Below are 71,469 nucleotides of genomic sequence, written 5' to 3'. Positions count from 1 at the left end.
CAGGGCAGTGCTGTCCGTGTAGGAAACTTCACCCTGCCTTCCCTAGGGCCTGCTCCACACCAGGCTGCTTCCAGATGCTGTGAATTACTGAACCCCGAGGAGATTTAAGCTTGCAGTCTTGTTCTTACCTGAATGCACACCTTAAAGTGTGAACGGGGTGGGATAAATGTCTGCTTTTGTCTCATGTCTGGTGAAGCAGTCTTTCTGCCACAGCCACCATCAGGACATGAATTATTCACTAGAAATAATAAGAAGACTGGCACTCAATAAAAGCCTGTCAGGTTCCCAGATCTCATTCAGATGCTAACATCAGCTTTCATCTTTCAAATAATACATATTCAAATTCATTTGCTAACCTGTTATTTGGCAAAGGAACTACAGGTCACATTAATTTATGAAATCACTTAAGTGAAACCCCACACCTGCCTGTATCTTTCACCTCTGCAGTACATTAGCAGCCTGTATCACGTATCATTTTGCAAATGTTTTTCATTACAGCCAACAACAAAGGTGACTAAAGTGAAGTTGGTTTAAGAAAAGCAAGTCTTGGTCAACTTAATTCAAAGGTCCTTGAAACTGGGCCTTGCCATCTCAACACTAGTCATGGTGTGTGCATCTGCATGGTAGAACCCTGCTTTGAAGGCATTGCAATGCCTCATCATGTCAAATATTGAAGGAACATGATCAGCTTGTGCTGCAGCATGGCACTACCACTGAACTAGCCAATTCCTCCTGTCACCTGTCTGTGTTAAAATCAGGAGGCTGGAAATGTGGGAAGTATTGCTTTAAAATAATAGCCACAATTTTCCTGTAGTTCACATGATTGTGTTCAGTCACACGTAAGGACACATAAACAGGTTCCTGTGACCATAGAGACCTGCATACTCTCATTATTCCTGTACACGTAGTGAAAAGTCAGAAATGTCCTCCGAAAAAAAGGCTGTCAAAATAAAGCAGAAAATGTGCTCTATGCTTTTCCTTTCATATTTCCATTAAGTGGGTAGACTAGCAAGTACTGTCAGTTTGCAAGTATTTGTGACTTCTCCTTCTGTTTCTAAATTTGCTGAGGGAAATTTGTCACTTTCCCCCTTTCAAGATTTTTCACCTCCAGCTTTGGCAAGCTTCAAGTATAGAAATAGTGGGGTTTTTTTCCTTCATTCAAGGGAGTTCTAGATATATACGGGCTTTCATGTTTCTCCTTGGGTGGTGGACAGTTACTACTCATGAAAGAGTTTGGGAACATTATTTCTATGGTATTGAATATGGCATATTTATCAGCAAAGTTACCTGCACACTCTTCTTCCTGATGTCCAACCTGACCCTCCCCTGGCACAGCTGGAGGCTGTTTGCTCTCATCCTGTCCCCGTTCCCTGGGAGCAGAGCCCGACCCCCCCAGCTGTCCCCTCCTGTCAGGGAGTTGTGCAGAGCCAGAAGGTTCCCCCTGAGCCTCCTTTTCTCCAGGCTGAGCCCCTTTCCCAGCTCCCTCAGCCCCTCCCTTGTGCTGCCTCACCCTGAAGAATTCTGAGCACAAATACAAGACTGAGAAGGGCTCATGTGTCCTCCCAGATCCACTGCCACAGGCTCAGTGTCTCCTACCTACATCGCTCACTAATTCTGAATAAAGAATAGAAAAACCTGGGGAGGTAGAATTCCTCCTTTGGTGCTTCCTTAGCAAGTACAGACTGCTTGCTGTTCACAAGACAAATACAACCCTGAGATTCCCTAATTTCTGGCCAGTTTTCTATTTCTTGATGCAAAGTTGAGTTTACTCCAATTTTAAATGCTACCAAGCCTGGAATGGGCTGCCCAGAGGTATGGTGGTGTCCCCATCCCTGGAGGTGTTCAGGAAATGATTGGATGTCATTTCTTGACAAACACAAACAACACAAACACAGACAAGCACAAACTCAGTGCTCTGGTTTAGTGCGCAAGGTCAGAGGTTGGCCTTGATATCTTGGAGGTCTTTTCCAGCCTTAATGATTCCATGATCCTGTGGTTCTGTGGAGGGAAATTCTTTAAAGAAGTCACGTATCAAAATGCTGAACAAAACCAACAACCAAATTACCGACCAAAAACCCCACCACAAACCCAAAACTCAAAAACAGAGGAAAGTCTCAGTCAGGAAAGTCTCCCTGTAGGGTCACTGGAAGTTTGATACTATACTTGTCTATGATCAGATCAAACATTACATGATAATAAATATATTAGACACAAGGTTATCCATAATTGACTTGGCCGATTTCTTCATATACATATTTTCTCTGAAATTTTCTCCAAAATTTCATCAGATACACATTTAATTCTGAAAGTCTTTCAAGTGCACAAAGGAAGCAGAATGAGACTAAATCCCAGATGAAAATCTGCCTTCCTCACCCTAAGGTGAAGAACACTTTGGTAGTGAACCACAGTAGAACTTGCAGTAGAGACATCATTGCTTTATCACAGTGCAGCCCACATGAAATTGGGAAGAGAGGAGATGGCTACAAAGAGTTTGTATAATAGAGAACTGTTAAAACAAGCTGTTAATATTCTGGAAAAGCAGTAGGGAATCTGCCTGCAAGCTACTTATCCATAAAAAGAGATACGATTTTCAGTGAATCTACTTGAAGTGATTTCTGTTCAATATTCTCTCCCAGGAGAAGAATTCGCCCCCGCCTCAACTCCACTCCCCAAACCTTAATTTTCTGAAACATACAGGAAGATTAGTGCATAAAGGAGAGACCATCTGTTTCCTTTCATCACTATTCTAAAGATGGTTTCCTCTGTGCAGAAGATTGCAGCCCTTAAGATCTTGAGACTGCAAGCGTTTGTTATTTAAATGCAAGCAAGGCAGGAATCTAACAGGTCATTATTTCCTTTTAAAATGAGGGAGGGAAGTTGCATCATCAATCATTATCTCACATTATTTCAATCTTATCTCTTTTCTGGCTTTAACAGGCACATGGCCAGCAGTGTTCAGTTTCAACCAGAATTTTGTTTTGTTTTCCTCCTGGATAACCGGGGTGATTCCAGGTAATGAGGCATGTTTTTAACAGACACACATGGAAACCACTGGGAAAATGCTGTTGGAAGCAAATGTGTGTCTGGCATAAACTATTAACACTATTTTATATGGCTGTAGATGATGAGCTCTTCCCTTTTCATGGGATTGGCACTGCTAGAATAGATAATTAACACAAACTCGGGAGCAATTCTGCTTCTTGAGACTTGATGTTCCCAACTCTCCCACTACTTAATTCCATTTAGAGGAAATAAAGGGGTTTTGCCTCCATGGATTGTTCCATTTTTATGGCCAACATGTTTTCTAGAGACAGGAAAGGCTTTTAAACATGGGCAAGCAGAAGCTGGAACTGTTCCTCTCTTAGATTGATTTCTGCAGCTGAGGATTTGAAGGTGCTCAATGTCTAAAGCTTATGAGTGATCAATGGACCATGTATTCAAGATCCATTGAAATGTGTGATGTCACTATCTGGAATTCACTGCTTCAGCCCAGAAAATAATATTCCCCTTCTTATCCATAGCTATCCTAGAACCACCAAAACTGTTCTACACATTGAAACATTGCAAATTTGAAAAGCTGCACCTGAGGTGTCATGTGATACATTTTTGTATTCAAAATCCATCCAAATCAGGGGACTTGGAGGAAGGGGAAAACAATATGAGTCCACATGGGCCAAAAAGCTCCACTTCCAGTGACCTGATTCCAGGCTAAAGTCTCAGAGGAAGCTAAGCAAAACCATCTTACATTCCATCTACTTCTACTGGGTACCCATTTTATAAAGTGTATTTGGCAAATATTTATAATTTTAAAAACCTCAAAAATATCCCAAAGCCAGAATATCAGAGAGCTACCAGCCCAGTTGTATGCTTACCCTGGTTGCAGGTTCCTTTCTCTACACTCAGCTGGACACTCTGAGAATGATGAGAAAGAATCTCTATGATTACAACTCTCCCATGTGTTTTGCACCTATTTCACTGAGGAATAAAAATGCTGCAGATCATTCCAGATTTCCTATCATTATGTTACCTGACAATCATGCCTCTTCCTAATATTTTTTTTATATCCATGCAGATTTTCCTTTCAGTGTCATCCCTGGACTCTCACAGAGCAGAGGACAATGTCCCTCACCCTCTTCATTTTGTCTTTTTTGCATCCTTACCCCATTGGGGTCTGCATTCCCTCCTTCCACTTGCAGATTAGCAATATTTTGACTGTTTGTCTCCCAGAATTACTCAGTACCTTCCTTCTCCAGCCCATGGCTGTCCTCATGGTAGGAATTTCACCCTCACAGAGGGAACCAAATAAAAAAGCAGGCATGTTGCCTTTGCCAAGAGCCACTTCTGCAGAGACCATTTGGAGGGCCCTGCTGTCCCACAGAACTTAAATTGGGACCTTTCAGCAGCTCGTGATTTTACTTGAAAGAGAAGAAAAACAAAACAAAGCCCAGAGCTGTTGAGAGAAGTTTCCCAAGTGAAACTCAAGTCTCAGAAGGCAAGGAAAGGAGGTTCTTTTTTAAAACATAAACTGCTATAAACTATAGCACTATAAACTGCTGCCCTGGAATTGGGATAAATTTAGTATGGATTCATCACTGAGAAGTAACTTCTCCTGGTATGTGAGCTATCTGTGAGCTTCTGAAGCTATCTTCACTGGACTCTGCAGAGGGGTAAACAGGCTGGCAAATCTCACTGTATGCATACTCTTGCATGGGAAAATCCAATTTAATCCCTGGAATTTCAGCTTTCCCTGTTCTGTTCTTAGCCAGGCAGCTGCTTTTAGGAAAATCTTTTATCTGCAAGAAAGACAAAGAGCAAACACTATGGACTGCATGTAAATAGAAGCAAAATTTCTACTGCAAACATCATTTGCTTGGAGCTTAAAAGTGTTTCGATGGCAAAGGACAGTGGACAAGACAGAAAGGAATCAGAAACTAGAGGGCTAATTAGAGATCTAATAATAAGATTTTTTTTTTTTTTTTTTTTTTTTTTTGTCGCATATTCTTCTAGAAGTTATTTCATGGTGTTAGAGTTTGAAGACCCCATACAGGACAAAACACATCTCCCTTGGGAGATCAACTCAGTGTGCCAAGAACTTTATGCAAACTGCATTTGCAATATTTGTTTTCCATCTTTCAGTGCTCTGCTGGCTGTCAAAGCAATGCACATTTCACGGAGCATGAACAGAATCACTGGAGAGAAAGGGGAAAGAGTCACTGAGGTCACTGATCCTGAAGCTGATGTGAGGGCAGATTTTGGGGTTGTCAGGTCAAGTTTTCTTCATGTGGTGAGCAGTTCAATCTCTTTGGCCTGGAATCCTCTCCTACTCACCTGATGTGAACTGGTGAGAGCACTTCAGCTTCTCTAAGTGTGACAAATGAAGAAAAAAGTCCTTACTTTTGCACTTTGATTAAGTTCAAGTTTGTGGTCTTCTCCACTCATCTTGCATTTGTATATTATCAGATAAGTGTTAGAGTGGAGAACAGTCTAAGTTTAAATCCTGTGTGGGGGAAAAAAAATTTTTAAATAATTGGGCCACCTTAAGCACCAGACATTAGTAAGGAGCCATGATCATTCAATCTAAGTTTCACAGCCAGAGATGGAAAGATTAATTTCCTAAACTTCTGAGCAAATAAGAACACACAGAGATACTTCATGGGATACAATAATCTGGCAAAGTACTCGATCAGTACAAAAACAAAACAAAAAAAAACCCAAAACAAAACAACTTTTTATTATATTTTAAGAAGAAAGGATGGGAGAGCTTGTGTAAAAAAAGTGTTCATTATCAGAGCTCTGCCCTGGTGCCAGGCTGTTTTATCCTTAAACTACCTAAGGGAATGAGATGCAATCATACCATTTTTATCTTAATTTATGTATAGCAAAGGCATTTCTGTGCCTCATTTTGTGACCAAGATAACTCTTCTGACTTGTTGCAGCTCCAAATAACACGAGGTCCAAACTAGATCACTGCTACTGAAATTGTATTATTTCCCTGAGTTTTGTTCTGTGGGATCTGAGATATCAAAACAAATTTAAAGTACTGATAGAAACCTTAACCTCCATTAAGCTTTTCTGGCAACAGAGAAAGAAACACAGGGCCTGTAGCATCAGGCTGAAGCACAACAGAGCTGTTACCTCAGTAGAACTGGTATTTTTTTTAATCCTATTCATTATTCTTAACTCTCTCACAAGTATCAGCTGCTCCATACTTCTCTTCCTTGTATGATTGAATTGACAAACACACTTGGAGATATGGGCTCTAATTTTGGGTATATCTGGAAAGAAGTGATGTCATTCCCAGAATGGGGACAGAAATGTAAAACTACTCCCCTCACAGATCATTCTACATATTTCCACATCACTCTCCAGCACAGGGTTGTATTTAGAGCAGGATCTGGTTTTCCACAGCTTCCAATGGATTGCCGGAGGTGTTTTGAGAGTAGAAGGACAGAGAGAAGCTCACAGAGAGAAGCTGATGGGGATCCTGGGTGGGAGGCACAGAAAGCTGACCAGACACATCAGACCAGATCATCCTCCACACTAAGACAGATCCACACTCTGTTTGCTCTCAGCTTCTGTCTTGATCACCAATGTGGTTTTCTCAGCCTTTAACTCCCTGGAAAATGGGAAATGTCCAATGGATTTGGAGTAAAGATGGAGCTAGTGGAAAAAAATTAGAACAATGTTCTGCTGGATAACATGGTTTAGGTGACTGGAAACATCTCATCCAGAGCTGTAAAGCTTTGTTTCACTTTCTTATATTACTACACTCACTACAAATAATATAATTCAGGGGTAACCATAACTTCCTATATATTCTATTTGTGGCACTTTGTGTCATTTCAGCTGGGACAAAAATTGCTGACTTATAAAACATTACACTTTGAGCTTTTGAAATTTTCAATTGTTTTCATTAAGTACTTTGACTTCTAAGTTTTGGACAAAATGTAAAGGGGAAAAATAGAAAAAAAAAAGAGAAATAGAAAAAAATATAAATTCTTCCTTCTCAATTCTTTTAAAGTGTTCCAACTCTTATGGATCAACCTGCATCAGGAGAATGCCAAAAGACTTTCTGAAAACAGTTTCAGTCTCATACACTGTGGTGTGCCTCACACACCACAAATCTATGTTGTAACAGAGCTGAGGTCTTTACAATATTTCTAGACTCTTTTAAAAAGTGGTTACATTGCTAATGTGGCCCTTGAGTGAAGCTGATTTATTGACATTTCTTTCAGAAATGTCACAAGAACTGGTCTCAGTGCCATGGCTACCTGAGTCAGAAGATAGATGGAAATTTTCTGTACATCCTGCAGCTTTTTCACTTGAGATATTACCATCAGAATCCCTTTTAGAGATATTACCATCACTTTCATCAGGCCTTTTACTGAAAGGAAAAGGTTTTTGAAATCAATTCACCCATGAAAGAAAGATAACACTGTGCTGGCATCAGCCTGTTAAAATTCACTGGGATCAGTGGCCATGGAATCAATTGGCCATGGAATCCTAGCTGGTGCAAATCTTCCCTCTTTCCCCTTCTCTTGCCTGCTGTTCTGTTCCAGCACAAAGCAGACAGGATAGCAGTGAAGAAGCAGCAATGGGGGGCAATTTTCTCTTCACCCCATCCTCACATCTTGGAAGGTTCAAACTGGTCACCAAGGAGTGTTTTCACTGGCTGGACATGAGTACTCTCTTTGGGAGGTTCATTACGCTGAATTTTTGGAGCTTCAGGGTTTGCTATTTTTCCAAAGTCATTCCCTTTACTTTCTTCCCTGCTGTACAACCTTTTTTCCCCAAGTTCATACTTTCCTTATAAGGCTGTTCAGCCTATTCCTTTAGGAGTTTGGTACATTTATTTGCCAGGATGCATCTTTGGGGCTCACTTGTACCCACAGAAACGGGGGTTGTGTAGCCTGGAAACAACTTCCATTTAATCAAAGCACTTTCCTCCAAAGGGACTCCCTGTGTCCAAAGGGAGAACAAAATAATATTCCTACCTCATTTTCAATTATTCACCTGCTCATCAGCAATCCTATCTTCTTGGCCTCAAGCCGTGGCAGAAGAATTTATTTTTATTCTATGTCCCATCCATTCTTTTACATGTGTTTCTGCTTTTCCTTGGATTATATCTCTCCAGAGGATGACTTTCCCTCGTGCCTATCCTCAAACTATGGGTACCATAAAAAAAATATATAAAAAATTTACCACACAGCCACATGCAAAGATGCTTCTAGGCCTGAGTTTCATTTTTTTTTGGAGGGTGGGTCAGGAGATATTTAGCTAGAATTTATTCTTAGAACCTTTATCATTAACAAAGTAAGTTGCGAGGAGAATTTTTTATTCTGATTCATACCAGTGCAAACACAGAGAATGGCAAAGCTCACCATGGAATTCTTAAGTGTTCATCTCAGGGGAAAGGAAGTTTTACCAGCAATTCATATGGACAGAGCCAGGCAAGTCAGAGTTTTAGCTGTCACATTTACTCAGCAGCACTAGTCTGGCCAGTTTTAAAAACTACCATTAACTGTTGCCTGTCCCTTTCTTTTTCCCATCAGCTCTTGCTCATATTCCTCACAGAAAACCTGTTATATGATCAAAGGTAAGTGATAAAAGCTGCCTTTCTGCACTGCATTCTGGTGTATCAAAACACTTTAAATAGACTTAATAAAAAAAAAAATATATATATATATAATATATACTAGAGTTTTTTTCTTCCAGAATCTTAAATCTTGCCTAGCAAAACTCCAATTTAAGCGAAGTTGGGACAGCTATGAACTCTTGGACTCATTCTCTTCATAGTTATTTGTACTTTGAAGGTTTTCAGTACGGGCTTTATTTGTGGCAATTTCCAAATGAGGCTGAGCAGGGAGTGCCAGCTTGGCAAAACAGGGTGGAAAAAGCTACTGAGAAAAACATGTCCCTCGCTTTTAAAGATCTTTAGTCTTCCCTCTATGTGTGCCTAACAAATACATGCTGGGAGCAGCCTGGTTTTTTGTCACATTAATGAGGCACAAAAAGAATGGAAAAATCAAGGAAAGCCAAAGCAACCCAGAAATTCCTCTGGGTGTGGTGCTGAGCTTGGGAATTCTCCACCTGCAAAGCCAGGCAGTGCCAGTGGGGCCCAGGGATGCATGACAGAGGATGGAAAATGGCATTGGGAAGGCTCTGAAAGGAGTTTTGTTCTCTAGTGCATCATTATCACAGTGTAAGAGCAAAGGTAGCAATTTCTGTAAGCAGATAGGAAAGGGCTTGCTCTTACACCCTATGTGCCTGTCAGCCTGAGCTGTGCAGGCTCAGTGAGAGAAAGAGTTGAAAGAAACTTGCCCAGAGATGTTTCTGTGGCTGCCCCATCCCTGGAAATGTCCAAGGCCACGTTAGTCAAGGCTCTGAGCAGCCCAGTGGAAAGTGTCCCCCATGTCAGGGAGCTGGAACTGGATGGGCTTTAAGGATCCTTCCAACCAAAGCCATTCCATGATCCTGTGAAGCTCATGGAATACCAGGGCACAGAATTCTTGCAATCAGGTGGTTTTGTGTGAATCCTGCATTGACAGATGGGATTTTTTTCCCCCTCAGTCTTGTTTGTGACTCTCTGCTGAGGAGCTCACAAGCCAATCCAAATGACTGGATATCCTCCACAGAGGTTTGTAACCTCCACACAGCTGAGGGATGATAGTTGTGCTCCATTTGTAAAATAAATACAGTCCTTTGCCAGCACACAAAGTGCACTGAGGCTGCTGCCACCCCTTCAGTCCCCAAACGCTGCTCCACTCGTTCCTCACTCTGACACTTCTCCTTCCTGGAGCATTGGAATCCCTGTTCAGATGGATGATTCCCTGTTCCTGGAGGATGGCCTGTGGCAGAGAAGGGAGCACTCTGCTGTGCTTCCTGAGCAAGAAGGGAATCAATCACTCACACCTCATTAGTCACTGGTGCATACATCTGTTCCCAGCTTCCACACTGGCATCCCCCCCACCCAAGGGCAGGAATGGGGCAGACCCCAGAGTGAGCAGAGGAAAATTAATCCTTGGCTTCTACACCGTCTTTTTCCCAAAGCTGCTTTGAGCTTTGCTCTTGAAGGACAGAAACTAAGGGCCCTTGGCTCAGCCAGAACTCAGCATGCTTCAATAATGTCACAGAATGGTTTGGGTTGGAAAGGACCTTAAAGATCCCCTCATTCCAGCCCCTGGCCTGAGCAGGGACACCTTCCAGCAGACCAGGTTGCTCAAACACTTATTCTTTCCTTCCCCTGGTTGACAGGGAGGGGAGTAAGGGGACACTCTCCCTAGACGACCCCTCAGCAGCAGCACTGATCCTGGCACTGCCAAAGAGACCAGATTTTGGCCGCTGCAAAAAAGCTCCCATGCAGCCAAAATTCCCCCAACACATTAACTTAGCCTGGCTCCAAACACCAGGTTCAACTCTGGCCTGAAAGGCACTTTTAAACCCAGGAGCACACAAGCACAGAGCTCCTCTGCCCAGACTGTGTTTAGGCACGTTCAGAGCCTGGGTGAAAGGCTTTACTCCACCTGAAATTGAAGCAGGATGCTCTCTGCAGCACTGGACCTGTTAATCTGTGTCGCTGGGAAGATCACCCTGACCCTGCCCAGCGTCAATTCAGTATTTTCTTCCTTTGCCTTCTGCAAATTACATAAGTGGGAGCCCCTTGGAGGCAGAAAAGAGGGGCTGTGGTGGCAGCTGCTGCTCCCTGGGAGGGGAGGAAAAGGGAGCAGTGAGTGGAAAGGCACTGTCACAACCAGAGTGGCTTTGCTGCAGAGTGGCTCTCCAGCTGGGGCTGCGTGGGAGGGAGCAGAGATTCTGCCAGCAAGCAGAAAGGTGGAGGATTTGTTGTGATGTGGTTGTTTATTTTAAACATGAGCTAATTTAATTGCTCCCATGGCCCCTTCCTCATGTAGAGCTCTGGAAGGTGAGAGTTCACAGCTCTTGAGACAGGCTGGGCAGACAGGGCTTGTATCAACAGCCTCAAGCATTTAAACCAACAGCAAAGAATCCAACCAAAAGTATCCCCTCTCTATCACCAACAAAACATTTTTGGTCATTATCAGATTTCTCATCTTACAGCTCTTGTGTCCTATCCTTGTGTCCCACAGAGCCAAGTGTGTGTGTGTCCATGCATGAGAGACAGCAAAATGACAGCTGAGATCCTTTGAGAATTGTCAAAATCTAACATGATTTCAAAACGATATTTTAGAGGGGAAAGAATAATAAAAATCCCCCAAAGAAATTCAGCTCTTTGTTCTTCTTTCCCACCCTCAGTTTGTCTGCACTCTGAGCGGGGTGAGAGCAGCTCTCTCAGAGCACATCATTAATATTTTCTGCCTGCATCTGCTGTACCCAGGCAAAAACTGCTCCCAGCCCTGCCCCAGCCTCACATCCCCAGTGCAGTTAATGTGCTGAGAGGCGCTGGTTTGCCCTACTAATCTTGTTTACACACGTTTCCGCTGCATTTTATTTTCTGCATGCCTGTGCTGTAATCTCATTTACCAGCCTGAATGGTAAAAACAAAACAGAACGAGCTCCCAAGAACAAAAAGGAAAAGGCAGGAGGCTCGCAGAGGAATGCCCCTGCTCATCTCACGTAGGCAGGAATGTGCTTTTCCACCGCTGCCACGTGAGGAATGGCACCTCAGTGCCCAGAGCTCCCCGGGTGCTGCCTGAACTCCCGAGTGGGCAGCGCAGAGTGCAGGGATTTGCGGGCAGTTCATTCAGATAATTGTATTTTCCTGCTGCCCATGGTACGGAGCGTGGAGCTCCGGGGGCAGAGGATTCCACGTGCGCTCGCCCGCCGTATGTAGTGCACCGTATGCCTGCAGCTGCCCTCCTCCAGTCCCATCTGTTGGAGATTGATGTTGGTTTTGCTCATCCTGCCTCCTGAAAAGCCAGCAATAATAATGAATGAACTCGGCGTTCAGCAGAGTGTTGGCAGCCGGACCGGGCTGATGGCAGGCACGTGCTCTGCAAGGTTCCTCTGCTGCACACACGCTCCAGGGATGTGGGAATGGATCCTGGGATTGAGAATCCTGCCCTGGACAGGTCTTTGCACCACCTTCACCTCGGTGGATTTCAGTCTATCACTCTTCTCAGCATTAGGAGGTTTCTGTTGAGTTTCCTGACTGCCTTGAACCTTTTTTCCTGTAACTACAGGCACAAAGTTCAAGCACAGAGCTAGGTGCTGGTTAAGGACAATCAGCTTCTAAGCAAAATCCCCTTTTCAGGTTGAAGATATTTTCATCTAAATTTAATCTTTTATTACAAATTAGAAGCTGATAAATAGAATTAAAATGATTTGCTTAGCCCAGTCTGAAACTCAAGCTTATTAAACCACGAGCTTGCTTCCCATGCTCTAATAATGACAAGGAGAAGCTGGAAAGAAATTAATGAACATGCTTTTGGCAAAACAGCAGCAGCAGCTCACCTAAATGAAGACAATGTCCTATTAATAGAAGCCATAATTATAAGCCAGCCCCAGCTGTTTGTTTACAGGAACATACCTTGTTTCTGACTGGAGATGTCTAGATGTGTGTACTATGTCTTCAAGATGTGAGGGGAATCAGGAGCTGTCATTTTGGGGTAGGTGAGCAAATGTACCAAATGTACTCCGCTCAGTTCAGCGATGGAGGTGTAGGTAAGTCAGACAAGTCACCTGTCCCCATCACCTCTGTCACCACTCACAATCCTCAGGCTTCTCCCTGGAGGGCCTATTGCCTGCTTCCTGTGGGAAACAACCCACAGCTTGAGCTGGTTCAGCTTTCATTCTATTTAAATGGAATATTTTGCAATTTGTATGATTTAAAATTCTGAACAGTGGCTTGGCATTAAACAGACAAGGACAAGAAATGTCCTTCTCTCTTTGCTTTGTAAACAGCTGTATTTGATGGAGTCTTACTTCCAGCAAGGACATGTTCCCAACACACTGAAAGTGATAGAAGTGACTTCACTAAACCTTTGAGACCCAAAGGAATTTTACAGCAGTAAAAAGCCAACATTGTACAATGGCCTCGAGTTCCTCCCGCCAGTGAATGTCTTTTCCAAAGAAAAAGCCAAAAAAAGCTGAATCTCCCCAAAGCAGGAGAGACATTGAATGGTTTCATGTCCTTGCTCTGAGGGACTTTAATGTCCATGAATGCTCAGAGCACTCAGAATTTTGATAAGTTCACTCTAAGATCAAAGCCTGTTTCCAGAGACTCAGAAATCGCCTCATTAAAGCCTCAGTCCTGCATCCATTTGTGCATCTGTTCATGTCAGTCAGGACTATGCCTCAGCACAGAACTGAGCACCTCACTGGATCCATCCTGCAAAAGAAAATCAAGGGAGTTGGAAGGAATGGGAAGATCCATGTGACAAGGGTGAAGTTCTCCAGTTAAAGGCCTAAGGCTTGCATCAGCCCCCAGATGTCCCAGGTCATGGCACTCTTTTCCTTAGTAGAGAAGTGGTTTTTTTTAAAAAAAAAACAAACTACAACCAAATTCCTTTAAAACAATTTGTGATTCACAGAAACAAGTTTCATTTAAATGCAGGTAAGCTCTGAGGTGTTCAGTGAGCAAAAACCAGAGGAGCTCCACTAATGTCAAGGAAATGCCAGCTGAGAATCTGCCTAAAGGACTCTCATGAGGCAGGGCCAGGTCCTACAGCATCCAGTTCCAGGAGCTGCACAGGGAAATACTGTCCTCACACAAACTTCTGGTGAAATGGCTGACATTCTACTGATTCATGTAATATCAGTTCTAAATTTAGCCATGGATGAGAACTGAAATAAAGAACATAAACCTTTATGGAGCAGAAAAATCTACCTTTCAAGTCCAAACAGACTTACAAAAAATTATTCCTAAGCTGAGCTTACCACTCGCTGGCAATTTTTTCACCATCTCAAATCCCACATCTGAAGAATTTCAGGCTGTGACAGACAGATATAGATATAGATACAGATATAAATATAGGTTAACACATCTAAAATTATCAGTCATTATTATTCAGAAACTGTTATCAGTGTCACGCACACGTGATATGGTTCTGAAGAACAGGGACATTATTTTATTGAGTTATAGATGGGGAAAAGGCATAAAGAATACAGGTAATGCACATATTTGAAATAGTAATATAAACATAAACAGAAAAATGTTCAAGTCAAAGTCACATGAAAAATCAGACTAATCTTCAGATGCATTCTAGACTTGTATGTACAGCATTTTTATGCTAAAAGTAGAAATACAAACTCCAGAGATGCAGCACATCTCAAGAATACAAAATAAATAAACAAAGATGAGTACCAATAAAAGAAAGAATCTTCTTCCAGAAAGATGAGAAAGTTCGATATGTAAGAACCACGGGAGAAGACGCCCAATCTATGACAAGAACTGAATTTATTTCCAAACAAAAGCTCAAATAACAAAGACTTGTGCCTGGGAGTGAGCCCCAAAGCATTTAAACTTTGCTCACTCCTGTTGTGAGCTGAACAATTCCTCTATGAGAGAAACCTCAGAGCAAACCAGTGTTTCAGCAATCCCAGTGAGGAAATCCACTTCTGGGGATGATGGGGACATCACAGTTATTTATCCAGAAGGAAGTTTTTCAGCAGCTTCCAACCCAAGATGACCTGAGAACAAGGAATAGGCTGGTTTGGTTTCAGAATCTGCAGCAGGGTCTTCCTGATGGTCAGTGTCTGCAGGAGGAAGGCAATCAGGAGAGTGTCATGCAAAAAGCTGCAGTAATCAAGGAGGAAAAATCATTAGGCTCCACACTGGACACAAAATTATGGCTTAGAACAAAGTGCAAGGTATCCTTTCCCATGGCAGGGGGTTGGAACTAGAGGATCTTTAAGGTCCCTTCCAACCCAGGCCATTCTATGATTCTCTGATTCTCTGAAAGATTCACCATAATTTCACTTTCCTTTGCAGAGTGTTACAATTAATTGAGTGACACTGAGCACCACCAGCGGTTTTCTTGCTGGAAGCTTCTCCCTCATCAATTTGTTTGCATAACCAAATATCCTAGAGAAAAAAAAGCAGCCCTGTTTCCACTCCCACAATCCTTGCAAATTAGATTTTTATGGTAGATTTTTCCTCTCCAGAAAAATAGGTCAGCTCCCCCTGCAGTAATGCACACAATCTGAGGCCCCGTTTCTGCCTGGAATGAGCGCACATGGAATGCAAGTGCCCCTTGGAGCTGGGCATCTGCACATGCCACCCTCCACTCCAACTGGTCAAGCGACTATTTGCAGATTTCCCCTGCCTTCAGAGCTGAAGTGAGGCCTAAATACTTAAGCCTTTTTCTACTTCCAATCTCCCTCTCTGAAAATATGGACCATAAATATCCTCTCCCAGGAGATTAGTCCTGGAACCTTATTGGGCTTAAAGTTACGTTCAAACAATGTCCTAATAAAAACAAATAGTAAATAAAGTGCGTTCCAAGGACATCAAATCATGATTACAATGACTTCCATTTTTGTAGAACTTCCAAAATAAGTCTTTCTTTCCTTACGCATTGGAAAATAAAAAAGACTTGGTATACGGGAATAAGTTAAATAGATGGAAATATAAAAGTAAAAAATAACAGGAGGTTGCTTAAGAAGAGTATTTTAAACCAGAAAAGTTATTCCCAAGTAGCTTCCCAGGCAGCTTCTGTAAGACAAAATAGAAAAGAAAAAAAGCAGGAAAAAAAAAAGGAATTTTTCAGCTTAGTGGGATCAAAGAATTTGGTTTCAACGGGGTCTGAAAGGGAGCAAGGAGTACTCTGACCATAACTGCACACCTGAACCACAGGATTTTACACACACCCCCCTTAAATCCATCCCAGTTGAACGGTGCCTTCTTTCAGTGTGGGTGGAAATGCTCCACTTCATAAAGTAGCCCTGAAAGAGGAGAGGGAGCCCTGCAAATATTGTTCATCCACCCTGTGAGCCCTGCAGCGTGGGGACCGCACAGCCACCTCCCTCCCTGTCTCAGAAGGCTGTTCCCCAGTTCTGGCAAAATCTTACACACTCTTGAAGGTGAACTTAAGCACAAAGGTGACTTACACACAAAAAAAAAAATCCAACAACAACACAAAAAAAGCAGCAAAGTGAACTCCTCTGGCAAGGTTTTGAAGCGAATCTGTGTGCAATGAAACAAACAGTTCTCCCCACTGTGAAATACCAAAGGCAGTTTCTGTCAGAAGAGCTCCCCACGTGTCAATCTGCAGTGAAGCCTCAGTGCCAGAGCTGGCACCCTTTGAAGTTAAAGGAAAAGCTCTGGGTGTCTTTATGGTGCCCAGATTCCTGACTGGATTGAAAAATACCAGAGCAAGAGGCTTCCTAAGCTCCCAGGAGCTCTCTGAAGATCACTGCCCAGTGCTTAGAGGCGATGCCAAGGGGACTGGGTTAGAAACCTCACGCTGGCTCCCTAGAAGGGATCCTGATTTTGCTGTGAGTGATCTCAGAATGAAGCTCAGCAAATCTGATGGCAGATTTGAGCAGAAAAAGAGATTCACATCTCAAAATAAAATACTTGTTTTTTTAAAATATAATTTTATTTTACCAATTCTATTTTTCCTACTTTTTTTCCTACTGATTTACTGATTTTAGCTAGAATCAAACTTGAATTTTATGTGGCTGTTTCATGGTATTTTCTTTTCTCCTTTTGAAGAAAGAAGGAGAGAGAAGAAAAAAAAAGAAGGTTGGAAAATGAAAGACACTTATTTAAATTTTGAAAGAAATTTTTTTTCAGTTGATGTCAAATTAACTAAAATTGACATTTTCACGTAAACATGAAAAACACGAGCACAGCAATTTTGACGCTCTTTGATTACGTATTTTCTACAGCAGGAATTTCTTGATTAAGAATTTTCAGCCAACTTAAAGGCACGAGTATTAGGAGTCCCTGCAATCTGGCATCCTGAGCCATAATCTTTCTGAGTAGCACTGAGGGATCTGTTTGGAGCAGCAGAGCATCTACGCTACAGCAGAGCGGTGCCTGTAATACAAGCGAGGATAACACAGGGCAAGGATTAATATTCTGCATCACACTGGGCTCTGTTATTTTTATCCTGCTGTTTCCTTCACTCACCGTCTCATGACTCACACCCTCCCCACACTGGAATTTCTGCCTCGGTCTCGTGGCTCACTGGTGTTAGGGAAGACGTAGAGAGCTGTGTGGAGAATACTGCTCCTGCTTGAGCTCCAGGTCGCTCTGGAAAACACAGAGAGGTAACAGAATTGAGTGGTTTGTCACACACCTGCTCTGGCTGGTGCAGTCTCCTTGGCAAGCTGTCTCCAGCACTTGTGAGGGTTGCAGTTCTTCCGTGTTTTTACAGCCTTAGTGATGTGTTGGGATGCAAGTCCCAGTTCCAGACAACCTCCTGGAAAGCTGGCACTGCACCAGCTTTTAGTGAAAGTTCAGGGCTCAACCTGTGAGGTGAGAAAGGGCTCTTGAGAGACAGGTGAATGCAATGCAAGATGAGTAAAGAGCTGCTCCGTACACATTTCTTGGTTATCACCTCAGGGATATGGTCCTCAATGCCACACCAGGCAGAACATCCAGGGTCAATGCTTCCTAAGGCCAAACCACAGTTCCCTGATGTGGAGTGGGAAGGCCAGGTCACAGGAGGAATTAAATGTCAAAATCCTTGCTAACTGCACAGATAGCTACTGTGATCCAAAATGCAGAACATCTAAAGCCCAGTACAGTCTGCTGCTATAGAATCCTGCACTCACATTCCCAGTGGATTCAGTTCCCCAATGCCCGGACTCTGGTTTCTCTTTAAATCCAGAAGTAACACAGAGTTTGCTAGTTAGGAACCTAAATTCCAGCTCCTCCCGGAAATGAGGCTGATCAGAGCAAGCATAATTACGTTCTCTTACCTCCTCATTGAGTTGTAACAGCCCCTGCTCAAGAATCACAACTCCCTCCTCTTCCTGTATCTGAACTTCCACCTCCATCTTCCTGGGGGCATTTCCCAACCAGTCAGAAGCCAAGAGCACAGAAGTTTCTCTCTTTATATGAACAAGCACATATTCTCTAGGCTAGAGGGAGTACTTCAAGCAGTAATTGGACACCATATCACTCTTCAAAAAAAAAAAACTCATACCAGAAAATAATGGATAAATCTCACTCTAGGTAGGAGTCAGCCGGTTCTGGAGTCAGTTTAGCAGAAGGATCACTTGTGATCCATTGTGTTATTCCAGCTTCCACAGGAAAACTTAGCAAAGGACATCAACTAGTGTTGTCTCAAAAGCTTTCAGATCCCCTAGCCTCCTGTTTTTTCTTTTTGCTCCAATCTGGCTCTCCAGGTAACACTGGAAAACATAAAGCATGTTTTATTTCTGTGGATGTTTTGTTCTCCAGATTTGTCCTGGGGCAAACTTCCTACCCCATCACATCAACTCAAGTGCTTCACATGGACTGGTGATGACTCAGAGCAGTCAATGAGCCTTTTGTTGGTGAAACAGCCTCATCCAGCAGAGACTTTGCTGCTCAAACCCAAACACCAGCTCAAGCCACCCGTGACATGCTCTGCCCTCTGCTCTTGTCCCTCCCCAGCTGCCTGGAGGGGGGCAGATGTGCACCATGGAGCAGGAAGGCTGACAGCTTGCACATCCACACCACATCCAAATGTCAGGTCTCCCCCGAATCCAAAGGGCAGAAGCTTCCCTCAGTCTAGAAATGTCTCAGCACAACAGTCATGCCCTTCCTCTCAGACAATTCCCCCAGCTGGAGGATGATCAATGTGAGAGCCCCAGGAGAGGCTGAGGAGGATGTGACTACTGACCTGAAATGAAGCACACTGCGGGAGAAGCTTCCACTAAAATCTCTTCCACTGGAGTCAGCACCTCAGGACAACAAATGTTGCTGCAGTTTGAAAGACGATTACCGAAAAAAAAAAAAAATTAAAAAAGCTAAAGGGAATTGGAGCAGCCAGAGAAAATCTTGTTAATGCAGCAGTGTCCTGCTGTGAGCTTTCTGTTTAAGAGAGGCTCCTTGGTACTACTGAGTTAAACAAGTTTTTGCTGTCAGACACCTGTCAGGAGTCCTTTAGAGTAAGGTTCGTCCTGAGCTGCAATCTCCTGTTCTGAACAGACTCTATGAATCCAGAGGAACTCTTTCCATATCTTACTTCTCAGCTCTGTCTTATCACCTGAGGTGCACAGAAGGTCAGGAAAGGACACATAAATATCTCAAAGAGGGTGTCAAGAGGATGGTGTCAGGCTCTCTTCAGTGGTGCTCAGTGACAGTTCTAGGAGCAATGGCCACAAATTAAAAACAAGAAGTTCCACCTCAGTGTGAGGAAGATCTTCTTTCCATTGAGGGTGGCAGAGCACTAGAACAGCTGCCCATGGAGGGTGTGGATTCTCCATCTCTGGAGGCATTCCAAACCCACCTGGATGTGTTCCTGTGTCACCTGCCCTTGGTGACCTTGCCTGGACAGGGGGATTGGACTGGATGAGCTCCAGAGGTCCCTTCCAGCCCCAAGGATTCTGTGCAGGCAATCACTCAGAACAGTCAGGAAATGACTTGCAAAGAGCAGCTTTCCATTCACATGGAGCTGGTCTCTGCACTTCCTCCCACTCTTCTCCAAACACAAGGAAAGAAAGATGCAGGGACACTTTGTCAACTGGAACATGGGACAGAGCAAGGCAAGGGACTTCCTCCATGAACTGCTTTTTCAGGAGGATGTTAGGTGGAAGAGACACTTTTTTTGTGGAAACATTCCTGATTCAACCCTGAGTTCTCTGGTAAAGGTTTCCTCAATCATAGGGGAGATGAGCTCTTTGCCACCTCTCACAGATGGTAACTCACAGTTCCTACAAGTTGGAGCAGGGTGGTTCATTTTAAGTAAGACTTTTAATTTTCAAAACAAAACAATAAACAAAAAAACCAAAAAACAACCAAAACCAAAAAAACCTAGTGTGATTTCCTTCTAGTGATTCAGAAGAAGAAGTTGCAATCCAGAGGGTAAACTAAATACTAAAATGTATATAGCCCCTGTAATTTCTAGAGAGCAATGATCAAAATTGCCTCACATCTGTACACTGCATTCCTGGAACTCAATCTGCATGGCAAATGGATGCGTACCATTGGATAAAAATGTCATCTGGCACTGAAAACAACAAAGAAGGATGGTAGTTCCTCACTGAGAGCATCACTGAAAAGCACTTAAAATTACTGATGTAAGATTAAAGCCTTAAAAATAAAACCACATCATTAAAGAGCAGGAATTTTGCCTTGAACACAAAGTGTCACCAGCTTCAAGACAAGTACAGTTCTACATTTGGAACAAGAATTAATGGGAAAGGAATCTGAAAAACCCAAACACCACTACTCAATATTTTGTCATGAGAAACGTGTGAGATACTTCTCCATCTCACAAAGCATTTCTGTCCTAAGAGGAAAGGTTCACAGTTTGCTTTTTCAAGAAACTACAAGTTTTGTACTTTCTAATATTAACTGATTTATGCAAATTTTATACTTATCCTGCCCATGAATTAATGAGTTGCCAATCTTGCTGTATTTCAAGTCAGATCAGCACCAGATGGAGAGCAGACTTGCTTAATAAGGAGTTTTATCAAAAGAGTAATTAAGCAAATACATATCTGAAATCCAGTGTCAATACTGACAAGTCTAACAAACTTTCCTAAGGAACTGCCTGATTCTGTGGTGGTTGGATTCAGTTTTAAGCTCTTGGCAGAGATCAGTACCCTTTACTTGTCCAAATGTCTAAACTGAGACCTGAGCTCAGTTCTGACCCCTGTGAAGTCAGTGGCACCACACCAAGTGTCTTCCACTGCATCAGGACTGGGACTCACTGTTTTTGAGTCAGACACTGGCAATCACCCAAAGTGCACCCTTTGGCTGCCCTGGCAAGGCCTAGATTAACTCTTTCACCTCCAGCTTAATTAAACCAGCCTTGGTATGTTCAGCAGTATTGGAGCAATCTTTCTGTAGCACTGCCTTTCCTCTCTTCCTGCTCCTACACAGGCTCTGTGAGCACAGACTTTTTCTCTGTGAACTGAGAATGCAGACCAGGAGCACCTTCCCATCAGAAAAACACAGGTTTTACTGAAACGACAGCAAATCCCCCCATAAACTGCAGCATCAGGTCAGGTTTGCCTATGGCAAAGGCAAATTTAGGCTGGCACAAGGCAGTGTTGAGTCTGGCAGTGTGTGACTTCCACAGGTGTTGCTAGAGCTGGTGGGAGGTGTTGCTGTGACTCATGGAGGCTGGCAGAACTAACAGGGCAGCCTGGGAGACAGTCCTGCTAATGATTCCGGTGCTTGTAAGAAGAACCAGACCATTCACAAACTGAAAAGGAGCCAAAGATGTTTCAGCAGCAGCCACAGCTTCTCTGGGCAACCTGTGCCAGGGTCTTACCACCCTCACAGGGAACAATTTATTCCCAATATCCAATCTAACCCTGCTCTCTGTCAGTGTGAAGCCATTGCCCCTTGTCCTGTCACTACACTTGGAAAAAAAATCCTCTCTATCTTTGTCCCTTCAGGTACCAAAAGGGATTTACTCCTGTGCAGCCTGCACCTGCTTCAAGAAAGGCTGAATGTCCCCTCCCAGTGAGTGACACTCCTGGTGTAGCCATGGGAGAAGACCAGGCAAGGCTCCCTGGGGCTCATGTTCCACTGAATATTTAAATTTTCTTTGGAAAGGTAGAAATGAGACAGTACCTTTACAGTAGCTGGGACAAAAGGAATGTTGAGATTCTTCAGAGAAAGAGGAAAAAGCTGGGTGAACACACAGCAAAATGGCCAGTAAAACCTGCAGCTGCTTAATGAGTAAGAAAAAATCCTCAGTGTATCACAGAGCTCTAAACATTTGTCTGTGTTCTGAAAAAACATATTCTGGGTATTTACAGTGATGCTGGTTAAAAAGAAGCCAGCCCAAATCTGACTGAAGCCTGACACTTAACCAACAGTGAATATTCAAGAGACCTGGCTGCCACCACTTACAATTTAGAGTCAGTGCTCTAAATTCTACTTGTGAGAGATCCCAATGAAGAGTTTCACTGCCTGCAAAGTGAAGGCTTGAGTTCACCACACAGCTGTAACAGTGACAGGGTGTGTGAGAAAAAGAGTAGAAGTGAAAATATCCTTACATTAATATATGGATCAGCCCATTTTAGGACCCAGCTTTAGGTGCTGGAGCTGAAAACTGACTAAGAAGCCTTACAGGAGATGTGTGACTGATCCACAGCAGAAAATATGAAAGCAGAAAAGGAATTACTTTTTAACACAAGATGTTATTAGGCTGTGGAACTTAGTGACACAGGTAATCAGAGAAGCCACAAACTGAATTGGATTCCAAAGGGCCAGGACACTGAAGGAAATATCCAGATTATAAATTACAGAAAATAAAAACATGGAACAATTGCTATTCCAGATATCTTTTCAAATAATAAGCACTAATCTGGCATTCTGTGATGCCACACGTTAGTTCAGTACTTACAACCCCCCAGGTAAGTTTTCTTATGGAAAGTCCAAAAGACCTAGAATTGTTCCCACCTACTCCCGCTCCATTTTTCCCAGTTTAATCATTATGGACTGACAGTGACACCCAGCCTTATATAAGAGACCACAGAATAGACTGATTCATAATTTAGGCTTCAAGCTGACAGTAAGAATAACTGCCTCACCCTGATCCTTCCCCAAAGTGGTTTTTGCCACCAGTTCAAAAGGGCTCAGACCAACCCCTGCTCCATCCAACCAGCAGTGGGAAAGTTCACCAAAACCAGCAACAGCTCTATTTCATCCTCTCTCTGTCTGCTGAAGCCAGCTGCAAAACCTCCATTCAATTCTACAGCAGAACAGATCTTCAGAGTCCAAAACCAATTTGAATCAAGTAAGGGTGACATGGGCATCTCTCTGGTCCAAATTCCAGTCATAGAATCACAGAATGGTTTGGGATGGTAAAGATCACCTCATTCCAGCCCCTGCCATGGGCAGGGACACCTTCCACTAGCCCAGGTTGCTCAGAGCCCCATCCAGCCTGGCCTTGGACACTTCCAGGGATGGGGCAGCCACAGCTTCTCTGGGCACCCTGTGCCAGGGCCTCACCACCCTGACAGGGAACAATTCCTTCCCAATATCCAATCTAACCCTGCCCTCTGTCAGTGTGAAGCCATTGCCCCTTGTCCTGTCACTCCAGGCCCTTGTCAAGAGTCTCTCTCCATCTTTCCTGTGGGCTTCCTTTGGGCACTGGAAGGGACAGTGAGGTCACCCCAAAACCTTCCCTTCTCCAGGCTGAACAATCCCAATTCCCTCAGCCTTTTTGTAAGGACATTTATCATTCCTGGGATCCTGGACTGATCCTAGGGGTTAATGCTCTGCAAGTAAGAATGGAAAAGGTTTTTTCATCCCTTTCAGGATTAAGTTACTCTTCATTCAATGCCTATGAAATTTGATACCAGCTATGACATAACTGGTATTGAGCAGCACAGGTCACCCCCAATGCCACCTGTACTTCACCATGGGTGGTACCAATGGCCCTCAACACCCACAGGCGATAAAAGGAGTGCAGCACACCAAAAAATTGCTGCTCAGCACCTTGATGAAGTGTTCCCTTAGAGGACAGCAAATTCTGGAGAGATCATCTCTGTCTGCAGTGACTTCAGTGTCCTCCCTGATTTCTGAGATGACTTTTAAAAATGGGGATGGTGTACCTAGGAAAAAGCCATGTTTGTCCTGTTAGTCCCTGCAAAGCCATTCTCCTTCAAAATAACAAAGATTAAATTTGTTTTAGTATTCCAAAGTGGACTCAGTTACACGTAAGACAGGCCTATCCTTATTCCAGATGTGATTATCCACAAAGGAGTGTGCAACAATTTGAGTCATCATAATTAAGAACGATTTTTTTTCTAATTCCCATTCAGATTACACTCCCCAAGTGTTCCCAGGTAGGTGAAGCCTTACAGATTTAGAAAAAAATCCTCTCCAATCTCTGGTCATTCTCTAGAGAAGAGAAATTGCTGTAAATTCTTGCCTGCAAAATGTGAAGAGTCACAGTAGTGTCCTGTTTACATGCAGTGCATCTTCCCCCAACAAATGTAGCAGGAGCAAAATAGGTCAGAATTCTGCAATAGGAACTACAGGATGATTTTCAGAACTTACATGTGCTGTGGCAAAGCCCCAGATACACTTCTGTTCTCAAATACCTTTTGGTTTATCACCTAGGGTATAACAAAAGGTAAGGCTCAGTTATTGCAGATTTTGCCTTTTTTCTATTTTCTTTTCTCCCCCCCTTTTTTTTTTTCTTCTGGAAAATATGCTTTTGTAAGATGTTTCTTGCTTTTAGCCTGTGTACTTATAGCATTATTTTGAAAAGCCACTGGGCAGATGGTCCCCAAATGTGAGTTAATAACTTGTAGGTAGCTTTTGGGGAAGCTTTTTGAAATCCCTTCATGCAAAATGATTTCACAAACTGCCTGCATGCCATTCTTTGGCTATTTGAACAGACTGTTTCAAAATGGTCAAGAGAAAAAATGGCAGATTATGTTCCATTTGTTTTGCAGTGGGCTCCTACACTTATTTTACCACGGTAAAAGAACATAAAGGGAAAATAAAGCTTTCACTGAAGATTTTTCTAGACCTGGAAGGCATGACAGACTTGAAGGTGAGGATGTTTGGGCTCTGCCTCTCTTCTGCAGCAGTTCTTACCTTTCAGAATCAGGCTGCTTTTTGAGAGGCTGAGTGTTCAACGATGATGAGTCAGACTTCACAGCATCGTAAGATCAATGAAAAAATCGTATTTCCACCAGGAGGTTCTTCCTGTTCACCACTGCTTAGGTAGAGACACCGTGTGCTTTGCATGGTATAAAGTCAGCGAGCATTTCATCACTGGTTTGGAACAGATTTCACCAGAAATCCATCCCTGACAAAATTCTGCAACCTTTCTTAACAATGGCAGCACATCAAATGCCCTCTGATCCTCACCCAGCTTTGCCTGTGTGTGCACCAATCAAGCAAGACTGCCCTCTCTCCAGGGTGAGTCACAGCTTTAGAAAATAGAACAAAAAAATATAATATTTTCAGTTGGAAAGGCCCAACTGTCTGAGCACTCCTCTTCAGTGTATATTGAGCCCAGCACCGCTCTGCTCCAGGTGCAGAATCCAGCATTTGTTGTTAAATTTCATCCCATGGTTCACAGAGCAAATCTCCAATCTCTCAAGGGCTCCTGGTCCTTACAAAGTCAACAGCACCTCCCAGTTTGGTGTCACCAGCAAATTCCTCATTCCTCATCCTCCTGCATCCAGGTCCTTGATGGATAACTGAACAGGACTGGCCCTAGATACGTTGTATAAGGCATCATTGGAAGGTCTCATCCAGAGAATCTGTGATGAGCACAGCCTACGAATGTGAACATAGATCCATTCTTCTTGTGAAGCCTTCTCTGGCAAAGCCTTCCCTCTCTTCCTCCTGCCTCTCCAAGCTCAGCTCAGCACTGCAGTGCAGCAGAAAAGGATATGAGCTTTCAATGAGCTTTAGACTCAAGGTGTTCTTTCCTTGGTCTTTAAAAGAGGAAGGAGGGAAGGAGGGAAGGAGGGAAGGAAGGAAGGAAGGAAGGAAGGAAGGAAGGAAGGAAGGAAGGAAGGAAGGAAGGAAGGAAGGAAGGAAGGAAGGAAGGAAGGAAGGAAGGAAGGAAGGAAGGAAGGAAGGAAGGAAGGAAGGAAGGAAGGAAGGAAGGAAGGAAGGAAGGAAGGAAGGAAGGAAGGAAGGAAGGAAGGAAGGAACTCTGCCTCAAGATACAAGGCACTGTTTGCCTTATTTCTAAGCAAAACTCTACTTCTTGCTGATACCTTGTAAATCCCATCCAATTAGCATTTGCAGCACCTCAGAGAAGTCTGTGAACATTCCATGGTCTCTCCTGTGGTGGTAGAACAACAGTTTAGGACAGGTCATGCCACAGCTTTTGCCCAAGAGAAGCAGTTTTAATTCCACTCTTTCTTTCCCCCAAGCAGCCAGCTACCCTTCCAAAAGCTGTAAAAAGAAGTTATCCTCTTCAAGGCCAGTGTCTTTTTGCCAAAGTTGGTTGTAAATGACTAATGAGTTCAAAAGCTACTGATGAACTAAACAGTGACTGAAAAACCACCAAACCCTTCTCCAGACTGAACCCAGCTCAGTCCAGTGTCTGATATAAATCTATTTCTGCAGTGCTTCACAGAGCCAGCCATGTGTGAAAATAGCTGCACCTGAACTTCCTGCTGAGAGGAATGAGGAATTTGTTTTTACAAACAAGCTGTGGGTCTGCTGGTAGGTAAGACTAGCACTGAGAGATAAAAGAAGCAATGGGAAGGATTCTACCGATTGATAAATGGGAAAAAAAAAAGGTATTTGCCTTTACAAACTGTGGGTTTGCTGATAAATTAAATTGGTTATTGAAAAATGAAAGAAACAATGAGGAAAACCCATGAATTCCATAAGAATTAAAAATTAAAAGGGAGGGTTGTGATTAGAGGGGAATCTCAGGTATCAGGTGTCCTGGGAAGTCTGTGCCTCTGAAGTACCTCAACCAGTGGGGAAAGAGAGAGGGAAATGCAGCAGGGAAATTAGGATAAAAAGGAGGCCTCCAAAAATTTGAGAGACCCCAGGGGAATGCCCCATTGCCCCATGGCCTCTCCCTTTATTTGAATGAAGTAAAAGGACTCCTCTGCCTCCTTTTTGGATATAAACCTGTGGTGTTTGTGGCTTAATTTTCCTACACTGCTAAGGCCACCACTAAGCCACATCCCCAACAGGAGCCAGCCCTGGGGGCCCTGCTGAACACCTATCCATGGCACCATGGCATCCTGCCACCTTGCTGAGGGTGCTTTCAACTCCTGCATCCAGGTGGTTGACAAATAGAAGCAAACTGTTCCGTAAGGAACACCAGGCACAGCCCCATCAACCCAGCCTGGAGTATGGAAATCAGGAGGGAGATGACGATGAGGCAGAGCTTGCTGAGCCTGCAGAAGAGACAGAGGGATGGGACAAGGATGGTGTGCACAGCAGCAGGCAGCCACTGTGCTGGGATTGCTGGTGTGCCCACCCAGGCTGTCTGGAGCACAGAGCCAGGGGCAGCTCGGCACATCCTCATCCTCCTGGACAGCAGGAGCTCAGCACGGGGCTCTGCAGGACCCTGCCAGCCCCTGCCAACAAGGCATCTGCTCTGATGAGGCAGCAAACACAAGCCCCCACCATGCCCATAAAAATTGCTGACATTCACAGCACTGGCAAGCAGCTGCACTCATCCTCCAAATTCCACCGGCTCGCCGGGAATTAGGAAAGCTGCAGGTTTGGTTTGCTGCAAACCAGCTCAGCTCTAAGCTGGCTTGTCCCAGTCATGTCAGCACCAAACTGGAGGGAACAGCCACAGGTCAGGCAGATTTGTCTGCACCTCTTCCCAGTTAAACCTTGAAAAATCCATTTTTTTGCCAGGAACTCCTCCTGTCGCTGTACCCCTCTTTGGGAAAGATACTAATGGGCTGTTTGTCATCTGATCAGAAAGGGGAATTGAATAGTGCCTGGCTGAGTCACAGCCTGCTGAAATTCACTCCTGCCCTTTCTTTAAGTTGAGAAGGCAAGTCTGGTACACACCTGAGCACGACACTTTATGAGAAAGGCTTCTTTTCAGTACAGGTACATCATGGTTCCTATCCAACAGAGACTAAAACTTTACAAAATCAGCCACTGGCAGCACTCCCAGGATATTTTTCCATTCGCACATATTTCTAAAAATGTCAACGTCAGTCTAACCATTCTCATCTGGGGAGCCTGACATCAGATGTACATTAGCTCTGGAAAAAAAATACCCAAAATGCAAGCCCCTTCTAAAAAGGAAAACAAATTCCAAGTATGTTACACTGGCTCCTGCCTCTGGGCTCTCTGCAAAGAGAGGAGGAAATTTTACAGTGTGATTTTACACCCATGACAGTTCAATTAAAATCAGACAATAGAATGGGGATGGGTTTTACAGGGATGAGAAGTGGATGATATGTGAGAGTCCTGTTCAAGCCTGACTTCCTGTTTGTTTGGGTTTGCTACCCAACAGCAGACAAAAAGTCCCAGGCAGGACCTCAAGAGCCACGTGCAGTCCTGGAATGAAATCCAGACAGTTAAACAACACTGCATCTGGCTGTGGGAGAGCTTCCCTAGGGAGAAAGCATTTTGGCTTGAGCATTTTGTTCCAGTCATCAGTCTCTGATTATTTTCTCTTCCAAATTCGGACCCTTCACACCCCTCACCACCTGCCTTGCCTGACAGACGAGTGCAGCCAGGACGTGCCATGCTGCCATTTGGCCACGCTGAGTTCAGGCAGGAAAATGATTGTTTGCACACCGTGCCCACAGCACACGCTGCCAGCATTCCCTCCCTATTCAGAGAGATCTCCCTTTAATTTGGGCTGTCAGGACTCAAGCAAAACAAAGGATGTGACTGCAGAGCTCCAGTCTATCTGAGCAGGATTCCTGGAGTGGAATCCAGTTGACTTCAGTAGGACTAATCCTCAGCTACAGAGTGAGCAGAGTGCAGGGTGTGCTTCTGAGATATTTTAAATATATATTTCCATGAATGCTGCAAAAATGACTTCACAACTGCTCTCCCTTGGGGAAATAATTACAAATCCCTCCTCCCCTTACTGACACTGATGATTGCTCACCTTCAGGATGTGTTTTGCACCTGAATTACACTTTTGCTTGCTTGCAAATCTTCATGTTTTCTACATGTGCATTTCACGATGTGTCCTGTCTCTAAATATTAACTCATAAATGCAATAAACAGAGTTTTCAGCCTTACTTGACAAACCAGACCTCAAGGAGTGATACCATGGCACAAAAAGTTCCATCCTTTTTTCCCAGGTGGTGCACCTCAGCATTCCAACCTCCACATTCTGGTGGTCTTTTCCTTATGACACCCACACTAAACCATGTGCCCACTCATCTGCTGAAGGAAAAATCCCATCAACCTGTCCTTAGTTGCCCCTTCAGAGGGATTTACTTCTCACCCCCTTCTTGGGGTGGTTGACAGCATTAGCATCTTAAACTATTGTAGTTAGAGCTGTCAAGACCCATGGATTACAGAAAAGATCTTAAGTGGAAGTTCACTTCTAGACACACACCCTTTCTTCTCCCTCTGACTGAATTTCACTCATGTTCCATTCCCTGCGGACTACTGGCATGTAGACTCACCTTGAAGCCCACAGCAGAATTCTAGTGCTGATCCACTTTCTGTCTGTGCTGGGTGGTCTGTGGTTTCTTCAGCCCTAGAATGCAGTGTGTCCCCACTCCTTCCTTGTATTTTAATTGGTTTTTTGTTTTTTGGTTTTTTTTTTTTATTTTAATGTACAGTCATTCCCTGATGCATCCTGCTGGACAGCATGACCAGGGGATGTGCTTGGCCACCAGAGCCTCAACTGGAATTCCAAGCAGAGTTAAAAGATGCAGCAACTGAAACACAAGATACAGCCCACACTAGGGCCAAGGCAAACGGGAAAATCAGCCAAAAACCAAAGCAACAGCATCCCCCTCCCACTGTCAGACCCACTTGTGCTCCTCTGTGTGCAGCTGGAAGAGTGTAGTGATTTTTAGTTAGAGCTGCATATAGATGAGTGCAGGTGGAAGCAGAATTAGATGAGAACGCATTTTGGCAGGAAAAACCGTTCTCACTGAATAGAGACTGATTATTGTTTAAGAATGTGCCAGTAGGGGGAAATGTGTAAAGATTTAAGATACCCCAAAAATTGCCTGAGGGCAAGAGGCATCAAAGCTGTATCTACACTTGATACCTCAAGAGTTGGAGGGAGTGTTCCCAAGCAATTAATCACAATCAACCACACTTAAAGGCTGGTCAGGCTGGTAAGTCTGCAGCCAAACACCCTCTCCCAAAATACTTCCTGGGCAGGATGTGGGAACGAGCGGAGGGCAGAAGGGAGCCCAGCAGGCTGAGTGCTGAACACCTTGTTTCAGAGCGAGCCTCTGGCAGCAGGAGCTCAGCCTGGCTCCTGCCAGCTGGCCTCAGTGCCAGGGAATGGTCCTGGGCACATTTCGTTTTCTAATATAGATGCAGTCAGGATGTCTATGAGAATTTCTATCTCCTCCTCAGTGCAATACCCAGCTTCCTTTTTAAGAACAGAGCTACCCCGTTTTCCACTAGCAAGAAGCAGTGCAAATGCTATTTTGAAATGACCCGTGTTCCCAAGCCTTCCAGAGAGATTTCTCCCTTGAGCTCCAGAATTCTGCACTTGTCAGCCTCTGCTCCATTGCAAGTGTGTGTCCCTGAGATGGAGATGCTCTGGGAGACAAGTGGGAAAGGGGAATCCGACCAAAATTTTGTTGGTTACTGGAACACAGCCTGCCAGACTGCAGGAAGATGCCAGTGCCTGCTTTGGATCCACACTTGAGCACATTCTCCTAAAAGCAGGTACCTGCATCCTTTCAAAGCACAGACTTTTAAAGCATGATCCTGAGAGATCCTGTGCAGGTATTCTGCCCAGTGGCTGAAATCCAGAGACAGCTGTGGGAGCCACCATCCCCTTCTCAGTCAAATGCTCTGACAGCTCAGCTGTGGATTCCTGCTCTCCCCTTTGCTTCCTCTTTGGCTCAAGGAACACTGTCTGCTCCAAAGCACAGAGGCTAAGCTTAAGCTAGAGGGCATTCCTTCCCAGAACAAGCTTTGTCACCCTCCAGACTCCCTGCTTCTTTGCACCATTCTCTTGCATAATAAAACACCATGTATTTTCACAATAGCCTTCCTTTAAACAGCCCCCTTGAAAATTACTGTGTTTGCTGAACTGAGAAACTCATACAATTTGCTCTGCAAATTCATGTTAAATGAATCACATTCAAGCACACCCCATTAGATTTTTCAAATCATTTTAAACAAGACAGAAAAAAATATAAGGCTATGTTGCTTAAATAATTAAAATAATTTTTCACCTCTCCACTTGCAGGCATTTGTGCCTATAATTAAGCAGGGAGGAGGGAGAGGCTTTACATGTGTTGAACTTGCTTGAGAGAATTAAGCATGGTATAATGCAACTAACCTCTACTAAATGAAGGGAGCAAAGCAAGCCCTGGTATGGATTTTGTGATGTTTTCTGGAGGAATTACCTCGTGCTAGGACACCACCACTGGAGTGAAATCATGCAAAGGAAGAAATTCTACCTGCTCCTTGTACACACCTGACCATTAGATCAGTGTAGTCTATTTAAATCACAGCTTTTCCTCCAGCATCTTCATGGAAACATCAATCCTGACATGAGTATTTATCAAGCAGCTGTATTGTCTTGAGGAGAGCTGCAAGGTTTCACTGCACTCCTCACCCACAGGAGTCAGGAAAACCACTCCTGGCCAGGGCTGGACAAGGGATTTGAGAGAATAGATCTTGTATTTTACCATTTATGTCCAAACTCGCTTTGTCAGAAAACCAGAGAAGGTCAGAGTAACCATTGTCTTGAGAGGGAAATTGTTACCTGTTTCCATCCAACGTGGCTCCTCCAGCAACATTCTTTCCAATGTCAATTTTAACACTACCCCAGCCGTTTTCCACAAAATTGCCAATGACAATCTCCATAGCACACCACAGTTGAAGCACAGAAATATCTTTCTTTTTTCTTTTCTTCCTGTCAATCAAGTGTTAAAACCTACACTGATTTATTTGGAAACATCTCCCCGATGACTGTGAATAATTTATATAGAAGATAACTTGCAGATGACTTTTGGTAAATTCTAAATTCTATCAGGAAAATTATTAATTCTGCAGTAGCATAAAGACTCTGCTAGGAAGCCCAAGTTCTAATGAAAACACTTTTTTGCCATCTAGGAAGAATATTAATTTTACTATTAGGTCAGGTTATTTCTGCCGTATCCACAGCTTCTCTGGGCAACCTGTGCCAGGGCCTCATCACCCTCACAGGGAAAAAATTCTGCCTAATATCCAATCAAAACCTACTTTCTGTGAGTTTGAAGCCTTCTTTTTCTTTAAACAAGTTGGTATTTCTTTTTAAAACTTCTAATTCCAATTAACTCCTCAGTCATACATTATCAGCTTTATTTTTTTTCCGATTCCAATGAACATAAAAGTTTTTATTTCATATTATTTCAATGGTTACTATAACCACATTTTCACAGTATTTCATTATACAAATATTAGGTATGTTCTGGTCAATGGGCTCACAGAGTCACTGGAGAATTTCCAAGTTTATTCCTCCTAGGAGCTGACACACTGAGGACAGGTGGCAGACCTAGGTCCACTGAAGAGCACCCTGAGGTCCCAAATTCAGGCCAGAGAAACAGAACTTTAACAAGTTGACCAGGAGAACTGGGGACTAGTTAATGCATACAGAATGAAAGTAAAAAAAAAACCAAAAAAACCCAACAAACTACAAACAAATCATCCAAAAACCAAACATTACAGAACCTACAAAAAGACTAAATGGCACAATCTAAAAAGAAAATACTTAGTGGTGCTGTGTATAGCAAAAGTCATGGCAGAATGATTTTGGGACAATGATTTTAATAGGTCATAGGCTATATTATTATAAAGATCTTTTCTATTTAATTTGTAGCTGCGGAGTGAGGCTGGTGGCCACACAGTGACATGGTTAAAGCTGAACCAAAGGCAAGTAGATGCTGCCAGAGCTTCATCTCCCAGTTTCCTTGCTGCCCCTCTGTCCTGCATGGGATCAGCTATTCCTGAGGCTTCCCCCACACCCTGCCTGCCACACAACATTCCCATCCCACTGCTGCCCAAGTGGCAAGGCCAAAGTCTTGATGAGGTGCTTAAAGCCCTCCTTCTGTTATTCCCTAAATATGGCAGCAACCACCCTGAGGCCCCTGCCAAATTCCACTCTTGTCCATGGCATCTTGCTCAGTGGCTGGATCAGATGCCACTGAATGCTCTCCTCATTTGACCTCAGCTTCACTGGCACTGAGCAGGAAGCAGAATTTCTTCACAGAAGAGGTTGTCAGGCATTGGAGTGAGCTGCCCAGGGAGGTGGTGGAGCCACCATCCTCAAAGGTGTTCAAGAAGCAACTGGATGTGGCACTCAGTGCTCTGGCTCAGCTGACAAAGTGCTGATCAGCCACAGGTTGGACTTGCTGACCTTTGAGGTCTTTCAGTGATTCTGTGAGAGGTTTCAGAAGAGCCAGACCTGCCAGCACCACCTCCACCAGACCAGCAGTGTCTGCAGGGAGCAGCCAGCAGGAGTGCCACCTTCTCCCTACAGAGCACAAATGGAAAGAGCACACAAAAGAGGGATCTTTTGTGCTGCTCAGAGCAGCATTAAGTTCCCTCTGTGTTCAGTGACCCCACCAGATGGGTCATGGTGCACAGCTGCTGGCCTTGCCTGCAGAGCCCCCCAGAGCCATGCAGCCCACAGCAGGAATCTCTCTTCCCTGAGATCCACATTTCAGATCTCTCTATTTGTGCCTCTCTGAGCCCTCTCCCCCTTTGAAAGGCTTGGTCCTCCCTTCCACAGCCTTTTCTTCACTCTGCCTGTACACAGAGCATGGTGCAATTGTTCCCAGAGCTCTGGTAGATGAATGGTGTTATATAACTGCTTGCTACTGTTTTATTGTTTTTTAGGATGATGGAAAAGTAAAAGGGAAATGTGGACTCCCCTTGGGGCCAGGCTAAGCAAACTAAAGTTACATTATCAGTGACCCAAATGAACATTCACTTCAGCACCCCCAAGAAGGCATTTCAGTGCAGTGTCCCACGTGAGAGGACAAGCCATCAGTAACTACAGCATGTGTGGGGTGAGGGAGCTTCTCTGTTGCAGCTCCCAGCCAAAAGAGTTTACAAAGAAGTGTTGCTTTGTTGTTTGTCAGGGTTTGTTTGGGTTTTTTGATGTCTGCAATGATTTGCTATTCATTAAGCTCTGGTATCTTGATGCTTTTGATACGGCAGAGGTCTGATCCAGCCTGCTGTTCACTCCAGGGCAGCTAACATAAAATCAACAGTGGTTAGGACGTACTTCCTTCCTATGATGGGCCTGGAAGAGAAACCTCTCTTCCTGTCTCACATTTCCAGGAGCCTTCTTGGAGGGATTCAGCTCTCTCTTACTCTCACACTCTTTAGCAGCACAAATTTGCACTGGCACATGATGTGACTGTACCACGCACCCATGTATTTGCCCCAAAATCCAAGAGGAACCAATGGCTCCAAGGCTTCAGCCTGGCTTGGAACTCATCTTTAAATAACCATCAGAGAATCAAAGGGTACCCCGAGCTGGAAGGGACCCACAAGGAACATCCAAGTCCAACTCATGATCTCAAACCTCAAAATCATTAAGACCAATGCATCTAAAAGACCTGCTGAAAATTGTGTTGGTTTAGGCATGTGTCCGTGCTCCTGGCCACATTACTCAGTGTTTGGCAGCAGTACCTCTCATTAGAAAGCAAATTTGCTGTCCTATATGCCAACAGAAATTATATATTTATTCATAAAGGTGTCAAAACCAAATTTTCCTAAACTGTGTTTATCAACTGTTTGGAAACCCAAACAAAGCAAATATATTTAACCATACTTTGAGAATTATTTGTTTGCTTTCCACTGGAAAGTTTTGTTGTTTTGTTATGGAAAAACACAACATATTCAAAGAGAAGGCTGAATTTAACTTCCTGTCAGATGAGTGAGCTCAGGCAGCTCCAGGAAGAGAAGGCAGCACTTGAACTTCCTCGAGGGGAGAACCAGTTCAGTGAAAGGAAGACCATGCCTGGTCACCAAGACCAGCTCGACCCACACCCCACAGCCCTGATCTGCTTTCACCTACATCAGCCTGCTGCAATTACTACAGAGATGTAATCCAGATCCCTGAAATCCTTACACAGGATTCCAAACAAGTGGTCGTGTGGACACAGCTCTGAGGAGCCCACAGCCCGATCCAACACAAGGTGCTGGTGGTCAGGAAGGTGGGGGGAATAGTTAGAGAAAGACCACCCCAAAACTTTATCACTGCAATTGTTTGGTGCTTATTCAGGGGAGTCAGATGGATGTGATCACCGAGAGCAAATCAAGGCACTTGTCTTGAGCAAAAAGCCTTACTCCAAGTCTGTCAGTGACCCAGGTCTCAGCACGTGCAGAGGAGTTACACCACTTCTTTGTTTCATCTGAGATTCAGCCTCACCAAAGAGCTGATTCTGCACTTCCCAGCAAAGCAAGCTGGAGATCTCCCTGAGTCTGGAGTGCAGCTGCACTGGGCACTTTTCTTGTCATTCGTGTTTCAGACAGCTCCTCAGCACATTACAGCCTCATTCCACTTCTAAACAAACAAGCAAACCACCCGAGAAACCAACATGAAAATCCTAAAATTAATGTGAAAGACGCTGCTCTCTATTATAAGATTCAAATTCCTTCCCCTCAGCCCTGGGTTTTAGGCTGAGCACTCTGTTCCTGAAAAGTATGACTTGCTTGGCACTTATTTTACTGACTAGGAAGGAAAAAATCATCATGCATTTGGGCATTATCATTAAAGAGCACGGTTGGGGACAGGAAAGCAGCACTTGGATCTGGGGAAGAGAATGTCACAGCCCTGCTCTGCAAAGCTCAGTTTATCTCAGGACATAGATGAGGTACTTGAATAAATCACAAACTCAACTGAGCACTTATTTATATTAAAAATGTGTTAGAAACAAACCTTGAGCAATGCTGACAATCAAGCCTTCTCTGCTACTCCTGCTGTGCCACAGGATGTGGGAAAGGCATGGAACATCCTTCAGCAGTACAACAGAAGTTGGAGGGGGAAACAGAGATGTCCTTTGCAACAGAAATGGTAAGAAAGCTCTTTGAGCTAAAGGAGCAACTTTGTGTCGGTCTTCGGAGCAAGCTGCGATCTCCATGAAGGTAATGTGTCACTCGTCTCTCAACAACACCTCAACTGTAAAATCCCAGCGCTGAGAAGGTTTTGTTTGGAAATAAAATAAATCAGGGGTGTGTTTTGATGAGAAGATGGTGCTTTCCATCCGTGTCCAAGAGAAAAGCCACGGTTATTCGAGCAGCACGCCACGTTCGGTTCCTGAAGTGCCATCCACTCCCGGTGTAAGGTAACAGAGCCCAGAGAACTGTGTACACCAGTGGTGTGTGCATACATAAAGGTGATGATACACACGCTCAAGGAATCGTACAGTGAAATCAGTTTCGCAGATATTGCACTCAGTATTCTACTCTCTCATTCTGCCTATCCACTCCCTCACGGTTTTGATCTGTTGTGCACTTGAAAATCTGTTCAGATCACTTTTGATCTGTTGTGCACTGGATTGAAACCAGTAACAGCAGACAGGGCTTTTTTTTTTCCTTTCAGTCTCAAAAATATAACAAAGGTATAAAACTGTAAAATCACAAAAAAAAAAAAAAGCTGCACATACTTTTTTTGAGTGGGGTCAGTAAGCACATGACTGAATTACGTAGAAATTCTGAAACAGGAAGGTAACTAATAAAATTATTTATAAAGAAGTATATCTACAATATTTAATAATTTAAGGCTCACAAGAAACTAACATATCAATGACAACAGAAGTTTTCTGCTCTAGGGTTCAAAGCACCAAATTCACTTCACATACAAGATAACCAGATCTGTACTGATCACTAGTGGAAAACTCAGAAAGTGCTGATCTGCTAATATTCCTAGTGCTTTAATGATATATTTCACAGGAATAAGAAATCTCCTTTCAACCATAAATACAGTCATACAGATACAAAATATATTTGAATAATTTCAATTTGAAACTACAGTACAAAACCCCTCATCCTCCCCCCTCCCATCCCCAATCCATTCATTCTCCACACACACATCCCCCCAGTTCTTTATACTAAACTTGGAGCAACTGAATTGGTTACAAATTACCCATTCAAAACCAATGACCATTTGCTAAAATAAGTTTCTACAAATTAGATTTTTCACTGTCATAATTTACCAGCTCCTGCATCATGGAGCGTAGCTTATTCTTAGTCTATTTTAAAAATAGGCGACCCTTTGTGCCATGGAAAAAGAACATAAAAACATGTATTCCTGGAGGACTGCTCAGGACAGTGATCAATTTATAAAATACAGCCTGACTTAAAAAACTAATTGGTACTAAAAGAATAATTATAGTAGCAAGTTTCTGACACCAGAAAATCCTTCTGAACTCTAACTGTCTCCTCTCCTCACAGGTCTGTTTCCCTATTGGTGTCCAGACAGAGAGCATAGAGGGATTTTCTGAGATCTACGTTACTTTTCGCTTTGATAGTGGCTTTCTCTAAGGAGCTGGTGCCACTGTTGAACTCCTCACTGTTTTCCAAGTGCACAACAGATTTGTCCAGAGAGTTTTTACTGGGTCTTCTCTTCACTTCTCCCCCCGCAGTGCTGCCCTGAGCACTACTGTGTTCATCTTTGAGGATACCCTGCTCTTCGTGGTCAGTCTCTCGGTGGTAGAAGTAGTTGAAGTTGGACACGATGACAGGGACAGGTAGGGCAATGGTGAGCACACCAGCGATGGCACACAAGGAGCCTACGATTTTGCCCCCCACAGTGACAGGTCTCATGTCCCCATAGCCCACAGTAGTCATGGTTACCACTGCCCACCAGAAAGCATCAGGGATGCTGGAGAAATGAGACTCGGGGTCATCGGCCTCAGCAAAGTAGACAGCACTGGAGAAGAGGATCACCCCGATGAAGAGGAAGAAGATGAGGAGGCCCAGCTCCCTCATGCTGGCTTTCAAAGTCTGTCCCAAGATCTGCAGCCCCTTGGAGTGCCTGGAGAGCTTGAAGATCCTGAAGACTCTGACCAGGCGGATGACTCTGAGGATGGCCAGGGACATGGCTTGCTGCTGGCCCCCACCCCCATTGCTACTGCCAGCCCCGGGCTGCTGCTGCTCATGGGCCAGCTCGGTGCCCAGGGTGATGAAGTAGGGGATGATGGCCACGATGTCGATGATGTTCATGATGTTGCGGGAGAACTCGGGCTTGCTGGGGCAGGCGAAGAAGCGCACAAGGAGCTCGAAGGTGAACCAGATCACACAGGTGGTCTCGATGATGAAGAAGGGGTCAGCCAGGCTGCTCGGAGGCTGCATGGGTGGGGAGTCCCCGGGCGTGCCATTCAAACCTCCGCCTTGTGGGGGCAGGGGTACGGGCATCTCCCTCTCGTCCCTGAACTCGGGGAGGGTCTCCAGGCAGAAGGTGATGATGGAGATGAGGATGACCAGCACGGAGACGATGGCGATGGCCCGGGCTGAGCTGGAGCTCTCGGGGTACTCAAAGATGAGCCAGACCTGCCGCTGGAACTCATTGCGGGGCAGGGGCTTCTCCTCCTCTTTGATGAAGCCCTCGTCCTCCCGAAAGCGCTCCATGGCCTCCTCACCCAGCTGGTAGAAGCGGATCTCGTCGGCGAACACGTCGATGGAGACATTGACGGGCCGGCGGAGTTTGCCCCCGGACTGGTAGAAGTAGAGGATGCCGTCGAAGCTGGGCCGGTTGCGGTCGAAGAAGTACTCGTTGCGGAGCGGGTCGAAGTAGCGGATGCGCTTGTCGGGGTCCCCCAGCAGCGTGTCGGGGAACTGGTTGAGGGTGCCCAGCTGCGTCTCGAAGCGCAGCCCCGAGATGTTGATCAGCACCCGCTGGTGGTGCATGGCGCCCGGGTTGGCCGCCGCCGCCTCCTCCTCGTCGTCGCCCGCGGCCGCCATGGCCATGCCCCGGCGGTGTCCCCCCTCCTCGGGCGGGCCCATCTCTGCCGCGGGCCGCGGGGCGCGGGGCGGCGGCCGCGGCGGCGGCGCGGGGGCTGCGCGGGGCTGCGCCGGCCGCTCCTCGGGGCCGCCCGCTGCTGCTGCTGCTCCCGCTGCTCCTGCTGCTCCTGCCGCGCGGGGACCCGGCGGGGGCCGCTCCCGCTGCTCGTCCCCCGCGGGCGGCGGGGCCGGCGGGGAGCTCTCCTTGCCGTCGCTCAGCTGCGGCGAGCCGGCGAGGTGCAGCAAGTTGCCCCGCCAGCGCGCCCGGCCGCCGGCGGCCGCGGCATCGTCGGCGCCCGCGATGGCCGTGGTGCCGCCGTTCTCCAGAGTCACCAGCGCGATCTCCATGGGCAGCAGCGGCGGCGGCGGCGGCAGGCAGGCGCGTCTGAGGCGGCGGGCATGCTGCGCTCGCCGCTCCGCTGGCCACCTCCGGGCGGCCGCGCTGCCCTGCCCTGCCCTGCCCGACCCGCCTCCCCTCACTGCGCCGCCGAGCGCGGCCGAGCGCGGCCCGGGGGAGCCGCCCGGGGACCCGGATATGAACGAGCCATCATTATATTATGGTCGCTTGACGTCAAAGAGGATCCCTCCTGCTCCGCGCCCCCGCGCAGGCAGCGGCAGCATCCCCCGGGAGCCGGGATGCCGCATCCCCCCGCGCCCCGCCCCGCCCCGCCCCGCCCAGGGGATGCTCGGGCAGCGGGGCCCGGCCGTGGGGATGCCCGCAGGTGTGCGGAGCTGCGGCTGGAGCCGGGGGCTGGGGCTGCCCTCGGGGCCGGGGGCACAGAGCTGCAGCCGCGCCGGGGATTACGGAGCGGCCCCCGCGCCGGGATTTGCTCGCTAAAGGGATTGCGCGCAGCGAGCGCTTCTGGCAGCGAAGCCCCGCTCACCTCTAGTGAAAATCGGAACGGAAAGCCCCGGAGATTCCTGTCGCCTCTTGGCGTGTGTCCCCCCCCTCCCCATTCCCCAGCGGAATAAGAACAAAGGAAGGGATTGGGTATTTTTTTTTTTTTTTCCGCTTTGCGTTTGCTCTCCCTACTCCCGCTCCCTCGAGTTTCTCGCTGAATTTGTGCGACTCCAAAAGGTGCTTCCCAAGCCAACAAACGACATTTCTGTCATGCTGCTTTCATGTTAACATTCTCAAACACTTTCCCGTTGATGCATTCCTAAACCCGCATCCAAACGTTCCAGTAGAAGCACATTTTGTTAGAGAGAAGCAAGCAGCTTTAGACAATGACTTCAATTACAATCCAGTAAAAGTATCGATGCTAAGATCTTACTTTCTATATTCAAGCCATGGACTCATCCATTCTATTCAAGGTCTGCAGGGAAATGCACTAAATATGTGTGTGTGTATGAATCGTACACCACTCCAGTCTTGTGGAGTTTCTGGTTTTCTAACAAAATTGAGTGTGACCATTTTGCCTTCTGGTTGGCATCACAGTGACATTTTTTCCTAAATCCTTATGTTACTACTCACAGCTCCATCAAACACTTCACCTAGATTCACCGTGACTAGTGGCTTTCCCTTAATTTAAAACATTACCTCTGTATATGAAATATGCCCAAAGATATTAAAAGCATAAATAGAAAACCGTAATTGTATTAAACACTTTCTGTAAGTGGTGGCTTGCATTTTATCTCTGAAAACTGAGCACAGAATTGCCAACCTGTTTTGGCACCATGCCAGTGAAATAAAGGACAGCTTTACTCACACAAGTAATTTCTAGAAGCAAAATTATGTAGAAGATAAGTTCTCCTTTGAAAATAACAGTCCTTTGATTTACAGTTATTTAATGGGATAATATATTAAACCTGCAAAATGTGGGATAAAATGCTTTGGGACTAGCAAAGCCCACGTTAAACACAGACACGCCACAGACACACCTGTGCACCCCAACAAGGAAAGGCTTGCACACTCGAAAGCTATTCTGGTTTTCCTATTCTGTCAGCTCCTGTCGTGCCAGGCATTCTCCCTCCAAATATTGCCTCAGGAATAACACATTTATTTCAGGAGAAAACATTCTCAGACATCTGTGATGGTGGGCACCACACAGAGCAGAAAGAAGTGCACAGAGGAGCAGAAAGAAGTGTACAGAGGAGCAGTAACTTGCTGCCTCTCAGATGGTTGCATCTATTCTTCCATTTCTTCATCAATAGCAGGGGATGCCTGAGAGGGACCATGCCAAATTCAAGTTCTAGTTCAAGTTTCTAGCCTTTCTAAGTATCAAGTTGCAGTGTTCATATCCTGAATTTGAAGGCAGATGGGATTATGCTAAAGTGCAAAGAAAGACTTGCCCAAATTCACCTGGAAGAAAGACTTGCAGAAAACCCTATGAAGAAAATGTACATTTTTAATTGATAGATCTGAAAAATGCATCTGCTTGTACAGCATTTGAGTAACCTGTAGCTAGTTTCTTTGCAGCTTTAAAAGGTCTGAGAATCTGTTGCGGTGTTTGTATGTCTGGGTACAAAAGAAGAGCTGAGAAAAGGCACAAGAGAAAGTGGGAGGATGATGTTAAAGGGGAAGGAACATCTACTCCAAGCAGGTAATTTTAAAGGACATTTTTTATTTAATAACCTTCATTTTTTCATCTCAATGTAAAGACCCTTTTGAAAAGCAACAGAAAGCCAAGGTACTTGGAGAGAGAAAACAATTACATATAGACTAGGGAAGAACAGTTCTGAGATATGTTACTAATGTTTTAACCAGGCACTCCCTGGAAAGAATTTATTTGTCCACGTACTTGTGATTTAGCCAGAAGTATTTTCTACTCTGAGCACAGAAAAATCAGTCCTTTACACTCCAGCACATCCACAACAAACCCTAGCATTCCCTGCAGCTCCCGCTGTGCCATCCCACAGCAGGTGTGGCTGCTGGAGCTGTCCTTCCGTGTCCCACAGCAGGTGGAAGACCCATCGCATGGAGAGGTCCCACACACTGAGAAATGAGCCCTGGGGATGGGCTGCATTCACCTGCCCACCCCCAAACACACATGCACACTCTACACCCTCGGGGACCCTGCCCAAGGACACCTTGGGGACATCAGCCTTCTCACAAATGCTACTCTTGGGCCATCCCTGTCACTGGCGGGGCGTGGCAGCATCACAAAAATAAAACCGCGGTGCTGAGAGGTGAGAGAGGCACACCAAGCTCCCGAGGCTGCCCACAGCCCTCCTCCTCCTCAGTGCTGATGGGACTCCCTTTCTATGGGTACAGTGACTCCCTTTTTCCTCTCCATGTGTTGACTAAATAGCGCGGTTGCGGCAGATGGTGAGGAAATCACCTGAAGCTGAGAGGAAACCGAAAGGGTTAAAGGCAAATCCGTGCCTCGGCCACTTGGTTAATTCCTCGGCAGCCCGATCCCGGGTTGAGATGGTTCAGGGCAGAGAGAGGCACTGCCACAGTCCCCAGGGGAGACCCCAGAGGAAAGGCTTGTATTTCCTGTCCAGGAGGATTAAGCACCAGGCCATTGACAAATCACAGTAAACATCTGGATGGGAGCACTCCATCTATCAAGCCCTAATCCACGAAGCTATTCATTAATGAATTCAGCACATTCACACTGTTCTAAATATAGAGCTGGCTGATCTTTTTAAATGTTTGGCTTCTAGGTGGTTTACATCTGTATCAACAGATTTTTATTTTTTTGATGAAGCAATATACTGTATTCTGCTTTTGCTTGTTTAATTGCTTAGAGTAATTCTTCTGCCTTTTAAAAAAACCTAAAAACACAGACATATTTTCTGATAGTACATAAAAAATCCAATAGCTGAAACCCAACCATGTCCCTGCATTTTATATTGCTTTGCAATTTTAAGCCTAAGTTCCTCTGGAAACTTTCCATCGCACAGGGATGGAAAAAACATTAAATAGTAATTGATTTTCTTTTCTGTATTTTGTTTTGATTAAAACGAGAATCCCTTTCATTTATCTTCAGAGAGAAAGTCAGCACTGAGTAAATGGTCTGGTTAATTCAAAAGTAATTTGATCAGAACATCCATAATTTACATTGACTGGAACAGCAGGAAAGATGCTGAGCACTACCAGATATCAAGCTTATTCATTTCAGCAGCCTACTTACACTGTGCTTTACATCTTGTTCATGTAAACTGCTCTACAGACATCTAATGACCCACATTTTACAAGGGGGACTTGCACACCGCCGTGCCCTCAAAAGTCATCTGTAGAGATTGAATAACACTCAGCCTGCTCCCAGCAAGCACAGCTGTGGAGCTGAGTGTGTTGTTTTCCACGCAGGAGCTGTGCCAGCCTCCTTTCAGAGCAGTCTGCAGCCTTTGTCCCTGATATTGGGAGAAGCAGCATTTGGCCCAGAGGTTTGTCACAAATCCAGCTGTGACAGGGTATTTCCAATTCATCCTCAAAGCTTTGGACTCTACCAAACAGCATGATCCATCCAAGCTTGCAATTTATAATTTCCCTCCCTTTTGCCTTCCAGTGCTTTGGGTAATCTTTAATTTCCAGGGACTTGATTTTAGAGGGGAAGTCCCATTTGGTGCCTTTATTCTCTGTTAAATTCCAGGAGCACATAGCTGTACTCTCAGGGGTTTTTCTGTCACAACAGGGTGGCCCAGGTGGACAGTTCCAACTGGGGTAACCCAATTTTAAAACAGGAGAACGAAGACAAGCAAGTGCAAACTGAATGAGCCACTCAGCTATACCACTGCTGTTTTTTCCTTCACTGCCAGTGCAAATGCCCTCACAAGTGAATTTTGCTTGCATCAATGCTTCTGTAACAGCTGTGCTCCATGCCAGTGTCTGTTCCTGTATGAAAAACGTGGTGTTTCTCAAAACTCAAATCTTCCTTATCAGTCAACTGAAAACACTCAATTTCCATCCTATGCCATCAAAGTCACACCAACAAAAAGCTCTTACTCATTCAAGACGAGGCTGTGAGGAAGAGGAACAGGAATAAATCAAAGGTTTCATGTCTAGAACAAATGGTGACAGCAGTGTCTGATTTAGGTGATCAGTCACTTCAAGCTGTCAGGCGACAGATTTGTACTTTCATGTTTTGTTACCACCTACATGGCCAGTGACACTCCAGAATCCACTGCTCTGTCACTCACAGACACAAATTAAGCTGCGCAGGCTCCCTTAAAAGAAGCTTAATGGTGTGTTTACAAATTCATATATTTTAAGATTGAAAAAGCATTGAGTGATCTCATTCAGATTTCGTGCTCATTTCTAATTTTTAAGCAGTCATTGACCAAAGAAAATCAAAATGCATGATGCTTATTCTGGTAGAAAATTACGAGAGGACTTAGTTACTACATTCTGAAAACATTAAAGGGAAACTGAGGTTGAAACCTACTCGTGTAGGAAAAAGAGCATTAGATTGCTTTGTGGTGAGCACAAGTAATTTAGCCAACTGCAAGAAATGCTCTACCACAAAACTAGAGGGCCAAATGTACTGATGGTGTAAGCAGGAGAGGGCCGTAAATGAATCATTAAGTGCACAGGAGTAATGAAACAGCTTTCCTTGATCTGAGTCTTCAGGCTCTGGACTCTTCAAACCCTCCCCATGAATATGTTAGATACACACCAGATCCCCTTTTCCTGTCTTTCCAAACAAAGGGAGGAATGAAAGACCCACCCAGGGATTTGCTAGTTAACATTCTGAGAGAAGTAGAACTCCAGTATGCAAAAGTGTCACTATTTCTTTATTAATTAGCATGGGAAAATATTTGACAGGAAGAAAACCAGCTAGCACAGATGCAGTGACTCTCATTCTTACCAGTGACAATCAGAAGAGAGGCTGCTCAAATCAAAGGAAGGACATTTATGATGTGTCCTTGTGACAGTGTGAACAAGTCCTTTGTGGCTGTGTGTGCAGGGGAGGAGGGTGAGGAATGGCAGGATATTGTTTTATCTTCCACATGTGTGTGGAAGGGCTGAAGGAAAGGCTTGGGGTATAAACACAGAGCAGTGAGGAACAGGTTGAATTTATTTTTTATAGCCACTGGACTCCAGGCCTTTTGGGGTACATCCATTTGCTCGGTTCAGGCTAGCTCTAGTCCCCTGGACAATCCCAGAGTTGGACTTCTTTATATTTGAGGTGGATTTGGCTCAGCAATAGCAATGCACCATGTCACTAATTCCATCCTTTGTATTTCACAAAATACCACTGCTCTGTAATACCTGTTTTAATCAACTGAGAAGGATTCAATCAATAATTACCACTTTGTAGTTTAATTAGGATTTTCAAAGCATTACTATATCGAAACTTTAACAGTATTTAACAGCCTGAAGATGAATGTAAATGCCAAATTCTAGTTGTAATTGATTTAGGAGCAAAAAAAGAAGCCAGTGAGTGATGTCTTAAAATCAATGGGACTATGCAGCTTTGCACTACCCAATGAATTGATTTTATACATTTTGTATTAATTCTTATACAATTAGGTAGTAAAGGTGGTTGCTTACAGTGGTGTTAAACTCTTTAGGTTTGACAAGAAGCAAAATTTTAAAATAACAGTATTAAAAATAATAACAAATTGAAGAAAATAAGTTATGAATAGGGAACAGCAATCTATTCTTTCTAGTTCAATTATGGCATCTATAAGGAGTAATACCAAGTATCTTTATGCATTAAAATCCTCTATTGGTGTGAGAGCAACCAAAGGGAAACAAACATTCCAGAAAATGGGACATGGTGACTCTTACTGCACTCATTTCTTATTAGGGTGAAAGTTCTAATAATGCCTTTTTTAGCTCCAGGGCAATGAAGACACTTGCCCAGCCAGACAACCTAATGTCCAGTTTCCTTGCTGATGTTCCTGATATGAAGTTAAACCATCAGGAGCACCTAGTAGGAGCTCCCTTAGCAGGGCAGGGTAGGATGCAGTGTACAGCTGAGTGTGGATTCCTGGCTGCTGCTGCTACCTGGACATTGATTTCCAGGCTGGAGGCACATGACCCTGCCTGATCTACAGGCTGAGATAGTTTTGTGGATGTAAAGAAACCCTCTACAGCCTAAGGAATGAGGCAGGGAGCTCTAGCTGGCTGCTAGACCTTGGACACTGAGTTAAAGATGGAAGGGAAGGAGACCTTATCTTGCAAATGTCCCAAGGCTTGCTCTGCTGGTGACTGCTTGGCTTAGCTTGGTCTCAGCTTAATTAAGTGTGCTCCTCAGTTCCTTAATCCCTGAGTTTACATCATTCCTTTCTTCTCCCTAACCTGGGATATTTGAAGGCAAGACATGATCCTCACACACACTCCCCAGACACATTTTCTTCCTGAAAGTGCATCACAAGCAGCAGAGAACACGCACGTTCCTCAGACTCTGCTCTCCGTGCCCTCTGATCTCCTTTAAGCCAGCTTTTCCCTCTTTCCCCTAATGTAGGTCCTGTAGTAGAAGTGTAGGAAGAGAGCCAGGAGGCTGAGGCTGTAGAGGAAGACTGCAGTGTTGAAGCCATCAGGGAATGGGCACTCTGTGAAGAGGTTGTAGGAAGAATGAGCAGCAACGGCCACAAACTGGCACTGGAAGAGGTGGAAAAAAGAAGCAGCCAGATTAGGGACACCTCATCTTGGCCATGGAGACCATCACAGCTATCACAACATCCCAGCAGTGTCCTCAACCCCGAGGGTCACTGGCTTGCCTCTCCTGACATCCCTGGGAACCTGCCTTTCAAGCCCAGCAGTGTTTTCCCAACCAGGAAAGATGCCCATCCAACTTGGAGGTTTAACCAACCCAGCCTCTCCTGCCCTTGGCCCATCTCTCTGTCATAGTGCAGCAACTGAGATGTTGGGATATGGAGACTAAAGGTGGGAGATTACTCTTCCCCAGTTATTATACCCTAATTATTTTGTTTTGTATTTTAGTTTGCAAAGAGGAACTATAGATACCACCCTTATTCATTTAAACATTAAATAATTTTTTTTTTTTGTATTTTACTAAGTCACCTGTCTCAATGCACTGAAGCAATGGGTTCTATTAAATGTTGTTCTATTAAATATTTCTTTCCCTGTTCTACAATTTACATTATAAGTACCTTTTTATTTTATGCAATGCTTTCTTGTTCTGCTTTGCTTTGCAGGCTAAGTTAGGATTCTGGAGCAGCCTTCACTGCACCACTGTTTTACACATATCCTCTTCCCTTGTAATTGCATACTTTTGGTTTGCAAAGCCTCTCTTTGAATAGAAAAAACTCTCCTACAACCATTGTCCTTGTCTGGACCGTTGCATTTATGCTGGATCTTTGAAAAAACAGGGTTAGCTGGATTTGTAACTTTGTCAGAGACAAGGGAAAGAAAATCCAAAGGGATTTTCTAGAGAAATAATAAAATTCACAGATTTCTCTTTAACTTGCCCCATGGAGGGCAGGGAAGAGCCCCTGGAGTCATTACCAGCTGCAGGATGGTCAGGTAACGCTTCCACCACAGGTACGGGCGCATCTGCGGTCCCAGGCTGGCCAGGGCGTAGTAGCCATACATGAAGATGTGGACAAAGGAGTTGAGCATCCCAATAAAGAAGGCTGAGGAGTGAAGAAGTGAGGGTGAACAAGGCACACGAGCCATTCCAGGCTAACAGGGCTCACAGCCACTATGGTGATGCTTCTGAAACACATCACACCCACTCCTGGGCATGAACATTCCACCCGGGCTCTGCCCTGGAGGCACATCAGCTTCTGCCTTCCTTCAGCAGCCAGAATCATTGGGTGGGTTGGGTGGAAGGGGCATTAAAGACCATTAGCTCCAACCCCCAGGACACATCTCCCACCAGAATTGCCCAGAGCCTCATCTGATCTGGCCTTGAACACTGCCAGGGTGGGGGCATCCACAATACATCCATCCTATATCAAGTGTTCAGAGACAGAGAAGGCTTCAAAGGCACAGGAGAGGCTTTGATTGTCTGACCTGAGCATCTCACACCAACATGGTGTCAAGGCCATGTAGCCAAAATGACTTCCCAAAAAAAGAATGCCCCAGCATCTTGTATAGGGCCCACCTAGGGTGGCTTAGTACCCAGATGCTTCTCTTGCAGTTGAGCAAAAAGGGGCAGTGTTCTGGATAGAGCCCAGAAATAGGCACAGCCAGAGCAGGAGACAGAGCCAGAACCTGGGCTGCTGCCCCAGGGTCTCTGAATGGGGAGTGAGGGAGCAGTGCTCTGGGAGGAGATGTACATAGACATCTGTAGGATGTTATTTTTACTGTTTGCACCCACTCTGATGGCACACTCTCATTCTGGGTGAGGCAGTGAACGTGGCAGCCTAAATAGCCCCCAGATCTGAGCAGATGGGATCATGTGAAATGCACACGGTTTTTCTCACCTTTGGAAGGAGGTGAATTTCCTACCTGCCAGCCAGCCCATCTGCACTGTTAATGCTACCTCCACAGCCCCCAAAAGCCACGAGAAACACAGGGTTTTCTTGCAGCAGCACTCCTTACAAGCATACCTTGTCCTCCAGGCACGTATTTGACTCCTGACCACCAGTTGAAGAGCATAGAGCCATGATGGTACACGTGCAGAAAAGTCACCTGCTCCTGTTTCTTGCGCAGAATTAAGAAAACCTGAAAGAAGCCCGCAAAGGGAAAACCTTGAATCAATGTGCTTGGACAAAAATTTCACAGTAAAAAGTTATAAAGCTAGCTAATGATGAGTCTGAATCTCCCAAACTCACTCATTTCCTCTGCTGTTGACAAAAACTGGTGAAATGTAATTGAAGTTACAGGGGGAACTGGAAGACAGAATTTCTTCCACAAATATTTTTATGTCTGGATTCAGGGCCCAAAGTCCAAAGAGGACACATCTGAGACTGACTGAGCTTCCATACAATTCACAGCTGCTTAGGTCTCCTCCTTTTCAGGGCACAGGTTGTATATTTACTGCTACCAGAAAATAACCCACAGAAAAACCACTGTGTTGAATGGCCAAAGCCTCCTGGAATTTGCATTAGTAAAGAGAATGGTTTTGCCAGATGAATGCGTGTCAGGTCACTGCATTTCACCATGCACATGCACATACACACACACCAAAAAGTGAATCTGCTTTTCAGGCACTCAGGACTGGCAAAAAGCTGCTTTTGTTGTTGATGCAAACAGAGAGGGGATTGGCCAAACCCCTGGCAATAGGCCTAGGGAGGATCCACCTTTTTATTCACATTTTGCTGGGTTGTCAACTTACACCCCAAAGAGTTCTGAAGTTTTGGGCTAGGATACAGCTTTATTCTGCAGGTCTTGTGCAGTCACTTAGTTCATTTACAGTGCAGAAGGAGCCCTGAAGATGAGCTATAAAGAGAGGACTTTCAATTCCCCCAGGACACAAACCCTTAGCACACAGCTCCCAGATAATCCATGGCAGCAGAGATGCCAGGACTCATCCACTTGCAGCTCCTTTTCTGCCCCACTGTTCATCAGTCAGCCAGGCAATAGCAGAACTTGCAGCTGAAATTTTGGGGGCCCACCTGGCATCAGGCAGGGTTAAAGCCTCTCCCTTAGCACTCAGGAAGGGTGCTGGAGAGGGAGTGTGTGCAGCCAAGGGATGGAGACAGGCAGGGAATCAATGCAGGATCAAGCCAGGACATCAGTTCTGGCACTCTGCCCCTTTCTGACAAGGAAATATCAGCTCCTGCTGAGGAGCTGAGCTCTCCTTACCGTATCCAGCAGCTCGATGACTTTGGAGAAGAAGAACCACCAACACACTCTTGCCATCTGCTGGGCAGCACAAGGCAGCACAAGGTTAGAGCTTTACCCAAAATCAACACGTTTTCAACCACGCCGTATCCCTGCCCAGCTGGAGTCTGCAGCAAGGGGGAAATTAAGGTTTTTGTGTTTTGTTCTGGCTTTTTTTTTTTAATTTTATTTTTTTTTTTAATTTTTCGTCCAGATGGCAAGACTCTGAAAAACTGAGAAGTTAATATGATGCTGGCATCTGTTCAAAGCAAGGCACTGTGACTGCAAATTCAAAGAGAAAAAACTCATGCAGCATTTTTGGAAAGCTGATGCTGGTGGGACCCAACCCCCTGTGATGGAATAGTTTTAGCCAAAGCCCTCTGCTAAAAGAAGTGTTGAGTAAGATTTCTGTCATGCAAGGCAGAGGACATAAAAACTGGTTTTCTTGTGGGAAGCAATCACCCAGATTCCTTATAATCCATGCAAAGAATCACATCTATTTCAGAGGTAATTTGCAATATTGATACTTCAGCTGCTAAGATCATCCTCTCTGCAGTGATCAAAGAGCAAACTTAGATGGCTGGGTTGGCTGAGATGATTAATTTTAGAGAACTAAAGCAAAGTGCACCAACTGTTGAAGCAGACAATTTAATGAAATAGATTTCCAGGCAACAACAAACTGGAGTCAAAGCCTTCTTAGCCATGCAAATTGCTATTTATGTGCAAAAGAATCTGCCTAGCCATGGAAGGGCAGGGCCTAAGGCAAGCATTTTCCAGAACTGTACCCTCATTCCCAGCTCACTCCGGCTGTAATCCACTGGCTGGCACAGGTAGCTGTAGTTGGCCAAGACTGAAGTGACCAGAAACTGAAACAAACAAAAAGCAGATAGAAATCAATTTTCTGTTCAATGCCATCTGTTACAAAAAAGATGGGCATATCAATGCTAAGGTTATAGGGTTTCAGTATTGTAGTTACAGACAGAAAATCCATGAACAAATAGTAAAAACCTAAAACAAAATACTTCACATCCTGGTTGGAATATTAAAAAAAACCTCCAAATTTGGCCTAGGAAGATTTGTAACTCTTTGTGTAATCACTGGAGGGCTCAAAACCAATTCAACAAGAATAGTGAATTCCAGGCTTCTGAGCCTCTCTGAGAGACTCTGCTCTTTGCAAAGATCACAGGCTGTTCTGTTTTGGTTGGTTACATTTGCCTGTTCGCTGGGAAGCAAAAAAAAATGGACCAAGTAACCAGTATAACTGAACAATCAAACACAGAAATTTTCACACCTGTCCTCAGATGGAGCAGCATTTGTTCAAAAAAAGCAAAAGCATTTTGGGTTAATGCAACACTCGTGACATGAATTAAAGGGCATATTTGTTGGCATCAGAATGATTTTGAAACCTATTTGGCCATGTTCCCTCGAAGAGTTTTCAGTGGCCTACATAAACTAGGGAGGACAGGCTTGTGGAAAGGCTTATGCATTAAGAACAAGCAGAAAAAAATGTCCTTTACACTCTCAGCAGCAGGATGACAGAAGGTGCTTGGCACACCTGGAGAGAACTGCCAACTTTGGAACATCGTAGAATATTAAGGGGTTGGAAGGGAGCTTAAAGATCACCTAGTCCCATCCTCTGCCTTGGGCAGGGACACCTTCCTCTAGACCAGTGGTTCCCATCCTCAGAGATGGATCCATCACCAGCCAGACTGGAGGTGAAATGAGGCCATTCCACATCCTCCACACACTCTGTGCCTAATGGGGAGCTCTGAACTTGCAATCCATTCACTCAGGATGAATGAAATCCTTTTTTAATTTCATGAATGGCAGGAGGATTGAGAAATGGGAGGAAATCAAGTACAGCAGGACAATACTGCTCCTCTTGTGGCAAAACAGGGACATGTCCTAGCCAGCTCCCACTCCCTTCAGGAGAATCCATCAGCAAAAGCTGGAACGTGGGGTCTATGGAATTCAAACCCTCCCCAGGTGCTTAAAGGAGCCACTGCTGCCTGCTCACCTCGTAGAACATGTAGCTGGACAATGCCACCATGGCCAGGTTGTAGGTGAGCAGCAGAGCCCGCAGCTGCAGCTGCCGACACTGCCGCATGCAGGACGGCCCCAGTGCCACCAACAAGAGGTAGGAGGTGAAGACCAGGGTGACAGGAACTGGGGAGTAGACCAGTGGCCACGGGTCTGTCCTTGGATCTGGGAAGCAAAACACACAGTCACAGCTGGCACCTCCACATGGCACAGGGCGGATAGTAATTTCACGATTATAAGCCGCATCTGATTATAAGCCGCACTTCTGGGTAATGGCAACATTTTGTTCTTTGTCCATATATAAACCACACCGGATTATAAATTGCACTTTCATCCACAGCGAGGATCCGCGTGCAACTTTCACAAAGTTGCCAATTAGTAACAGAATCGCGAGATCGCGGGGTTTACTGGCTCAGCTTGGGGCCGTGCAGGCTCGGCTCAGCACTGCTGTGGGCTCACTTCCAGGTTGGCAAATTTCTGAACTTCATCCATATATTGGCCACTCCGGAGTATAAGCCACACTTCTGGGTTGGGACCAAAATTTTAGTCAAAAGGGTGCGGCTTACATACATGTAATTACTGTACTTCCTGTCAGCGCGCTCGCTGGCAGAAAGAATTTTGGTGTCTCTGTGTCTTTGCACAGCTACACCTCAATCCTTCTGCTCTGACTCTGCCAAAAGGCTTTAGCACAAATGTTTTAGCCCAGGTTTTGGGTATGGACTGCAGTACTGGAAGGCAGATCTTTCCTGGGATGAGCTGGAGCCCTCCCTGGGTGAAAGGAGCGATCCCAGACTGTGCAGAGAGGCACAGGAGCAGCCAAAGCAACAGCGGCTCTTCAGGAGTGTAAATCTTTACAGTTAAATAATAAAAGTGTTTCAATCACTGGTGTTATTTCCTTACAATCCTAAGGACATCTGAAATCCTCCACTCCTTCATTTTTATACCTGCTGTCTTAAGAAGCATGAATTCACTGGGAAATGCCAAAACGCCTATCCCTGCTGACACAGCTCTTCAGTCCTACAGCAAGGTGAAACTCAACAGATTTTCTGTCATGCCACCTCCTCCTAATCCTGCTGTCACCCAGGATATGTTATATCATCAAAAACATCCCAGGTGCCCTTCATGCTTTCCTTTCTTGTTCCCAGTGTGATCAGTGCTTTGTCAAATTCCTTCATTTTTTATAAATGCCATAACAGTCTGGACAACTCTGTTAGTCCTTACCCTTCTAAACCTCCCAGTTCTTTATGGTGGCTGTTATGGGCTGTGTCAGGAGCTCTTTGATATTCCATTTCTGGATTTAGCAGTTTGTCAGAAGTCCTGAATTCCAGTTTACATTCTCTTATGAAATTTAAGTCCTGAAACATTTACTGAGCATTATGTCTATGACCTCCTGCTGCCAAAGCCATCGTGCAAGCCTGCTGTTCTACCTTCATGGAGTTTTGTGGCTTTTCTTTACATCCAGAGATACATCAGTGCCCTTTGGGACCAAGCTGAGCCTCCAAATACTGAAGATCTGATGTCTCCTCACTGCAAGGTGTCAAATCTCAAGCACTGAGGAGTGGTTATTGCCAATATTTCATTTTACAACAGGTTTTACTGGCATCACAGAGTTTAAACCCCAAAGTATTAACACTTTAGTCAACTAAGCTTTCCCATGACACATCAATATGCATAAAAAACAATCACTTCCTTTAGTATTCCATGCACTCCCATGTATTTATTGCTTGTAGTCTTGTCAGAGCCCAATGGAAAATCCCCCATCCTTTACTCCTTGCTGTGATTCAGTGGGAGGGTGTTGTTTCATGGGATGTTTCAAGACTTAAGGGAAGTTTGTGATCATGGAGAAGGAAAAGTGGAAATCTGCCTAGTGAAGAAATGTGGGCTAGTATAAGGATTACATTCCTTCTAGGTTTGGTTTTCATGATCCTGCTATTCATGCAGAAATTCCCATTTTAGACAGCATCTCTTACCTACCTCCACTTTCAAGAATCCAGTTGTAGAATTCCTGAGTTTTCTGCCAAGTTGAAGCCATCCCAAGTTCTGGAAAGAAATTAACCTGACTGAGTCTAGAATGGGGAGGGTCTTTAGACAAAGGCTCAGGACTAAGCTAATGAAAGGACAATAGTTAGCATTCTAAAAATTTAACTTTTAGACCAGGATTAAAATCCCCTTTGAAAAAGGAAGAAAGAGACACCCCACCCTACCCACCTGCAATGATTAGCTACTTAACTTCCAGATTTTATTTATTTATAAATCTAAATAACTTATTATTTAATTTCCAGATTTTGGTATTTCATGGAGGTTTCACCTCTAAAAAATGCTCTGAGCAGCTGCATGTGATCTGCCAGAGCCAGGAGGGAACTGCCAGTACCACTGGAAAATCAGTCACGTGGCATTTTTTCCTAAAGCAGTGTGGGCACAACATTCACATGAGGACTCACACCAGGTGTCATAACTGCATCCTTCTGCAGGCATTATTGGGTATTCCCAGTGCTGGAAGGCAGCTAGGGATTCATTCAGCACTGCTGCAGCTCCAGAGGTGTGAACAGAGCTGGTTGTTTGGTTTTCTGAGGCCCCAGTTTATACATTAATTTTTTTGTATCTGTATAGACTCTGTAATATAGTGTATAAAGTAAAATACTCATACAAATTACTGTGATCCTCCTCTTCCCTTCTTTCCTTTAGCAGGGAGATGTTTTCAATGGCACTTGGAAGTTCTCCTAGAAAACACTTTTCTGCAGTTAATTTCAACAGCCTGAGCTACCTGCTCCAGTTCTGTCCATCAGCAAACACACAGGACCAGCTCCCTCCCAGCTCCATCTCCTGCTGGCGTGGAGAAAAGGAGTCAAAGTCTCCTCACAGACTGTGACATCCATGCCCAACACCGTGCTGGTGACAGACACCCCCAAATTTCTCTCCTGCAGTTAGTCCTAGCTGTCAAGCCCCTTTCGGGGTGCTCCTGTGACCCAAGCCCGAGCCCCCTGAGAGTGTCACACCCATCCTGACACAGAGCCACACGCCCTTGTAATCCGGGCGGGCTCTGCCAGCACCCAGATTAGTCGGCGATTATCAGCCGGCTCAGAGTCAATCCAGCAGGGATTCCACACGGTTACATGCCCCCCCCCCAACACTCCCCTTCCCTCCCTTCCCTGCCCAAGCGTGGGAAGGGGCAGGAGAGGAGCGGACTCACCGCAGCCGGCTCCGAGCATCCCGGTGCGCTCCAGGTGTGTCCAGCCGGGGCGGCGCAGGGGCAGCGGCAGCACAGGGAGCTGCACACTGCCCTCGGCTTCCCTCTCACCGGGGAGCTGTGTACATCACCCGCTAGGGTCTCCCGCAGCCCTGCTGCATCTTCACGCCTTCTTCTTCAGCCTCCCGAACTGCGGCGGCCACCAGAACCCCGGGGCGAGCCGCAGGCACCGTGGGCTTGTGGCGAGGCTTGGCCGCAGTCAGAGGTTACATCACATTCTCCTCCCCCCTGTCCTGCCTCTCCCCACGCCGTTTATCAGCTTAGGGGGCTGGAAAGAACACGGAGACCAGTGCACAAGAGGACTGGGATTCCACAGGAGTGAACCTCTGACCTTTAGTGCCACGCTCGGGAGCGCGGCCAAGTGGGAACCGGGCCAGCATTTCTTCTGCAGGTTTCTTCAGGACTTGCCAGGACAGCTTTGGAGATGGGTAAAAGACGAGGGATGACGGCTGGGAACCAGTCTGTTTGGAGCGCTCCTTCGGACCAGCACAAGGGGATGGCAGCAGGTCTTTTGTGTGCTCCAAATAGGTCCAGACCACCGAATGAGGGGCAGAGAACAGTGGGAACACTCACTCAGTCACTCAGTCACTCAGTCACTCACTCACTCACTCACTCACTCACTCACTCACTCACTCACTCACTCACTCACTCACTCACTCATTCACTCACTCACTCACTCACTCACTCATTTATTCACTCACTCACTCACTCACTCACTCACTCACTCACTCACTCACTCACTCACTCACTCATTCACTCACTCACTCACTCACTCACTCATTTATTCACTCACTCACTCACTCACTCACTCACTCACTCACTCATTCACTCACTCACTCACTCACTCACTCATTTATTCACTCACTCACTCACTCACTCACTCACTCACTCACTCACTCACTCATTCACTCACTCACTCTCTCATTCACTCACTCACTCACTCACTCACTCACTCACTCACTCACTCACTCACTCATTTATTCACTCACTCACTCACTCACTCACTCACTCACTCATTCACTCACTCACTCACTCACTCACTCACTCACTCACTCACTCACTCACTCACTCATTCACTCACTCATTCACTAAGTCACTCATTTATTCACTCACTCACTCACTCACTCACTCACTCACTCACTCACTCATTTATTCACTCACTCACTCACTCACTCACTCACTCACTCACTCACTCATTCACTCACTCATTCACTAAGTCACTCATTTATTCACTCACTCACTCACTCACTCACTCACTCACTCACTCACTCACTCACTCACTCACTCATTCACTCACTCATTCACTAAGTCACTCATTTATTCACTCACTCACTCACTCACTCACTCACTCACTCACTCACTCACTCACTCACTCATTTATTCACTCACTCACTCACTCACTCACTCACTCACTCACTCACTCACTCATTCACTCACTCATTCACTAAGTCACTCATTTATTCACTCACTCACTCACTCACTCACTCACTCACTCACTCACTCACTCACTCACTCATTTATTCACTCACTCACTCACTCACTCACTCACTCACTCACTCACTCACTCACTCACTCACTCACTCACTCACTCACTCACAGCAGGGAGAACTCAGCTGGAGTCACCCCTCAGATCCAGCCTGTGTCCCTGGGGGAGTCACATTCACCTTTTTTAATGAGACAGGGAAATACGTGGGGGTGTGTGACTGATACCAAGTGATCTCCAGCGATTATATCAAGTGAAAATGCAGAGAGCTGCAGTGATCCAGTCCCATGAGGGGGGAGCAGTGCAGAACCAGGACCCTGCACCCCCACCCTCTACGAAACAGCCCAAAGCCAAGTGATGGGGTGTGGATAAGCCCTCCTCTTTTCCCAATGGGCACAGATTATTGACAAACTCCAAATAAAATAGAGGGTTGCACCATTTCTCCTGCCACTGCATTGTGTCTGTCACCAGCCCCATGACAAACCTCTGTGAAGGGCAAAGCACCAAAGATTAGCTTTTCAAAGCAGCTTTAGGAATTAGGCATATCATGTGCTGGGAGTTTTTCATTGAAACACATCACATGCTGATGCTTCTGGGCAGTTACTGTGTGTCTGTGATTTATGGAAACCATGAAAGAATTTAAACAAATATTTTTGGCAAAGGTGATTTAGGATGAAGGTTTTGAATTGGAGGGGCAAGGGGGTTAGAAGGGCAATCCAGCTTAGAAGAAGGTTTGACTGAGCTTTAGTATTATATTGTTTTTTTGCTGACCCAGGGTCAGGGAGACAATTATAGTGAACTTTACACACTTTTTTTTTTTATTTGGGGGGGAGGGTGTTTGTTTGTTTTTGTTGTTGTTTTTTCGTTGGTTTTTTTGGTTTTTTTTTCAGAGCTTCCTATAAAGACCTTTCCTTGAATTTTTCTAATTGCTCATGAACCAGCAGGTTTCATTTCTGTATTTTTGATGCCTCAGTCCTAAAAACATGTTCAATGATTTATCTGTGTGAATCAATGGAAGTGATAAATCAGACAAGTCCTGTCTATCTCTCAGATGGGATATATTTTATTATATCTATCTGGCAATTTAAGTAACTTTTCCATCAAATATTTTACCCTGGTGAAAAAAAATCACCTGCAGTGAATTTTCACATATTTCATTTGGGGCAAACTATTTCATTTTTCACATAAACTAGATATTTTTTTAATACCATGAAACATATTTTATTTTTTTTTAAACCTTCCCTGTTCCTGAAGTATTCCCAGTGGTGCGTTGCAGATGTTCACTAGCATGGCTGGCAGATGGAGAGATGTCATCAATGATGTAGTACTTTTACACTCCAGGAATGGGTGTCCTTTGATGAATTTCAGGACAGCTGAGAGGGTAGCTCTGCAGGGACTGCACACAAAAGCCTCAGGGCTTTCACTTCCAGCAAGAACTCAGTAGAAAAATAACCCCCAACATTGCTCCTTCACTGTCATAGTATTAGGGGAGCTCTGAATGCCAAAGTGAATTGGGTTTTTCATTCAGTGACTTGGCAAGAAAAGAGGGGATTACAGAGATATGAGTGACAGGCACAGTAATAAGGATCTCAGTGATGCAGAGTGTGTGACAGCTCAGACAACTCCATCAGAAATTAAAAATTTTTTAACTCAATATTTTCATGAAAAACCTGGCTATCTCCAGCAGAGTTTAGAGGTGGTTGCCACAAAATCCTTCTCAACACCAAATACCAGCGGTAAAACAATCCTGAGGGCTTCTGCTCTTTGGTCCTAAAAGCACAGATTACCAAAGGGGACCTGTTTTAATGCTTGAGAAAGAAAAGGAGCAGGGGGTCACCCACATCTGGATACACAGGCTATGTCATTGTGCTGCTCTGAGCCCCACTTGGCAGATTATATATTCACAGAATGGGTTGACTTGGAAGGAATCTTAAAGATCATCCAGTTCCACCCCCTGCCATGGGCAGGGACACCTTCCACTATCCCAGGTTGCTCAGAGCCCCATCCAACCTGGCCTTGGACACTGCCAGGGATGGAGCAGCCACAGCTTCTCTGGGAAACCTGTGCCAGGGCCTCCCCACCCTCACAGAGAACAATTCCTCCCCAATATCCAATCTAACCCTGCCCTCTGTCAGCGTGAAGCCATTGCCCCTTGTCCTGTCACTCCAGGCCCTTGTCAAGAGTCTCTCTCCATCTTTCCTGTGGCTCCCTTCAGGCACTGCAAGGCCACAATGAGGTCACCCCAAAGCCTTCTGTTTCCCAGGGAGAAGAAGAACAAGATGATCTTGAAGGTTCCTTCCCACCCAAACCATTCTGTGGTTCTCTGGTCCCTTCTTCAGCAGAATGCACCTTCACGGGATATCATCAACCTGCTCAAATCAACAAAACACCAAATAATAGCAGGAATTTCAGGCTGGGTCAAAGAATATCTGACCTCTTCAGGTGTCACAACCTTAGCTACCAGCACACTCTTAAAGATTTGATCTGGTCAGATACCTTCTCAAACTTGGCCCTTGGAAGTCCTGAATGGCATCAAATTCACTTGCTGTGCAATTCAAGTGGGTCAAACTGCTCAAGAGAGGTAACTTATGTATGGAACTGACTCCAATGAGAGGTAAATATCAGAGCTGGGGATGCCACAGAACAGGAAGGAAGGTGACAAACACACAAATCTCTTACTCAGCTCGTATCTACATCTGCACTCTTGCTAAACAAGCTGCTTATGGGATAACACATTTATGAGTCAGAAGTTCAAGGATTGTATCTGCACTTCCAGCAGATGAAGCACTTCTTTCCTCCTTGGCAAGAGTGTACCCCAGAGCAAGCTCTGAACTGCTGAAATGGTGTCTTTGTGAATATACTGTCAGGGGAGGTTTGTGTCATCTCCCTTAATTCAAACTTTTTAACAACCAGGTCTCAATAAAGGTTTTTTAACCTCAGCTCTCAATTGCTCACAACAGAAATAAATGACAGCTGGTTTTATGAGTACTCTCTCAACAATGGGGAATACAATAATAGATGTTTTTACAGCAATGGAATTTCCCAAAGAATAATAGTTGAATGGCTGAATTAGGTTTGGTAATATGCAATTACCAGCTTATATATGTTTGTAGGAATTACAGTGTTTTCAGGTGACAATCAGCCATCACTAAAACACCCCGAAAACATCACCAAACTTTCCAGTACATCTGGGTCTAGTCCACAAAGCTCTTGTGCGTGAAAAAAATCCAAACTCACACAGATTTAGAGCAGAAAGAAGTCCTAAAAAGGCACAGTGAAGCAGTTGAAGATGCTTCTGGCACAGGGATTCTGTTTCTTGATTGTCTCCCTTATGCACCATGCAACCAATTGCACAGACCTTGAAAGGTTTGGAAGAGATTACAGGAAGGGATTTTTGGCAGAGGTACTGAGCAGCCTGTCTCTGTGCATAGGACTGGGAGATTGCACCAACTCTCATGTAAATTGCAGTCTTAAACCTCAGTATTTTAATTTTACCAGCATAGATTTTTCAGTTTAATTAATCCTTGGGGGTGTCAGAAAAGTCATTCAGCCTCTCCTTCCAAGAGCTGTAAAGGGGAAGGAAACCTTGTCTGTCCCACAGGAGTGTGCTGAAGGTGATGTGCAGTGAGTGGAGAGCCAAATCTGCCATGTTCCACCCATCTGGGTGCAAACTGGGGCACTTCTGGCTCTGGGGCTGCTGTCTCTTGTGACCTTGGGCAGTGATTTCAAGTGTGAATCATCTAGCAAAAGCCCTAAATTTAGGTGACTACACCTAATGAACTCCTGCAAGGCTTAAGGGAGTTCTAAGGGCTGATCAAGCTGTCCACACAGAGGAACAGTGCTGACATTCAGGGTGCCCCCAGGTATCTCACCTGAGCTCCCACTGATCTGGCAGGCAAAGGATTCCTGCAAGTTCTGTGCCATATCTGTGAGATCCACGTGGATATCACAGCTATCTTAAAGCATCTCCAGTGGCACTGGGCACCTAGCTATGTACAGGCATCTGAATTGAGTCCTCTTTGCTTCCAGATCCACCTTTTGTCAGCCTTGCCTACTTACTTGATCCGTTCTTTGGGATAAGAACCTTCTCTCGTGATGTGCTTTTGTGACAAAGCAACAGTCTTGGCTGTGGGAGCCTGAAACAGCCCTGTCTCCAAAAACACATTCCCAAGTAAATCCTAGGCCTAGAGAACTCAGAAACCTTTGACTTTGATCTCAAAATCTGCTGTCTTTAAAGTATGTCTTGAATCAGTGTTATTTCAAAGATACACTGTGACTGGCAAGGAGAAGGGACTTAATGCTGATCCCAAGCATTATCCAAAAACCTCCCAGAAATGAGCTTAAAATTATGTATTGATCAATTGGGTAATAACAACCTCTTACAAAAAAAAAAAAAAAAAAACCTCCAAAAAAACCCCAAACCTCAGGAATCATGGTAGCAACAAGGTTTTTATGTCAAGACCTTGGCATAAAAGGAGTGAGAAGCCAAAAGAAAGAGAAGGTGATGAATCTTCATTTAGACATCCAAGGGATGCCAGGAATATTGTTCTAGTCCTACAGCTTTACAAAGAACACAGAAAGATTGTCCAAGGGCTCCAATAGAAGTAGCCTGTGGATCTCCAAACCCATCCTCATGGTATTTCCAATGTGCTGGAGCCATGGGTAGAGCACAGATTTAATTACTGCCATAATTAGTGCAGTACCCACGTAATGAGAGTGCAGTGCTGATGACTGCTGTCTCTTGTTTTCCCATCGGAAATCAAGGGAATACAAATCTCCATATACCTGTCTCAGTAATATTTGAATGTTTCAGTGCTTCTGAGAGCTTTCCTCTTCCATTTCACTCCCACACAAACCCACTAACAGCACTGAGCTGAGAAATTAACTCTGACCAGCTGTTCCTATCAAAGGGAGAGCACATTGTCAAACTTGCCACTGAATATCCACTGCCACTGGAGAAGGGATTATTTTCCTTCATTTTTTAAAATTTTTTCCCTCTAGTGTCTGATATTACTCCACTATGTGCACTCAGCTGATCAAACATGCCAGTCATACCAGATGGTAATTCAGAAGCTAAAGAGAGACATTAAATGGTGCACAAATGTTGTGCAGGATACCTGCAAATGTCTGGGGTTCACACTATAGGAAAGAGGATGCTCTTGTAATTGAAATGCTGCTGTTGAAAGAATATAATGTGCATTCTCTGAATTGCCACACCAACACGTGTCAGCTTCATGGGCATTCTGGAAGTCTAAGACAACTCTTCCTATGTTTGTTGGTTTGTTTTGTTTTGTTTGCCTGGCAAATACCCATCTCATCCTCCCTCTGCAAAGATGTGTCCACCAAATTAAATTTACCTGGATCCCTCTGTGATGGTACCATGCTTCCATCCCCTCTGTTCCTGCCCTACACCTGGAGAAACCTCTCCACAGAAATTAGTATGACTCCTTTACATCATCAAACCTTTCACCCTGATTATGCCTGCAAATCACTGACATGTGGTGGTCAACCAGCCCGTGATGTATCCCCAGCTCTTTCCACTTCACCTTTTATTCCCATTTCCCCTGCTCCTGCCGTTCTCCTCCCATGCCTGCAAAGTACTGGATTGTGTCTAACATGCAGATTGCAGGCTCTGCAGAGTCTCATTCCCTGTGCAGTGACTACCAAAGTATTTATGGCAGCAATAAAAATTGAGGATGCAAAATCCTCTTTCCTCCTCTAATGATCTGGTACATCTGCTCCCAGTGATCTGGAAGCCAAATAGAGCAGATATTTATAGGTGCCAGAAAATGAGCAGTTCGACTTTCCAACTTCCAATGGTGGATTTTGGAGCCAATAGGCAGCACAGAGTGTTCTGATCTCTGTCCTCTAAAGCAATTACTGTATGGAGAACAGCAGACACCTTCCTGAAATTGCCTTATATTTACAATAGCAGAAAAGATTCCATTTTTTCATGGTCCATCCTGAATCTCTGTGAAAAAGACTTCACCTTGAGTTAAAGTAACTCATGACAAAAGACAGTGACCTGAAATCCTTACTGAGGCAACAAATTCCTCCACATCAAAAAATGGCAACATCTCTACTGGGCAGGACTTTGGCTGGATTTTATGTATTGCTCTCAAAGTAATGAACACGATGTTCATGTCCTCAAGGCCAGGTTTTGCTCAGGGGCTCTCAGCAACCTGGGCTAGTGGAAGGTGTCCCTGCCCAAGGCAGGGGGTTGGAGCTGGATGATCTTTAAGGTCCCTTCCAACCCAAACCATTTTGGGATTCTCTGAAAACAGCGTGGGTGATTCACTGGAGAAAAACTGCCATTGTCCCTCCATTTATTGCCGAAAAAGAATGTGCTTGGGACTCCTCCAGTTCAGATTCCTTGGGCCTGTGCTGAATCAGTCAATAATAGAAGGGCCATACACAGTCAAACAGCTGCAGAGCTGCATCATAAAAGTGACATGACTCCTTGAGGCGTTATGAGGTTTAATTACTGTTTTATTCTTAGGGATCCTTGCAGAAAGGCCATCTGTTCATGGCAAGAACTGTTAATATCATTGCTGCTGCTGGCAAGTACAGTCCTGGTAAAGGTGGCAATAAATGAGCCAGAGCAACATGCAGGAATTCCTTCTCCTCCTGTTTTCCATTTCCATTACGTACTAGGGAAAGTTAACCTGGTCTGCAGGCACAGGTCTTGTCATAATTCCAGGCTACATGCCAAATCCTGAGGGATGATGTGGGTTAGCTCAATGTACTTCAATAGACTTCATCCTTCCTTCTTATCTTGACTACTGTGGGAAGTTTGGAACTGATCCATTTGGGATTGTACACGCTGCTTTGGCTTGTGGGTTAGTCCTTGTTGCCCTGCAGTGCTTTTGAGACACAATCTTCTACACACCAGTGTGGGAAAAACACAATGATAGACTATTCTCCCAGCTGGAAGATAACAAACCACCCCTCTGAGAGGAAAACACTGATCTCTGCCACGGGAGGCACGATGGAATACAGAGCAAGCAGTGACCTTGGAAAGAAAGCCTGATTCTGAGCATGCAGGTCACACACCCCTGTCTCATCTGTTTGTTAAAAACATGGAGGGTGTACAATTTGTCTTTATCTCTCTTATAGCAGATGAAGGAAGCCTTTTAATGATTTCTGTCAGGAGGAGATTTAGAAAATTAAAATATGATACAATGATAGGTAGCAAGGCCCAAACTAATGATATAAAGAAAGCAGATAGGGAAAAACAAGGAGTCTCCTTTAGCAAAAAAAAAAAAAAAGTCTGCATCGCTCATGGGTTTCCTTAAGACTACAGAGATTGTGCACTGAAATTAGGATAGTTTGCTAAATTAGTTACAGGCTGATAGTTCCACCTGTGTGCTAAGTAGGTAAGGAAGAAGATTTAAAGGGAGATTTGGGGGGTTCCTGCTGGGTTTTCTCCAAAAGCATCTCCAAAGGCATGAATTTAGGACTCTGCTGAGTGCCAGCACAGGCACAAAACCAGGCTGGTTTGTGCAGTGCCAGAATTGCCCTCCACACAATTCACCAACAGATCCCTCCCATCTGCTTACAGAAGTATTCACTGCAGGATTTCACAGCCTCACCTGCCCAGCCTCCCCCAGCAGCAGTGTCTCAGCCAAAATACAGCTGCCACCAGCAGAAGGTGATGAGAGAAGGACCTTGTGTCACATCTGAGAGCTGGTGACACTCCCTCAGCACTGTGGGAGGGGTGCAGCAAGGTTTCCACCCCATGAATGGCTCATAAAGAGGAATTTCTCATAAAGAGGACAGACCAGCTGTGGTCCTAAATTAATAGAATAAGTCCCCTCTCAGCTCTTTACCCATGTCTCGGCACCACACTCTCTTCTTGTACACTTGGGAACACTTAACAGCTGCAAGAAATCTGTTTAAAATGTTGATTTAGCAATAGAATCATAGACTCTCTTGGATTCTTGGATCATTGAGTCCAGCTCCTGGCCCTGCACAGACACCCCAACAATCCCACCCTGTGCATCCCTGAGAGAGTTCTCCAAACACTCCTGGAGCTCTGGCAGCCTTGGGGCTGTGACCATTCCCTGGGGAGCCTGGGCAGTGCCCGACACCCTCTGGGGGAAGAACCTTTCCCTGATATCCAGCCTGACCCTCCCCCGACCCAGCTCCAGCCGTTCCCTGGTCACACAGAAGAAGAAGATGCAGAACTGCTGTGAGCTCTCATTCAGGATGCCCTGCAACTGGACTATTGTGCTGGATGGAAGATTATCTTTTTTTCACTGTGGATCATGAGAAGAAATTTTTGAGAGATGTCGGCACTATTTGTACCAAAATGGTCCAACTCACACATCCCCTGGACAGGATTGGCAAGTGGAAATCACAGAATGGCCTGGGTTGAATAGGAGCTTAAAGATCACCCAGTTCCAGCACCTCTGCCATGAGCAGGGGCACCTTTCACTAGACCAGGTCTCTTCCATAGACTCAAGAGAGGGCCTAAAGACCCTTAAGCCCAAGATGATGCATCTTAAAGGAATGCATTCACTTCTGAATATGATGTTGCATTTTAGCCTGTTCTGCCATCACTTCCATGGTCTTTGTTCACACAGAGATTTTGATGACCTTAAGCTTTCCTCCACAGCTCTTTAGTCCTCAGATGAACAGCATTTCATTTGACCTCTTCTGAAGCCTTTCAGAAATTTGCCTGCACGTCCACCACAATGTAGTGTCCAGACACCAAACTCCCAAAACTCCATTGTTTTCCAATAAAAAACACCTAAGGGGGGAAAACCTTAAATCACTTCTGTCACTTCCCACTTTTTTTTTTCTTTTTTACATACTGTACTCCTCTCCACAGTGTTAATTCCCTTAAAAATATAATAAAGTGCTGAGATTTTTAAAAAGCATGTTTGCATCATATTTTTCTCAAAAATGAAGAGTTTGAGAGTATTATTAGTAATCTTAGTAAAAAATATAATTAGAAAACACAACATTTAAAAACCCAGAAAACCAAAACCAAACAACCCTGTGGGAATTGCTTAGTCACTGCCTTGTACTTTGTGGAAATAAAACAAATTTGTGCTGAGTAAATCAAATGGTAAATGCTGTGAGATCAGCCCTGGCAGGAGGATATGCTCCTTTTGCAAGGGCTGAAAGGACAATGCTCCTGGACAAGTCTCACCTGAATTTGTCAGGGAGGTGACAGCAACCAGGTTTGAGATGGGCTGGCAGAGTCCTGTGCCCACACAGACCTGGCAGAAAAGGGGTGTAAGGCTGGAGCCTCGGTGGGGAGTGGTATAGTTGTAACCTGCCAGACTCACAGCATTCTACCTCTTTTGGCTACTGCAATTAATTAATTAATTGAGCAAGAATAGGGTTATGCACCTTGTGCTTATCGTCACTGACATTTCTGACCTCTGCTGAATTTCCGTTTCCCCTCAGGTGAGCAAACTACAAGGCCAATTTTATCAACAGAAAGCATGATGCAATTTATTAAGACTGGAATTGAGTACCATCAGGAACTGTTACAGTTAGGATGGATCCTAAGCTAGATTTTTTTAAATTTAATTTTTTTATTTCTACCACTAGAGGCCGGTAATGTGCTGCACATTTGGAAAAATCCACATTATGTCAGTGGCACAAGGGTACCACGAGTACAAATCTGCACCATGATTGTAAAGAAGTTTCTACGAATTTAACTTCAGCTTCTGAAGGCAACTTTCTGCCAATGGCAAAACAAGTTCAAATAATCAACTTTTCAGCAGTTTAACAGGAGAAAACACTTAATAAGCAAATAATTTAATACTTATAAACAAGAGCAACTTTCCTCATCTCTCTTTAAAATCTGTGGACTGATCTCTTGTGTAACATTGTTTAGATTGGGATTTACTGAACAGACACCCAGCCAGCTGGTTTCAAGTTAGGAATAAATAGAAATTTAGGAACAAATATTCACATCTAGCATGTTTATGCATTTGTTTTGACAATATAGCACATCTGACATGTTCAGTGGTGTTATAGGCTGGAAGAAGTACCTCACCTATGCATGAAGGCTTAATGCTATCAGAGAAATACTTTTTTATTCTAAAGTAGTCATAAGAGATGAGTATTTCCTAAAACAATAGTGCTGTTCATATCATGTTGGAGGGTTGTTTTGGTTTGCTTATCTTTCATGTTGATTTGGCCACCTGATGTCTCTGCTTTACTCTGATAGGCAAATTTTCTGCAGGTATAGAGAAAACTTCACTGTGGATTTCAGAGTAACCCTTGAGTTCTGTCTGTAAGTGAATTTCTGTGGGTAGAAGCAAGCTGAGCACTCAGACTGGTGGTTTTCCAGCCCAGTCCAGGTCTAATAGTTCCTCTTACAAGCTGGCCACAGGTCCATGGGCAGAGCCACTGACATTTCACAATGTTCATTTCAGAGCTGCTGCTTCATCCTGAAGAGCACATTTCTTCACAAGCCACTGCACACCTCTCACTGGAGATGTTTGCAGAGCAAGGCAAGAGATGGCAGCAGAAATTGCTTCCTGGGATAAGATTCATCTCACCTAAGTTTACCCACCTGAAAGCTGGATGTCTTCAGCAAACCCACAGACCCTGGAGACAAACCAGTGTTATGGGGAGGTGAGTCACTGTGCCTGTCAGCTCTACCATGAATCACCAGTTAGCAGTGCCTTGGTTTTGTACTGACAGAATAAAGAGCCCAGACAATTAACTGAGATTTTATGTCTGAGTGTCATCGTTCAAATAAGGGGAAATGTCCCTTTCGCTGCCCCAGTGCTGGGTATTGATGGCAGCACTGGAAATACGCAGCTGTGAACTCTCAGCTGAGGGCTCTGTGAGGTAATTTCTCTGTGTGGGACATCAAGCAAGCAAAATGGAGTGTAAAGAACTGCAGATGCTTTGGTGCTGCCTCCCCCAGTGCTGTGAGTGCTAAGAGACTCCATAAAACATGAGAGTCAGACCTAGCCAGAGCCCTGCCACGGATGGCACAGGGCTGTGACATCCCCACAGGAGGTGCTGTGCTTTCCTTCCCACTCTGGGCACTGCCACTGTCCTTCTCTGAGCCCAGAACTAGAGTCACTGCTGAGCCTGAGCACAGCAAGACAGTGAAAAAGCAAAGGGAGGAGGCGTTTTGGAGGTGGAAGCGCTTCCCTTGCCACCCAAGCCAGAGCTGAAGGTGACTCATCCTCCTCTGCACCTGCTCTCGCACAGTTCCTTCGTGTGCTGTTCCTCCCTTCCTCTCCCTCCTCGTAGAGGTGATCCAAAAAGTCCGTCTTTCCCCAGAAACTGGTTTTTTTTCTTTCTTTTTTTTTTTTTTCTTTTTTTTTGCTTGGTCACTGGTGTATCCAGCCCTGTTTTTGATGCATTGCTTCAGGCACTGCAGGAGTCTTTAGGCATTGACTGCAGAACAGGGCAGCAAATCTGACACACTTGGTGGAATAAGCATTCCAAGTCAGGGGCTCAGCACATATAAACTGATGTGGCTCCAGAGAAAAGATGACTCTCAGTCCTCCCTTTGTCTCTTGGGACAGCAAATGCAAAACGCCCCTGGTGCAGACTTTGAAAGCAGACTGGTTTAAAGTGGGCACAGCTTTGCTGATTTTTCAAACTGTGCTGCTTCTAATTCACACCAGCATGGGAATGTTCGATAACAGCCTTATTGTGCCCAGCAAAACCCATCCTCCCACACACAGAAAGGAGGTGTCTGCTAAAATTAAACGTCATCTCGCTAGCATTGTAACACGCTGAATTTTCCTGCTGAAATGTGGCATGTGGAAGAGCTGATAAACAAATCCTCCAGGCTGAAGCTTCAAACAGGAGAAGGCAGTAAAGCAGAATTATGCTGCCTCTCCCCATCTGTAGAATTGGGGCTGTAAGTCTCTGGAACAGAGACCATCTGAGCCTCGGTGTCCCTGCACCTCATCCTAACAAAGCTGAAGTGCCAGAGGACTTGGTGACCCTGGAGCTTCTCCCTCCAGGAAACTCTCCCCATGGGCAGCCTGCATTCCCTTCCTAGGGTTGTTAAAGGATACACACATCCCTGGAGTCATCAGGGAAGGCTTCCCTCCTCTCTTTCGCAAGGCTACATCAGTAAGCTGATCAAAAACTGACATGGGAAGTACAGAAGCATCCATCCCATCCTAAAACAAGTCCTTGAGGCTGGCTGAGGCTGCCCTTCAGGCAAACAGCTTAGCTTGGCACTCAGGGGACAGGCTGCCTCAGCTGGCCTGGGCAGGTGTGGCTGGTCTGGCATCAGGGGACACCACTGAGGCTCAGGCTTGCTCCTGGCCATGTGTTTCACAGGACACCAGGGCCATACTGCTGCACCTGAGCAGTATGAGTCACTCAACTCCTGTAATTAATGAAAAGCAAAATGAGCCTTCTAGCAATGGAGGAGGAACAGCTCAGTGTGACTCCATTGCAAATTGTTCTCCTCCCTTAAAAAACATGGGGGATCATCAGAAAAAGGGAGCTGATAGCAATCCAGCAGCCAGGGTCGTGGATGAGATCCACCACCCAAATTTCATTTTCAGCACCAACTCTCCAATGAGAAGTTTGCTTTAGCCCTTCTGGAAAGTCCTTCACTTCTCATGCAAGATGGATATTCAGAGCAATATCCATTAGACAAGCTCAAACCACCACAAAAATATATTCAGTATCACCTTCTCTGCTCCTGTAGCACCTTCTTTGGGAGGGCAGGTGTTCCTCCTGTCTCACTGCAAGCTTAATCATTTGTGCTCTGGAGACTTCCCCTTGCTCCTCAGTCTCTGTACAACACACCAAGAATTTAACATTGGATTTATGAGTGGTTTCTAAATTAGGGTTTCAACACAGATGATGAAAACATCTGCACTCACAATCACAGAATCCCAGGATGGCTCAGGCTGGAAGGGACCACAGAGTGTCCCTGGTGCCACCTCCCTGCTCCAGCAGGGCCATCCCAGAGCACAGGGCACAGCATTGTGTCCAGCTGGCTCTGGAATATCCCCAGTGAGGAGACTCCACACCCTGTCTGGTCTCTGTTCAGCACTGCCCAGGGAAGAAGTTGTGCCTCCTGTGCAGGTGGAACCCCCTGGGCTCAGTCCCTGCCCGTGGCTCTGGTGCCATTGCTGGGCCCCCGGAGCAGAGCCTGGGCCCTGCTCGGAGCCCTCCCTGCACACAGGGACACCCAGGGCTGAGGTGTGAGTTGAAAGGGACATTAAAGATCATCCAGTTCCACCCCCCCGCCATGGGCAGGACACCTTCCACTAACCCAGGCTCCTCAGAGCCCCATCCAGCCTGGCCTTGGACACTGCCAGGGATGGGGCAGCCACAGCTTCTCTGGGCACCCTGTGCCAGGGCCTCAGCACCCTCACAGGGAACAATTCCTCCCCAATATCCAATCTAACCCTGCCTCTGTCAGTGTGAAGCCATTGCCCCTTGTCCTGTCACTCCAGGCCCTTGCCAAGAGTCTCTCTCCATCTCTCCTGTGGCTCCCTGCAGGCACTGCAAGGCCACAATGAGGTCACCCCAAAGCCTTCTCCTCTCCAGGCTGCACAATCCCAATTCCCTCAGCCTTTGCTCCCAGCAGAGCTGCTCCATCCCTCTGATCCCTTGGTGTCCCTGCTCTGGCTCCAGCAGCTCCCTGTCCTTGCTGTGCTGGCCCAGGGCTGGAGGAGCTCTGCAGGGCAGAGGGCTCAGCAGAGCGGGGCAGAATCCCCTCCCTGTAACTTGCTGGAGTCCATGCAATAAATGGATATTGGAAAAAATTCCAAGTTTAATTTCCCCTCCTCATTTCAATTTCTTAGTTTATGGGTATAACTAATAAACAATTCTCCTTAAGCTGATGGAAGTTCTGCTACGAGCAGAATTCTGTTCAGCACACACCCTCAGACAGGGTACAGCTATGGAGCACAAAAAACTGAGATGTGCTGCATGCAAACACAGCTTCTGTCTTTTCTGGAAGTGGAAGCCTGCACAGGGAGGTGATGGCAGTCTCACCACAGTGTCACCCTTCCTGTTCCCGTCCAGGAGCAGGGTGGGAAGCAGAGGCTGAGCATCCTGCTGCCAGCCCACTGAGCAAAGTCACTGAGGTAAAAGGCTTGGATGCAGGACAAGGGGAAAGGGGGAGAAAAGGCAAGTTCCTTCTGGCTTTCAAAACTAAACACCAGATTTAGAACTCATGAGCAGCTTATGCATTTGGCAGGCAGATGCTGGGTCAGCAGCCTCTGCAGTGCTGTCAATGCCTTTCACTCCTGATCTGCACTTCCTTAACATCTTGGCATGTGGAGACTGCTCTGGCATCCACCTCACTTGAAACCTGCTGCCCACAGCCTCAGAGAACAGCCATGTCCTCTGGGACCTTCATTCCCTCTTTTCCCCCTGTTCACAGAGAATACAATGACTGCAAGAATGGAACAGAACAGAATAGAACAAAATATTTCAGTTGGAAGGGACCCACAGTAATCATCCAGTCTAATAGCCAGAGCACGTCAGGGCTGACCAAAGGTTAAGGATATTGTCCAAATTCCTCTCAAACAATGACAGACCTGGGGCACTGAGCACCTCTTCAGGAAGCCTGGTCCAGTGTCTCACCACTCTCTTGGTAAAGAAATGCTTCCCAATGTCCAGTCTAAAAATCACACAGGGCAGGGGAATATGCTGCATTTTCTGCTACTGCAGAGGCAGAGAACTGGGAAAAGGAAGGATAAATGTCCCCAGAAACCTTTCTCTGAAAAACAAACTTGGATATTTAAGCTACAGCTGCTGTTGTGCCATTGTTTATGCTGATATTTGTTGTTGTGATCAGCTACTAAATTCAGATAAGGAAATTCTCAAGTAAAGGCTGAATGAAGACCAGAAATTTCTCATCTTTCCTTTGTTCTTTTTCTGTGCACATATTTGAGGGGAACATGGCAGAGAAATGACTGCTTTCTTTCCTTTCAACCCTTTTACCAATCTAGGAATTCTGCCACTTGGCTAGGTTGAATAAGAATTTTTTTCTATAATAAATAAGATTTAGCTGAAGCTGCTCTAGTGAGCTAGGCATGAGGATCAAGAAATGAAAGACTGGTTGTTACTGTGAAAGCTGTTATTACTTCAGTATCTGACCCTGATTGTGCTGGCCCTCAATTTCTTGTGAGTAAAAGACATCCAATCCTCATGGATTTCTGACTATCCGTGTCTGGGAAGAGACCTGCTGCACTTGCAAACTAAAATTAAATCTGTCCCTCCTCCAGAATAATAAATGCCCCAAAATATTGGACACCAAGACCTTCTGGGACTCCCATGCATTTGTAGAGGATGTGTGTATGCTGAGAGGGAATGCTGAGAGGGAATCCTGTTGCCACCTCAAAAGCACAGGAAACATTTCTTTAGTGGATATGAACCCTTCTGTTGCAATTCTCCACGCATAGGAGGTGGCAGGATTTCCTCTAAGAAGAAATGAAAGT

The 71,469-nt window shown here is 45.1% G+C and overlaps 2 protein-coding genes across 6 annotated transcripts; both read right to left on the bottom strand.

Moving 5' to 3' along the window:
* Positions 1-14,038: 14,038 nt before the first annotated feature.
* On the bottom strand, positions 14,039-55,194 carry LOC116995320 (elongation of very long chain fatty acids protein 4-like). Of its 5 annotated transcripts, XR_004417704.1 has the most exons (9): positions 53,304-55,194; positions 51,307-51,494; positions 50,075-50,155; positions 49,272-49,331; positions 48,074-48,188; positions 47,025-47,152; positions 18,756-18,835; positions 17,054-17,176; positions 14,039-14,673 (listed from the first exon to the last, which is right to left on the bottom strand). XR_004417704.1 is itself a non-coding variant. In XM_033057939.2 (8 exons), exons 2-8 carry the CDS (start codon positions 53,359-53,361, stop codon positions 45,987-45,989), a joined length of 801 nt encoding a protein of 266 aa, XP_032913830.1. In that variant the 5' UTR covers positions 53,362-54,049; positions 54,520-55,192; the 3' UTR covers positions 44,319-45,986. The 5 variants fall into 5 exon arrangements, 4 of the variants coding, with proteins under 4 accessions (XP_032913830.1, XP_032913829.1, XP_032913831.1 ...); XM_033057939.2 differs by lacking the exons at positions 14,039-14,673; positions 17,054-17,176; positions 18,756-18,835 and adding an exon at positions 44,319-46,157 and having other exon boundaries at positions 53,304-54,049; positions 54,520-55,192; XM_033057938.2 differs by lacking the exons at positions 14,039-14,673; positions 17,054-17,176; positions 18,756-18,835 and adding an exon at positions 44,319-46,157 and having other exon boundaries at positions 53,304-55,192.
* Positions 36,937-39,010, bottom strand: LOC116995319 (potassium voltage-gated channel subfamily A member 5-like). The gene has a single exon (XM_033057937.1). It carries the CDS (start codon positions 39,008-39,010, stop codon positions 37,109-37,111), a length of 1,902 nt encoding a protein of 633 aa, XP_032913828.1. The 3' UTR covers positions 36,937-37,108.
* Positions 55,195-71,469: the final 16,275 nt, after the last annotated feature.

Source organism: Catharus ustulatus, chromosome 4 (assembly GCF_009819885.2).
Source record: "Catharus ustulatus isolate bCatUst1 chromosome 4, bCatUst1.pri.v2, whole genome shotgun sequence".
In the NCBI taxonomy this organism is placed as follows: domain Eukaryota; kingdom Metazoa; phylum Chordata; class Aves; order Passeriformes; family Turdidae; genus Catharus; species Catharus ustulatus.
This window is presented reverse-complemented; position numbering and strand designations above follow the sequence as displayed.

What these genes read in the sequence shown, in the direction of transcription:
- LOC116995320 (XM_033057938.2), bottom strand. Translation starts at nt 53,361, where the DNA reads ATGGCTTCAACTTGGCAGAAAACTCAGGAATTCTACAACTGGATTCTT. An exon ending in TCATCGAGCTGCTGGATACG is followed by an intron (nt 48,189 to 49,271) that starts GTAAGGAGAGCT and finishes GGCTTCTTTCAG; the next exon opens with GTTTTCTTAATTCTGCGCAA. An exon ending in ATACGTGCCTGGAGGACAAG is followed by an intron (nt 47,153 to 48,073) that starts GTATGCTTGTAA and finishes TTCACTCCTCAG; the next exon opens with CCTTCTTTATTGGGATGCTC.
- LOC116995319 (XM_033057937.1), bottom strand. Translation starts at nt 39,010, where the DNA reads ATGGAGATCGCGCTGGTGACTCTGGAGAACGGCGGCACCACGGCCATC.